At 48.3% G+C, this 72089-nt stretch overlaps 1 pseudogene; it reads right to left on the bottom strand.

Moving 5' to 3' along the window:
• Positions 1-31958: 31958 nt before the first annotated feature.
• On the bottom strand, positions 31959-60304 carry LOC123084134 (uncharacterized acetyltransferase At3g50280-like; annotated as a pseudogene).
• Between the last annotated feature and the right edge of the window lie 11785 nt (positions 60305-72089).

Below are 72089 nucleotides of genomic sequence, written 5' to 3'. Positions count from 1 at the left end.
GGCCGCTTCATCCAACAATACCGCCGAACCAAAGTATGACATGCTGGTAAGCAGTATGACTTGTATCGTCCACATTGAAAGTTGGCATGGTATCATCATAATAACTGTGGAGAGAAAGTCTTCACTTTTTCTTCGGTTGTGTCCTTTGCTTCTTGCCCTGTAACCATGGATAATCCTCATTGTTTATCAGGATGCTTGGGTCAGCCTTGATTTTGAAGGGAGGAATTTCTAGAAACTTTTTATAATCTTTGGACATGTCTGTGTTGCCCTCCACTCCCACGATGTCCTTTTTCCTGAAAGAAATATGTGGCGCTTTGGCTCATCATATGATGTATTCACTTCCTTATCTTTTCTTTTTCTCGGTTTGGTAGACATGTCCTTCACATAGATAATGTGTGCCACGTCATTGGCTAGGACGAACGGTTCGTCAGTGTAGATCCACTGTTGTCATTCCGTACTATGGGTCTACCTGTACCCCGCCTCCTGACAGATTGACCCATTTGCACTTAAACAAAGGGACCTTAAAATCATGTCCGTAGTCTAGTTCCCATATGTCCACTATGTAACCATAATATGTGTCATTTCCCCTCTCGGTTGCTGCATCAAAGAGGACACCGCTATTTTGGTTGGTGCTCTTTTGATCTTGGGCGATCTTGTAAAATGTATTCCCATTTATATCGTATCCTTTGTAAGTCAATACAGTCGAAGATGGTCCCCTGGACAACGAGTACAGCTCATCACAAACAGTGTTGTCACCTCTGAGACGTGGTTCCAACCAACTGCTGAAACACCTGATGTGTTCACATGTAATCCAGTTGTCACACTCCTCCAGGTGTTTGGATCGCAGGTTGTTCTTGTGTTCATCGACATACGGGGTCACCAAGGTAGAGTTCTGTAGGACTGTGTAGTGTGCTTGAGACCAAGAATGCCCGTCCCTGCATATTATTGAGTCCCCTCCAAGCATGCCTTTTCTAGTCATTCTCCCCTCATACCGCGATTTAGGGAGACCTATCTTCTGAAGGTCAGGAATGAAGTCAACAAAATACCCAATGACATCCTCTGTTTGATGGCCCATGGAGATGCTTCCTTCTGGCCTAGCGCGGTTACGGACATATTTCTTTAGGACTCCCATGAACCTCTCAAAGGGGAACATATTGTGTAGAAATACAGTCCCCAGAATGACAATCTCATCGACTAGATGAACTAGGATGTGCGTCATGATCTTGAAGAAGGATGGTGGGAACACCAGCTCGAAACTAACAAGACATTGCACCACATCACTCCTTAGCCTTGGTATGATTTCTGGATCGATCACCTTCTGAGAGATTGCATTGAGGAATGCACATAGCTTCACAATGGCTAATCGGACATTTTCCGGTAGAAGCCCCCTCAATGCAACCGGAAGCAGTTGTGTCATAATCACGTGGCAGTCATGAGACTTTAGGTTATGGAATTTTTTCTCTAGCATATTTATTATTTCCTTTATATTTGAAGAGAAGCCAGTCGGGACCTTCATACTGAGAAGGCATTCAAAGAAGATTTTTCTTCTCTTCTTTGGTAAGAGCGTAGCTGGCAGGACCTTCATACTACTTTGGAGGCATGCCGTCTCTTTCTTGCAAACGTTATAGGTCCTCCCGTGTCTCAGGTGTATCTTTTGTCTTCCCGTACACGCTCAAGAAGCCTAGCAGGTTAACGCAAAGGTTCTTCGTCACGTGCATCACGTCGATTGAAGAGCGGACCTCTAGGACTTTCCAGTAGGGTAGGTCCCAAAATATAGATTCCTTCTTCCACATGGGTGCGCGTCCCTCAGCGTCATTCGGAACAGCTAGTCCACCGGGACCCTTTCCAAAGATTACGTGTAAATCATTGACCATAGCAAGTATGTGATCACCGTTACGCATGGCGGGCTTCTTCCGGTGATCTGCCTCGCCTTTGAAATGCTTGCCTTTCTTTTGACATTGATGGTTGGTCGGAAGAAATCGACGATGGCCCAGGTACACATTCTTCCTGTATTTGTCCAGGTATATACTTTCGGTGTCAGCTAAATAGTGCGTGCATGCGTGGTATCCCTTGTTTGTCTGTCCTGAAAGGTTACTGAGAGCGGGCCAATCGTTGATGGTTACAAACAGCAACACGTGCAGGTTAAATTCCTGTTGTTTGTGCTCATCCCACACACGTACACCATTTCCATTCCACAGCTGTAAAAGTTCTTCAACTAATGGCCTTAGGTACACATCAATGTCGTTGGCGGGTTGCTTAGGGCCTTGGATGAGAATTGGCATCATAATGAACTTCCGCTTCATGCACATCCAAGGAGGAAGGTTATACATACATAGAGTCACGGGCCAGGTGTTGTGATTGCTGCTCTGCTCCCCGAAAGGATTAATGCCATCCGCGCTTAAACCAAACCATACGTTCCTTGGGTCAGCTGTAAACTCAGCCCGGTACTTTCTCTCGATTTTTCTCCACTACGACCAGTCAGCGGGTGCTCTCAACTTCCCGTCTTTCTTACGGCCCTCTCTGTGCCATCGCATCAACTTGGCATGCTCTTCGTTTATGAACAGACATTTCAACTGTGGTATTATAGGAGTGAGGGAGTCCTGGATTAGGAGGTGTTCGGATAGCCGGACTATACCTTCAGCCGGACTCCTGGACTATGAAGATACAAGATTGAAGACTCTGTCTCGTGTCCGGAGGGGACTTTCCTTGGCGTGGAAGGCAAGCTTGGCGATACGGATATGAAGATCTCCTACCATTGTAACCGACTCCATGTAACCCTAACCCTATCCGGTGTCTATATAAACCAGGGGGTTTTAGTCCGTAGGACAACATACACATCAACAATCATACCATAGGCTAGCTTCTAGGGTTTAGCCTCCTCGATCTCGTGGTAGATCTACTCTTGTACTACCCATATCATCAATATTAATCAAGCAGGACGTAGGGTTTTACCTCCATCGAGAGGGCCCGAACCTGGGTAAAACTTCATGTCCCTTGTCTCCTGTTACCATCCGGCCTAGACGCACAATTCGGGACCCACTACCCGAGATCCGCCGGTTTTGACATCGACATTGGTGCTTTCATTGAGAGTTCCTCTGTGTCATCGCCATCAGGAAGGATGCCTCACCCCGTCTTTAAAGACGGCACTGTTGCTAAGGGAGCTTTGGCTGTCGGCCAAACCCTCCGGTTAGGTGGCTTTCTTATGACCGCACATGTTCGGCTTCTGCGTCGACGATGACCTCTTGAGCCATCGAAAACAATCTTCATGTCAACTCGGAACTCGCCGAGCAGTTAGATCCAATAGAGCTTTCCTCCATAAACGAGCTCTTGGATCGCTTCGCCCCCCTGGGAGTCGCTACAGATTACAACCAGATTGGGCCTAAAACCGATCTGAGAGAGATTAACTCTCCCCAAGTCACCCATCACGTTGCCGTGGTAGAGGGACAGTGCAGCAACCCTTCATCTATCTTAAGGACTCGCTACGTCCGGATTCCCGATCCCTCCAAGCCGGATACCCGTGGAGGGGAGGATATCACTCAAGACCTGAACTTAGAGTCAGGCGACGGGCTGGATTCATTAGACAACATCCAGGAATCCAAATTTTCGAGTTCAGAAATTCCTCGGCCTCTGAGCCTTAGATGGGGTGAGGCTTCGGATTTAATTCCACCCACCCACCCCAACATAAGCGATCTATCCAAAATCAGGCAAGAACCCAATGAAATAGTACATCATTACTGGGCCAGATTCCTCCTGGTTAAGAACAGGCCAAGGGACTGCCGCGAGGAAGACGCAATCTCAATCTTCTGCAATAATTGCACGGACAAGGGAATACTCAACGCCATAAGTCAGCGTGATATTACACGCTTCGCTGACTTGGCGTCCATTATATGAAAGTACTGTGCGATGGAAAGCGCCTGGAAAACCAAAATAAAATTTTGGGACAATCCGGCCCCGAATACAAACCCAGTCCGAAATAAAAGGGTGCATCATCACCAGTCACCCGGGTCAAGCACTAAAAAGCAAAAACCCTCTACAGGGCATGGAACCGTACTGGAAGGGTGGCTTAATGGACCCTATAAAATTCACAGTACAGAGGACGCCACACCAACTCACAGCCTCAGAGCATGTTGGATACTCTGGCAGGTGGCCAAAATTGGCGAAAATCTCCTAATTCCGGAGGCCACAGAAAGCCACCCCAGAGACACCAATACGGTATTAACAGTCTTCGAGACTTTTGCATCAAATAATATGCGAAAAAGGACACTCCGCAGCCTTGCCGAAGTCTACCAAGTAGCAACAATAAACCCATGGAGCGACACGGCTATTACCTTTAATGCCAGTGATGAACCTAAATTCCGAACAGCCCGAGCACCAGCCGCATTGGTCCTCAGTCCAATAGTGGACGGCTTTCGTCTTACCAAGGTACTCATGGACGGCGGCAGCGGATTGAACCTCATTTACGAGGAGACTCTTCAAAAAATAGAAATAGACTGGAACCGCATTGAGCGAAGCAGCACAACCTTTAGAGGAATAATCCCCAGTCGGGAAGCGTGCTGTACAGGAAAAATCACACTAGATGTGGTGTTCGGCACGCCGGATAATTACAGGTCCGAAGAGGTCACGTTCCAGGTGGCCCCGTTCAGCAGCGGTTATCACGCTCTGCTAGGGCGGGGGGCGTTTACAATCTTCCAAGAAATACCCCATTACGGGTACATGAAGCTCAAGATGCCCGGGCCTAACGGGATCATCACTCTTGCTAGTGATCCGGACATAGCACTCCGCGCCGAAAACAAGACAGCCGCACTGGCCCTCGAGGCACTATCCGAAGCCCTAGCGGCTGAGGAGCTGACTGCGCTGCGCTCTTCGGTGAATAGGGACGACGTGGTACTCAACAAAAGATCCAAGTCCACCTACTTTAAACAGGCGGACGAAATAGTCAAATTCCAAGTCCATCCAACGGACCCCAATAAAACAGCTTCCATCGGGGCACAGTTAAACCCTGATGTCGACGCCGCATTGCGAGAGTTCCTACGAGAGAACTGGGACATTTTCGTCTGGCACCCTTCAGACATGCCAGGAATCCCACGCAGGCTGGCCGAGCACAACTTAAATATCCAAACAGGATTCAAACCTGTCAAACAGGCTCTTCGGCGTTTTTCCGAACCTAAGAGACAGGCCATGGGAGAGGAGCTAGCAAAGCTATTGGAGGCCGGATTCATCAGAGATATAAAACATCCGGACTGGCTAGCAAACCTGGTGATGGTACCAAAGAAGGACAAATCCTGGCACCTGTGTGTTGATTTTAAAGACCTTAACAAGGCTTGCCCAAAGGATCCCTTCCCCCTCCCCCGCATCGATCAAATTATCGACGCTACCGCAGGACACGATTCGTTGTGTTTCCTCGACGCATATTCTGGCTACCATCAAATCAAGATGGCAGAACCAAACCAAGCCGCAACGGCATTTATCACACCATACGGGCCATTCTGCTTCAACATGATGCCCTTCGGGCTCAAAAACGCCGGCGCAACATATCAACGCATGATTCAGACATGTCTGGCAATCCAGATCGGCAAAACAGTGGAGGCATATGTAGATGATGTGGTCGTCAAAACAAGACATGTTGAATCTTTAGTAGATGACTTGAGGCTCACATTTGATAACCTTCGAACATACGACATCAAGCTCAACCCGGAAAAATGCGTTTTCGGCGTAACAGCCAGAAAGCTCTTGGGCTTCATTGTATCCAGTAGAGGAATTGAAGCAAATCCAGCCAAGATCCGAGCTCTGTCGCAACTGGATATCCCAAAGGACCTCAAACAAATACAAAAGTTAACCGGATGCGTGGCGGCTCTAAGCCGCTTTATCTCCCGCTTGGGAGAAAAGGCCCTACCCCTTTACCGCCTCCTTCGGCGCACCGAACACTTTAAATGGACGGACGCAGCCACGGCCGGACTCGACGAAATAAAAGCCATACTGGCAACAAACCCAGTCCTGGCCGCGCCAAACATTGGCGAACCAATGCTATTATACATTGAAGCAACACATCAGGTTGTAAGCACAGTGCTCGTCGTCGAACGAGAAGCGGACGGACACAAATTCCCCCTTCAAAAGCCGGTCTATTATGTGTCCACTGTCCTCACTCCCTGCAAATCACGGTACCCGCATTATCAAAAGATTGCGTACGCGGTATTCATGGCATCCCGGAAGCTACGACACTACTTTCAAGAGTGTTCAATAACGGTAGCCTCGGAAGTACCACTTAACGATATTATAAACAACCGTGACGCAACGGGACGGATTGCGAAATGGGCCATCGAGCTCCTCCCGTTCGACATAACTTATAAGCCACGACGAGCCATCAAGTCACAAGTCTTGGCCGACTTCGTCACAGAATGGACGGAGGCCGAACTCCCTAAAGAGTACGGCACATATTCAAATTGGATCATGCATTTCGACGGCTCCAAGATGTTGGCCGGACTGGGGGCTGGCGTCATTTTGACGTCCCCCACAGGAGACACAGTTCAATACGTACTACAGATTATGTACACGGACTCCAACAATGCAGCCGAATATGAGGCCCTTTTACATGGTCTCTGGATGGCAGTATCCATGGGCATCCAACGCCTAGAGGTGCACGGGGACTCGAACCTCGCAATATCCCAAATAAATGGAGACTTTGATGCCAAGGATCCAAAAATGGCAGCTTACCGCAACGCCGTCCTAAAAATGTCAGCTCTGTTCGAGGGGCTTGAATTTCACCATATTGCCCGGGAAAATAATCAGGCAGCAAATGTCCTCGCACGCATCGGTGCAAAACGCGATGTAGTCCCCCCCAACATCTTTTTGGAAAGGCTGTTCAAGCCATCCGTAGTATGGGAAGGGGAGCCGAACAATAACAGCCCGGACCCAACCGCACTGCCCGACACTGAACATTCTGACACAATTGGAGGCTCTGCCAATGAAATAACACCTTCAGCCCACGTAATAATGGCCGTCATCGCCCCGTGGACAGAACCATTCCTCGCCTACCTTACTAGGCAGGAACTCCTCGAGGACCAAAATGAGGCACGCTGCATAGTGCGGCGATCCAAAGCCTACAGAGTCCACGAGGGAGAGCTTTATAAGAAAAGCACTACCGGAGTCCTTCAAAGGTGCATCTCCGAAGAGGAGGGGCGGAATCTCCTGGCTGAAATTCATGCCGGACTCGGTGGTCATCACGCTGTAGCCCAGTACCTTGTAAGCAAGGCCTTCCGTACAGGCTTTTATTGGCCGACGACCCGGGCAGACGCTCGGGATTTAGTCCAACGATGCACCGGTTGCCAGCTCTTTGCAAACCAAAGCCATATGCCACCCACCGCCCTCCAAACCATCCCCATTACTTGGCCCTTCGCGGTCTGGGGGCTTGACATGGTTGGACCCCTTAAAGGCGGAACCCACAAGCAAAAATACTTACTGGTCATGGTGGATAAGTTCACCAAATGGATAGAAGCCACGCCTGTTAAGACGGCCGAATCCGGACCGGTGATAGACTTTATATCCGGGGTTGTACATCGTTACGGCGTCCCCCACAGAATCATCACTGATAATGGCACGAACTTCATGACCGACGAGGTAAAACTCTGGTGCAAAAACATGGGCATCAAGCTTGATTATGCTTCCGTCTATCACCCACAAACTAACGGCTAGGTCGAACGTGCAAATGGTCTTATCATGAGCGGCATCAAACCCAGATTAGTGCGGTCCCTCAAGGAATCTAACACGCACTGGGTAGAGGAGCTCGACTCCGTACTCTGGGGGCTGCGGACCATGCCGAATCGCACCACCGGATACACACCATTCTTTATGGTGTACGGCGCAGAGGCAATTTTGCCTTGCGACATAATTCATGACTCACCTCGAGTGCGCATGTACGAAGAAAGAGAAGCCGAGCTCGATTGGCAGGACAGCTTGGACGCATTGGAGGAGGAGCGCGACATGGCAAAAGCCCGTTCCGCATGCTATCAACAGCAGGCTCAAAGATACCAAAGCAGAGAAGTACAGGCCAAAAATTACAATGTTGGCGAATTAGTTCTACGACTACCGGACAAGAAAAAGGACAAACTCAAGCCCAAGTGGGAAGGTCCCTTCATAATTGACCAAGTCCTGACTGGTGGAGCGTACCGCCTGCGGGATGCATCGGATAACCGACTCGAGCCAAACCCATGGAACGCAGCCCGTCTCCGAAGATTCTATGCCTAGCGTCGGACTCTGTGTTCGTCTCCTTCCTCTGTCCATTTTTTATATTTTCTGTCTTACATTTCTCTTCTTCTCTCTCTCTCTCTCTCTTATAGCCTCTAAAGGCTCATAAAGTGATGTGCTATCCGCGCTCATTAAACCTGGGGGCTTCTTTAAACAGAAGCTTATTCATGCGGGCTTCATGCCCAACACATGTGTCACACTTTTGTTGGGGAACGTAGCAGAATTTTAAAATTTTCTATTCATCACCAAGAACAACCTATGGAGTCATCTAGCAACGAGGGAGAGAGGAGTGCATCTACATACCATTGTAGATCACGAGCGGAAGCGTTCAAGAGAACGGGGTTGATGGAGTCGTACTCGTCGTGATCCAAATCACCGAAGATCCTAGCGCCGAACGGACGGCACCTCCGCATTCAACACACGTACGGAGCGAGGACGTCTCCCACGCCTTGATCCAGCAAGGAGGAGGGAGAGGTTGAGGAAGAGGGCTCCAACAGCAGCACGACGGCGTGGTGGTGATGAAGCTGCAGTACTCCGGTAGGGCTTCGCCAAGCTCTTATGGAGGAGGAGAGGTGTTGGGGAGGGGAGGGGCTGCGCCTTGGATGTTGTATGCAGCCCTCCCCTTGCCCCTCTATTTATAGGGGAAGGAGGAATGGGGCCGGCCCCCTCTAGATGAGATCTAGAGGGGGGCGGCGGCCAAGGGGAGGGGGCTTGCCCCCCAAGCAAGGGGGGCGCCCCCTTTAGGGTTTCCCCCCCAACCATAGGCGCATGGGCCCAAGGGGGGATGCGGCCAGCCCATGTAGGGCTGGTCCCCTTTCCTCTACAGCCCATTAGGCCCACCGAGAGAGGTGGCCCCTCCCGGTGGACCCCCGGAACCCCTCCGGTGGCCCCGGTACAATACCGATATGCCCCCGAACCGTTCCGGTGACCGTATGACAACTTCCTACATATAAATCTTCACCTCCGGACCATTCCGGAACTCCTCGTGACGTCCGTGATCTCATCCGGGACTCCGAACAACATTCGGTAATCACATACAAGTCTTCCTAACAACCCTAGCGTCACTGAACCTTAGTGTGTAGACCCTACGGGTTCGGGAGACATGTAGACATGACCGAGACGACTCTCCGGTCAATAACCAACAGCGGGATCTGGATACCCATGTTGGCTCCCACATGCTCCACGATGATCTCATAGGATGAACCACGATGTCGAGGATTCAATCAATCCGTATACAATTCCCTTTGTCAATCGGTACGTTACTTGCCCGAGACTCGATCATCGGTATCCCAATACCTTGTTCAGTCTCGTTACCGGCAAGTCACTTTACTCGTACCGTAATGCATGATCCCGTGATCAACCACTTGATCACATTGAGCTCATTATGATGATGCATTACCGAGTGGGCCCAGAGATACCTCTCCGTCATACGGAGTGACAAATCCCAGTCTCGATTCGTGCCAACCCAACAGACACTTTTGGAGATACCTGTAATGTACCTTTATAGTCACCCAGTTACGTTGTGACGTTTGGCACACCCAAGGCACTCCTACGGTGTCCGGGAGTTGCACAATCTCATGGTCTAAGGAAATGATACTTGACATTCAGAAAAGCTACAGCAAACGAACTACACGATCTTTGAGCTATGCTTAGGATTGGGTCTTGTCCATCACATCATTCTCCTAATGATGTGATCCCGTTATCAATGACATCTAATGTCCATAGTCAGGAAACCATGACTATCCTTTGATCAACGAGCTAGTCAACTAGAGGCTCACTAGGGACGTGTTGTGGTCTATGTATTCACACATGTATTACGATTTCCGGATAACACAATTATAGCATGAACAATAGACAATTATCATGAACAAAGAAATATAATAATAACCATTTTATTATTGCCTCTAGGGCATATTTCCAACAGTCTCCCACTTGCACTAGAGTCAATATTCTAGTTACATTGTGATGAATCGAACACCCATGCAGTTCTGGTGTTGATCATGTTTTGCTCTAGGGAGAGGTTTAGTCAACGGATCTGCTACATTCAGGTCCGTATGTACTTTACAAATCTCTATGTCTCCATTTTGAACACTTTCACGAATGGAGTTGAAGCGACGCTTGATATGCCTGGTCTTCCTGTGAAACCTGGGCTCCTTGGCAAGGGCAATAGCTCCAGTGTTGTCACAGAAGAGAGTCATCGGGCCCGACGCATTGGGTATGACTCCTAGGTCGGTAATGAACTCCTTCACCCAGACTGCTTCTTGTGCTGCCTCCGAGGCTGCCATGTACTCCGCTTCACATGTAGATCCCGCCACAACGCTTTGCTTGCAACTGCACCAGCTTACTGCCCCACCATTCAAAATATACACGTATCCGGTTTGTGACTTAGAGTCATCCAGATCTGTGTCGAAGCTAGCATCGACGTAACCCTTTACGACGAGCTCTTCGTCACCTCCATAAACGAGAAACATTTCCTTAGTCCTTTTCAGGTACTTCAGGATATTCTTGACCGCTGTCCAGTGTTCCATGCCGGGATTACTTTGGTACCTTCCTACCAAACTTACGGCAAGGTTTACATCAGGTCTGGTACACAGCATAGCATACATGATAGACCCTATGGCCGAGGCATAGGGGACGACACTCATCTTTTCTCTATCTTCTGCCGTGGTCGGGCATTGAGCCGTGCTCAATCTCGTACCTTGCAATACAGGCAAGAACCCCTTCTTTGACTGATCCATTTTGAACTTCTTCAATATCTTGTCAAGGTACGTACTCTGTGAAAGACCAATGAGGCGTCTCGATCTATCTCTATAGATCTTGATGCCTAATATATAAGCAGCTTCTCCAAGGTCCTTCATTGAAAAACACTTGTTCAAGTAGGCCTTTATGCTTTCCAAGAATTCTATATCATTTCCCATCAACAGTATGTCATCCACATACAATATGAGAAATGCTACAGAGCTCCCACTCACTTTCTTGTAAATGCAGGCTTCTCCATAAGTCTGCATAAACCCAAACGCTTTGATCATCTCATCAAAACGAATGTTCCAACTCCGAGATGCTTGCACCAGCCCATAAATCGAGCGTTGGAGCTTGCACACCTTGTCAGCATTCTTAGGATCGACAAAACCTTCCGGCTGCATCATATACAATTCTTCCTTAAGGAAACCATTAAGGAATGCCGTTTTGACGTCCATTTGCCATATCTCATAATCATAGAATGCGGCAATTGCTAACATGATTCGGACGGACTTCAGCTTCGCTACGGGTGAGAAAGTCTCATCGTAGTCAACCCCTTGAACTTGTCGATAACCCTTAGCGACAAGCCGAGCTTTATAGATGGTCACATTACCATCCGCGTCTGTCTTCTTCTTAAAGATCCATTTATTTTCTATGGCTCGCCGATCATCGGGCAAGTCAGTCAAAGTCCATACTTCGTTTTCATACATGGATCCTATCTCGGATTTCATGGCTTCCAGCCATTTGTCAGAATCCGGGCCCGCCATCGCTTCTTCATAGTTCGAAGGTTCACCGTTGTCTAACAACATGATTTCCAAGACAGGGTTGCCGTACCACTCTGGTGCGGAACGTGTCCTTGTGGACCTACGAAGTTCAGTAGTAACTTGATCTGAAGTTTCATGATCATCATCATTAACTTCCTCTCTAGTCGGTGCAGGCACCTCAGGAACATTTTCTTGAGCTGCGCCACTTACCGGTTCAAGAGGTAATACTTCATCAAGTTCTACTTTCCTCCCACTTATTTCTTTCGAGAGAAACTCTTTCTCTAGAAAGGACCCATTCTTGGCAACAAAGATCTTGCCTTCGGATCTGAGGTAGAAGGTATACCCAACAGTTTCTTTAGGGTATCCTATGAAGACGCATTTTTCCGACTTGGGTTCGAGCTTTTCAGGTTGAAGTTTCTTGACATAAGCATCGCATCCCCAAACTTTTAGAAACGACAGCTTAGGTTTCTTCCCAAACCATAATTCATACGGTGTCGTCTCAACGGATTTCGACGGAGCCCTATTTAAAGTGAATGCGGCAGTCTCTAAAGCATAGCCCCAAAATGACAGCGGTAAATCGGTAAGAGACATCATAGATCGCACCATATCCAATAGAGTGCGATTACGACGTTCGGACACACCATTACGCTGAGGTGTTCCAGGCGGCGTGAGTTGTGAAACTATTCCACATTTTCTTAAGTGTGTGCCAAATTCGTGACTCAAGTATTCTCCCCCACGATCTGATCGCAAGAACTTGATTTTCTTGTCACGTTGATTCTCAACCTCACTCTGAAATTCCTTGAACTTTTCAAAGGTCTCAGACTTGTGTTTCATTAAGTAGACATACCCATATCTACTCAAGTCATCAGTGAGGGTGAGAACATAACGATAGCCACCGCGAGCCTCAACACTCATTGGACCGCACACATCAGTATGTATGATTTCCAATAAGTTGGTTGCTCGCTCCATTGTTCCTGAGAACGGAGTCTTGGTCATTTTACCCATGAGGCATGGTTCGCACGTGTCAAATGATTCGTAATCAAGAGACTCTAAAAGTCCATCTGCATGGAGCTTCTTCATGCGTTTGACACCTATGTGACCAAGGCGGCAGTGCCACAAGTATGTGGGACTATCATTATCAACCTTACATCTTTTGGTATTCACACTATGAATATGTGTAGCATTACGCTCGAGATTCATTAAGAATAAACCATTCACCATCGGAGCATGACCATAAAACATATCTCTCATATAAATAGAACAACCATTATTCTCGGATTTAAATGAGTAGCCATCTCGAATTAAACGAGATCCTGATACAATGTTCATGCTCAAAGCTGGCACTAAATAACAATTATTGAGGTTTAAAACTAATCCCGTAGGTAAATGTAGAGGCAGCGTGCCGACGGCGATCACATCGACCTTGGAACCATTCCCGACGCGCATCGTCACCTCGTCCTTCGCCAGTCTCCGCTTATTCCGCAGCTCCTGCTTTGAGTTACAAATGTGAGCAACCGCACCGGTATCAAATACCCAGGAGCTACTACGAGTACTGGTAAGGTACACATCAATTACATGTATATCACATATACCTTTAGTGTTGCCGGCCTTCTTGTCCGCTAAGTATTTGGGGCAGTTCCGCTTCCAGTGACCACTTCCCTTGCAATAAAAACACTCAGTCTCGGGCTTGGGTCCATTCTTTGGCTTCTTCCCGGCAGCTTGCTTACCGGGCGCGGCAACTCCCTTGCCATCCTTCTTGAAGTTCTTCTTACCCTTGCCTTTCTTGAACTTAGTGGTTTTATTCACCATCAACACTTGATGTTCCTTTTTGATTTCCACCTCTGCTGATTTCAGCATTGAATATACCTCAGGAATGGTCTTTTCCATCCCCTGCATATTGAAGTTCATCACAAAGCTCTTGTAGCTCGGTGGAAGCGACTGAAGGATTCTGTCAATGACCGCGTCATCCGGGAGATTAACTCCCAGCTGAGTCAAGCGGTTATGCAACCCAGACATTCTGAGTATGTGCTCACTGACAGAACTATTTTCCTCCATCTTACAGCTGAAGAACTTGTCGGAGACTTCATATCTCTCGACCCGGGCATGAGCTTGAAAAACCATTTTCAGCTCTTCGAACATCTCATATGCTCCGTGTCTCTCAAAACGCTTTTGGAGCCCCGGTTCTAAGCTGTAAAGCATGCCGCACTGAACGAGGGAGTAATCATCAGCACGTGACTGCCAAGCGTTCATAACGTCTTGGTTCTGTGGGACGGGTGCGTCACCTAGCGGTGCTTCTAGGACATAATCTTTCTTGGCAGCTATGAGGATGATCCTCAGGTTCCGGACCCAGTCCGTATAGTTGCTGCCATCGTCTTTCAGCTTGGTTTTCTCTAGGAACGCGTTGAAGTTGAGGACAACGTGGGCCATTTGATCTACAAGACATATTGTAAAGATTTTAGACTAAGTTCATGATAATTAAGTTCATCTAATCAAATTACTCAATGAACTCCCACTCAGATAGACATCCCTCCAGTCATCTAAGTGAAACATGATCCGAGTTAACTAGGCCGTGTCCGATCATCACGTGAGACGGACTAGCCAACATCGGTGAACATCTTCATGTTGATCGTATCTTCTATACGACTCATGCTCGACCTTTCGGTCTTCCGTGTTCCGAGGCCATGTCTGTACATGCTAGGCTCGTCAAGTCAACCTAAGTGTATTGCGTGTGTAAATCTGGCTTACACCCGTTGTATTCGAACGTTAGAATCTATCACACCCGATCATCACGTGGTGCTTCGAAACAACGAACCTTCGCAACGGTGCACAGTTAGGGGGAACACTTTCTTGAAATTATTACGAGGGATCATCTTATTTAAGCTACCGTCATTCTAAGCAAATAAGATGTAAAACATGATAAACATCACATGCAATCAAATAGTGACATGATATGGCCAATATCATTTGCTCCTTTTGATCTCCATCTTCGGGGCTCCATGATCATCGTTGTCACCGGCATGACACCATGATCTCCATCATCATGATCTCCATCATCGTGTCTTCTTGAAGTTGTCTCGTCATCTATTACTTCTACTACTATGGCTAACGCTTTAGCAATAAAGTAAAGTAATTACATGACGTTTATGTTGACACGCAGGTCATAAATAAATAAAGACAACTCCTATGGCTCCTGCCGGTTGTCATACTCATCGACATGCAAGTCGTGATTCCTATTACAAGAACATGATCATCTCATACATCACATATATCATTCATCACATCCTTTGGCCATATCACATCACAAAACACTTGCTGCAAAAACAAGTTAGACGTCCTCTAATTGTTGTTGCAAGTTTTTACGTGGCTGCTATCGGATTCTAGCAAGAACGTTTCTTACCTACGCCAAAACCACAACGTGAATTGCCAATTTCTATTTACCCTTCATAAGGACCCTGTTCATCGAATCCGATCCGACTAAAGTGGGAGAGACAGACACCCGCCAGCCACCTTATGCAACTAGTACATGTCAATCGGTGGAACCAGTCTCACGTAAGCGTACGTGTAAGGTCGGTCCGGGCCGCTTCATCCCACGATGCCGCCGAATCAAGATAAGACTAGTAACGGCAAGCAAATTGACAATATTGACGCCCACAACTGCTTTGTGTTCTACTCATGCATAGTAACTACGCATAGACCTAGCTCATGATGCCACTGTTGGGGAATGTAGCAGAATTTTAAAATTTTCTATGCATCACCAAGATCAATCTATGGAGTCATCTAGCAACGAGGGAGAGAGGAGTGCATCTACGTACCCTTGTAGATCACGAGCAGAAGTGTTCAAGAGAACGGGGTTGATGGAGTCGTACTCGTCGTGATCCAAATCACGGAAGATCCTGGCGCCGAACGGACGGCACCTCCGTATTCAACACACGTACGGAGCGAGGACGTCTCCCGCGCCTGGATCCAGCAAGGAGGAGGGAGAGGTTGAGGAAGAGGGCTCCAACAGCAGCACGACGGCGTGGTGGTGATGAAGCTCCAGTACTCCGGCAGGGCTTCGCCAAGCTCTTATGGAGGACGAGAGGTGTTGGGGAGGGGAGGGGCTACGCCTTGGATGTTGTATGCAGCCCTCCCCTTGCCCCTCTATTTATAGGGGAAGGAGGAAGGGGGCCGGGCCCCTCTAGATGAGATCTAGAGAGGGGGCGGCAGCCAAGGGGAGGGGGCGGCGGCCAAGGGGAGGGGGCTTGCCCCCCCAAGCAAGGGGGCGCCCCCTTTAGGGTTTCCCCCCAAACCCTAGGCGCATGGGCCCAAGAGGGGGATGCGGCCAGCCCATGTAGGGCTGGTCCCCTTTCCTCTACAGCCCATTAGGCCCTCCGAGAGAGGTGGCCCCTCCTGGTGGACCCCCGGAACCCCTCCGGTGGCCCTGGTACAATACCGATATGCCCCCGAACCGTTCCGGTGACTGTATGAAAACTTCCTATATATAAATCTTCACCTCCGGACCATTCTGGAACTCCTCGTGACGTCCGGGATCTCATCCGGGACTCCGAACAACATTCGGTAATCACATACAAGTCTTCCTAACAATCCTAGCGTCACCGAACCTTAAGTGTGTAGACCCTACGGGTTCGGGAGACATGTAGACATGACCGAGATGACTCTCCGGTCAATAACCAACAGCAGGATCTGGATACCCATGTTGTCTCCCACATGCTCCACGATGATCTCATCGGATGAACCACGATGTTGAGGATTCAATCAATCCGTATACAATTCCCTTTGTCAATCGATATGTTACTTGCCCGAGACTCGATCGTCGGTATCCCAATACCTTGTTCAGTATCATTATCGGCAAGTCACCTTACTCGTACCGTAATGCATGATCCCGTGATCAACCACTTTATCACATTGAGCTCATTATGATGATGCATTACCGAGTGGGCCCAGAGATACCTCTCCGTCATACGGAGTGACAAATCCCAGTCTCGATTCATGCCAACCCAACAGACACTTTTGGAGATACCTGTAATGTACCTTTATAGTCACCCAGTTACGTTGTGACGTTTGGCACACCCAAGGCACTCCTATGGTGTCTGGGAGTTACACAATCTCATGGTCTATGGAAATGATACTTGACATTCAGAAAATCTACAACAAATGAACTCCATGATCTTTGAGCTATGCTTAGGATTGGGTCATGTCCATCACATCATTCTCCTAATGATGTGATCCCGTTATCAATGACATCTAATGTCCATAGTCAGGAAACCATGACTATCCTTTGATCAACGAGCTAGTCAACTAGAGGCTCACTAGGGACGTGTTGTGGTCTATGTATTCACACATGTATTACGGTTTCTGGATAACACATATAGCATGAACAATAGACAATTATCATGAACAAAGAAATATAATAATAACCATTTTATTATTGCCTCTAGGGCATATTTCCAACAACTTCCGCATGTACCTTTTATTCACCATTATATGCATCGATATGACTTAAGTTTTGGCCAAGCTGGGTTGCCTGGCTCCTGTGCTTACCCCTACGTTCCCGATTGTTTAGCTAGGTGGTAAAGGGAGCACCTCTGCGATTGTTACTGCCGGGTCAGCCGGACGTGTACCTCAGACTGGGTGAAGCCGAAAGCTAGCGTTCTTAAGGGAATATTCGGTCGGTGAACTAAAGATGATCTTTTTTTATCTATACGCCCCCAGATGTTTTTCCTGCGTTCCTTTTCGCAGCATGAACATGCACCTTAGGGCATGCCTCCCAGGGAAAGGAACCCCTAACGGAACTATTCTCCCTGGAAGATGTTTCTTACTAACCATGTAATATAACATACCTAGTTGGGCACTTGTCTGTTCACGCCCTAATGACCCCTATGCCTGGTCTCCATGCATTCCCCGGTTCCTAAATAACCGCATGGGAATTCGGACACACTCTGGACCGTCAGGTCCCGAGGCTGAAGCGAAAAGGTCGGCTATGACAAATGATCTACAATCCGGCTAGAAGGCATTATAAATGTCAATTAAATTACATAGTCATTTCGACTGGTTGTATTCCTCTTCAATACCATCTAACAGGCTGTCTAATTTACAGTCCTGCTGGGAATACTTTGCGGCCAACTCTACTTGGCCGTATACTAAGCTTATAGGGATCTCCTTCCCATCGGGCCCTACAGGACCAACCTCGGCCATGTGGTTGGGGTCAGCCTTTGTGTACCGCGTCTTCCCATGGCCCAGGCCTCCCTAGCGCCTTGACAGCAGGCTGATATCTTCCACAATCGGAAGCGCTGCCGTGCTCCCTTTAGCTTCTCCGCAAGCTCTCCAAGACCTTCGGGAATGGATATGGATGGCCATAGGGCCTGGGCGACGCCTCGCATCGCCTGCCGAACTCGATCGAGCAGTTGTGAGAGCTCGGGAAAAAGGTCACCCGTAGAACCGGGCATCTCCTCTGCAGGACGACCTGTTAGCACACCTACAGACATTGCTCCGTTAGTCGACTTCCCCGCCGAACTTTCTTTCAAAAGGTTCGTTCAAGCACTTACTAAATATGTCGCGCTGAAGCCGCTGATTCTCCTTCACGGAGTCTGACAGCTGGGCACGGACATCTTTCAGCTTGACGCCCAACCTGGTGTTGGCATCTTGGAGAACGTTCTTCTCTCCCATCACCTTTAATAGTACCCTCTCACCAGCCTTTAGCTGGCGTAGGAGGTGTTGCCTTTTCGGATTCAATCAGGCGCCATCTGCAATTTCATTTGTCAGATTCACACCAAAGCCATGCTTCGCAAAATACTTATCTTTCGAAGTGTATATTACCAGAGGGGGTCTCCTTAGGCTCCCCTGCCGCGGCTAGTGCGGCCTCCAGTTGGGCTTTGCACTCTTCCAGCTCCTTGGACAATAGGGAATTCTTTTCTGTAAGAACCTGCATATCAAATGATCCTTAAATCAGTTATTCTAACTGTTTCAAGTCTCAGGGGCTACTGCTATATACATATTTACCAAAATTTTCTTACCCGTATGTCTTTTACATATTGCTCCGTGGCTCTGGCTAGACCATTTTGAGCGGCACGGAGGTGCGCATCTCCCGAGTTGAAGGCATCTAACGCCCCTTGGGAGAAATAAGCGTCGCGAAGAATTGTCCGGCGACGCCTGTGGTTCATGGCACTCTCCACCTCAGAGTTGGTGGAAGATGATACGTATCCAACGTATCTATGATTTTTGATTGCTCCATGCTACTTTATCTATTGTTTTGGACTATATTGGGCTTTATTTTCCACTTTTATATTATTTTTGGGACTAACCTATTAACCGAAGGCCCAGCCCAGAATTGCTGTTTTTGCCTATTTCAGTATTTCGAGGAAACATAATATCAAACGGAGTCCAAATGGAATGAAACCTTCGGGAACGTGATCTTCTCACCGAACGTGGTCCAGGAGACTTGGACCCTACTCCAAGAAGTTTCCGGGGAGGTCACGAGGGTGGAGGGCGCCCCCCCTGGGCGCGCCCCCCTACCTTGTGGGCCCCTCGGAGCTCCACCGACGTGCTCCTTCCTCCTATATATACCTACGTACCCCCATTAGACCAGAGGGAGCCAAAAAAACCTAATTCCACCGCCGCAACTTCCTGTATCCACGAGATCCCATCTTGGGGCCTGTTCCGGAGCTCCGCCGGAGAGGGCATCCATCACGGAGGGCTTCTACATCAACACCATAGCCCTTCCGATGAAGTGTGAGTAGTTTACTTCAGACCTTCGGGTCCACGGCTAGTAGCTAGATGGCTTCTTCTCTCTTTTGGATCCCAATACAATGTTCTCCCCCTCTCTCGTGGAGATCTATTCGATGTAATCTTCTTTTTGTGGTGTGTTTGTTGAGACCGATGAATTGTGGGTTTATGATCCAACTTATCTATGAATAATATTTGAATCTTCTCTGAATTCTTTTATGTATGATTGAGTTATCTTTGCAAGTCTCTTCGAATTATCTGTTTGGTTTGGCCGACTAGATTGGTAGTTCCTGCAATGGGAGAAGTGCTTAGCTTTGGGTTCAATCTTGCGGTGTCCTTACTCAGTGACAGAAAGAGTTGCAAGGCACGTATTGTATTGTTGCCATCGAGGATAACAAGATGGGGTATTTATTATATTGCATGAATTTATTCCTCTACATCATGTTATCTTGCTTAAGGCGTTACTCTGTATTTAACTTAATACTCTAGATGCATGCTGGATAGCGGTCGATGAGTGGAGTAATAGTAGTAGATGCAGGGAGGAGTCGGTCTACTTGTCACGGACGTGATGCCTATATACATGATCATACCTAGATAACCTCATAACTATGCTCAATTCTATCAATTGCTCAACAGTAATTTGTTCACCCTCCGTAGAATATCTATGCTCTTGAGAGAAGCCACAAGTGAAACCTATGGCCCCCGGGTCTATTCTCATCATATCAATCTCCATTACTTTATTTTACTTGTTTTGCTTTTACTTTTTACTTTGCATCTTTATACCAAAAATACCAAAAATATTATCTCTATCAGATCTCACTCTCGTAAGTGACCGTGAAGGGATTGACAGCCCCTAAGCATTCGTTGCAAGTTGCTGCCGTTTTGTGCAGGTACGAGGGACTTGCGCGTGACCTCCTACTGGATTGATACCTCGGTTCTCAAAAACTGAGGGAAATACTTACGCTACTGTGCTGCATCACCCCCTCCTCTTCGGGGAAAACCAACGCTAGCTCGAGACGTAGCAAGAAGGATTTCTAGCACCGGTGCCGGGGAGGCCTACGCCAAGTCAAGTCAAGATTTACTCTCCCGTCAACGAGCCATTTCTGGCGCCGTTGCCGGGGAGGCCTACACCAAGTGAAGTCAAGATTTACTCTCCCCTCAACGAGCCATTTCTGGCGCCGTTGCCGGGGAAGCCTATGCAAAAGTCAACATACCAAGTATCCATCACAATCTCTATCTCTCGCATTACATTATTTGCCATTTGCCTCTCGTTTTCCTCTCCCCCCCACTTCACCCTTGCCGTTTTATTCGCCCTTCTCTTTTTCCCCTTGCCTTTTGTTTGCTCGTGTGTTAGTTTGCTTACCTATTGCTATGTCGAATTCCTTATCTTCTCCGTTATCTCCCGAGAATGAAGTGCTAAATTTTAAACAAAGGGAGGGAGAAAATCTAAAAGATGCTTGGTATAGAATTTGCAATGCTCAAAATAGATCTACCAGAAAGCAATCTACTTCAGTCCTTCTTCACAATTTTTATGTAGGTGCTAATCCTTGGTATAGATATATCCTTGATACCATTACCGGAGGGAATTTTTTGGGTAGCCATACTTTTGATTCCTATAATGTCTTAATAGATTTATTTGGCTCACCTCCCCTTTTGGTTAATGGAACTGTGTTAACCTTGGAGCATGTTATGCAAAGGCTTGAAATTATTGAAAACAAAGTTGCTACCATTGAATCCATTGAAAATCTAGATAAAAAGATTCATAATAAAATTACTCAATATGGATCTAAGGTAGGAATGACTTTGAAAAATATTAAGGAGAAGGAACCCATGGTTAATGAAAAAATAAATCTAGACTCTACTCGAATCGATAAACTTGAGGGTATCATTACCAACTTGGGAACTGCTTTTTCTTCCGTAAAAAGTGCTCCTAGTCCTCCCACTAAAATTGCCAAGTTTATGTATGTTCCTAAAAATAAGGGTGAATCATCTAGTAAGGAAAATGCGGATCTTAAATCTATAAGTATTCACCCCGATCTTTTTACAATCATTAAGGAACCATTTGCCACGAATGAATTTTTCGATCTTATGCCTAAAAGTTTGATAATCACTAGAAAGAAAGAAAATTCTAAAGGATATGGATGCCTCATTGAAGAATTTCCTACCAAAGATGGCAATACCTAGATTTATCCTTGCTTTTATGCCTAGCTAGGGGCGTTAAACGATAGCGCTTGTTGGGAGGCAACCCAATTTTATTTTGTGTTTTTTGTTTTTGGTTCTGTTTAGGAATAAATAATCCATCTAGATTCTGTTTAGATGTGGTTTTATCTTTTAATTAGTGTTTGTGCCAAGTTAAACCTATTAGATCTTCTTGGAAGATAGTTATTTGATCTTGCTGTAATTTCCAGAATCTTTGCGCTCAGTGCCCGAATTGTCAAAAATCACCAGAACGTGATAAAATAGTGATTCCAATTGCTGCTGATCAATAAACAAATTTCCCAGGTCTTCTAATTTTGGTAGCATTTTTTGGGTTCCAGAAGTTTGCGTTAGTAACAGATTACTACAGACTGTTCTGTTTTTGACAGATTCTGTTTTGTGTGTGTTGTTTGCTTATTTTGATGAATCTATGGCTAGTAAAATAGTTTATAAACCATAGAGAAGTTGAAATACAGTAGGTTTAACACCAATACAAATAAATAACAAGTTCACTACAGTACCTTAAAGTAGTCTTTTGTTTTCTTTCTCTAACGGAGCTCACGAGATTTCTATTGAGTTTTGTGTTGTGAAGTTTTCAAGTTTTGGGTGAATTCTTTTGATGGATTATGGAACAAGGAGTGGCAAGAGCCTAAGCTTGGGGATGCCCATGGAACCCCCAAGATAATCCAAGGACACCAAAAAGTCAAAGCTTGGGGATGCCCCGGAAGGCATCCCCTCTTTCGTCCACTTCCATCGGTAATTTACTTGGAGCTATATTTTTATTCACCACATGATATGTGTTTTGCTTGGAGCGTCTTGTATTATTTGTGTCTTTGCTTTTTAGTCTACCACAATCATCCTTGCTGTACACACCTTTTGAGAGAGCCATGTATGAATTGAAATTTGTTAGAATACTCCATGTGCTTCACTTATATCTTTTGAGCTTGATAGTTTACTCTATGTGCTTCACTTATATCTTTTTGAGCGTGATAATTTTTGCTCTAGTGCTTCACTTAGATCTTTTAGAGAACGGTGGTGGATTGTTTTAAAGAAACTTGATCTCTCATACTTCACTTAGATTATTTTGAGAGTCGTTAATAGCATGGTAATTTGCTTAATGTTAATATACTTGGTATTCAAGATATGTGAAACTTTCTTTTTAGTGGGTTGAATACTAAGATAAGTTTGATGCTTGATAATTGTTTTGAGATATGGAGGTGATAATATCATAGTCGTGCTAGTTCAGTAGTTGTGAATTTGAGAAATACTTGTGTTGAAGTTAGCAAGTCCCGTAGCATGCACGTATGGTTAAAGTTGTGTAACAAATTTGAAGCATGAAGTGTACCTGGCTTGTGCATCCTTATGAGTGGCGGTCGGGGACGAGCGATGGTCTTTTCCTACCAATCTATCCCCCTAGGAGCATGCGCGTAGTACTTGATTTTTTATGACTTCTAAATTTTTGCAATAAGTATATGAGTTCTTTTGACTAATGTTGAGTCCATGGATTATATGCACTTTTATCTTTCCGCCATTTGCTAGCCTCTTTGGTACCGTGCATTGCCCTTTCTCACATTGAGAGTTGGTGCAAACTTCGCCGGTGCATCCAAACCCCGTGATATGATACGCTCTTTCAGACATAAACTTCCCTATATCTTCCTCAAAACAGCCACCATACCTACCTATCATGGCATTTCGATAGCCATTCCGAGATATATTGCCATGCAACTTCCATCATCATCATCATCATCATCATGACATGCTTTACTTTTGTCATATTGCCATTGCATGATCTTGTAGTTGACATCGTATTTGTGGCAAAGCCACCATGCATTATTTTTCATACATGTCACTCTTGATTCATTGCACCATCCCGGTACACCGCCGGAGGCATTCATATAGAGTCATATCTTGTTCTAGTATCGAGTTGTAATCATTATGCTGTAATCAATAGAAGTGTGATGATCATCATTATTAGAGCATTGCCCAATCAAAAAAAAAGAGAAAGGCCAAAAAGAAAAAAAGAAAGGCCCAAAAAAAAAGAAGGAGAAAATAAAAAGGGCAATGCTACTATCTCTTTTTCCACACTTGTGCTTCAAAGTAGCACCTTGTTCTTCATGTAGTGAGTCTCATATATTGTGCTTCAAAGTAGCACCATGGTTTTCATATAGTGAGTCTCATAAGTTTTCTTGTTCATACTAGTGGGAATTTTTCATTATAGAACTTGGCTTCTATATTCCAACGATGGGCTTCCTCAAAATGCCCTAGGTCTTCATGAGCAAGCAAGTTGGATGCACACCCACTAGTTTTCTTTTGTTGAGCATTCTTAGCTCTAGTGCATCCGTTGCATGGAAATCCCTACTCCTTGCATTAACATCAATTGATGGGCATCTCCATAGCTCATTGATTAGCCTCGTTGATGTGAGACTTTCTCCTTTTTTGTCTTCTCCACACAATCCCCATCATCATATTCTATACCAACCATAGTGCTATGTCCATGGCTCGCGCTCATGTATTGCGTGAAGGTTGAAAAAGTTTGAGATTATTTGAGTATGAAACAATTTCTTGGCTTGTCATCGGGGGTATAGAAGTTGGGAACATCTTTGTGTGACGAAAATGAAGCATAACCTAACTATATGATTTTGTAGGGATGAACTTCCTTTGGCCATGTTATTTTGAGATGACATAATTGTTTGATTAGTATGCTTGAAGTATTATCATTTTTATGTCAATATGAACTTTTGTCTTGAACCTTTCGGATCTGAATATTCATACCATGATTAAGAAGATTTACATTGAAATTATGCCAAAGTATCACTCCGCATCAAAAATTCTCTTTTTATCATTTACCTACTCGAGGACGAGCAGGAATTAAGCTTGGTGATGCCTGATACGTCTCCAACATATCTATAATTTTTGATTGCTCCATGCTACTTTATCTACTGTTTTGGACTATATTGGGCTTTATTTTCCACTTTTATATTATTTTTGGGACTAACCTATTAACCGGAGGCCCAGCCCAGAATTGCTGTTTTTTGCCTATTTCAGTATTTCGAGGAAACAGAATATCAAACGGAGTCCAAACGGAATGAAACCTTCGGGAACGTGATCTTCTCATCGAACATGATCCGGGAGACTTGGACCCTACTCCAAGAAGTTTCCGGGGAGGTCACGAGGGTGGAGGGCGCCCCCCCTGGGCGCGCCCCCCTGCCTCGTGGGCCCCTCGGAGCTCTACTGACGTGCTCCTTCCTCCTATATATACCTACGTACCCCCATTAGACCAGAGGGAGCCAAAAAAACCTAATTCCACCGCCGCAACTTCCTGTATCCATGAGATCCCATCTTGGGGCCTGTTCCGGAGCTCCGCAATCACGGAGGGCTTCTACATCATCATAGCCTCTCCGATGAAGTGTGAGTAGTTTACCTCAGACCTTCGGGTCCATAGTTAGTAGCTAGATGGCTTCTTCTCTCTTTTTGGATCTCAATAGAAAGTTCTCCCCCTCTCTCATGGAGATCTATTCGATGTAATCTTCTTTTTGCGGTGTGTTTGTTCAGACCGATGAATTGTGGGTTTATGATCCAACTTATCTATGAATAATATTTGAATCTTCTCTGAATTCTTTTATGTATGATTGAGTTATCTTTGCAAGTCTCTTCGAATTATCTGTTTGGTTTGGCCGACTAGATTGGTAGTTCCTGCAATGGGAGAAGTGCTTAGCTTTGGGTTCAATCTTGCAGTGTCCTTACTCAGTGACAGAAAGAGTTGCAAGGCACGTATTGTATTGTTGCCATCGAGGATAACAAGATGGGGTATTTATCATATTGCATGAATTTATTCCTCTACATCATGTCATCTTGCTTAAGGCGTTACTCTATTTTTAACTTAATACTCTAGATGCATGCTGGATAGCGGTCGATGAGTGGAGTAATAGTAGTAGATGCAGGCAGGAGTCTGTCTACTTGTCACGGACGTGATGCCTATATACATGATCATACCTAGATAACCTCATAACTATGCTCAATTCTATCAATTGCTCAACAGTAATTTGTTCACCCACCATAGAATATCTATGCTCTTGAGAGAAGCCACTAGTGAAACCTATGGCCCCCAGGTCTATTCTCATCATATCAATCTCCATTACTTTATTTTACTTGTTTTGCTTTTACTTTTTACTTTGCATCTTTATACCAAAAATACCAAAAATATTATCTCTATCAGATCTCACTCTCGTAAGTGACCGTGAAGGGATTGACAACCCCTAAGCGTTGGTTGCGAGTTGCTACCGTTTTGTGCAGGTACGAGGGACTTGCGCGTGACCTCCTACTGGATTGATACCTTGGTTCTCAAAAACTGAGGGAAATACTTACGCTACTGTGCTGCATCACCCCCTCCTCTTTGGGGAAAACCAACGCTAGCTCGAGACGTAGCAGCAGACAACCCGTCCACATCCTCCGTCGGAGGAGTGTCTAGCGCGCTCCTTGCATTCGCCTCCGCCTCCGCCTCCGGACCAGGCTTTGGAGCCTGGCTGGTGGAGGCGCGATTGGCAGCCTCTCCGGGTATAGTCCGACGAGGTCTCTTTGTCCTGAAGAGAGCATGAGTGTCAATGTGCCTCGAAGGTATAACACCTGGGATAAGGGGGCGCGCCATACCTTTGCGCTGACGCCTCGGTCTGGACTGCACTTCTTTTCGGCCCACGGGGCCCCATGGCCCCTCGTTGGCTTGTCGCCGCAGGTTTGGCCTTCCGCCTTAAAAACCTCCCCTGCAAAGTTCGGTTGCAATCAGGAAACTGAATGCGAGTGGGCGGACACCTATTCGGGGTACTGGGACTTCGATCTCAGGTACCTGGGGTGTCAGGATTAGCCCTGGGTAATCGGCCGTAATGGCCACCAAGGCGTTGTCCTCGCTCAATTGATGGAACACTCCATCAATCAGCTCCACAGATATGTCCAGATCCTCTTAAGAGGCCGGGTCGAGGGACCGTCCTGGGTCCTCGGGTTGTGGAGGAAGGCTGCTTATTTCCTTAACAGCCTGGCGCAGTTCCTGCGCCAAAGTCGTCAGACTGAATATTTAACAATGAGAATACAAAACGGATGGACAAGTAAATATGACCGCTTACCCAGCTCGGGGGATTGTGCATGGAGAATCCACCCTGAGGGTTGACGCGGAGAAATTCCTCCTCTTCTCCCTTATACAAAGTGGACAAGATCTTTAGTAGAGCGGCAGCTGAATCCGGCCCCTTACGACCGTAGCGGGTGGCGTCGTCCTCCCCGTTGATGTCCCACATGGGGTGGCTTCTATACTGAAGCGTCTGCACCCCCCGCATAATGCATTCGGCCATAACCCCGATCATGGTTAGTCCGGAATGGGCTAACAATCTTATTCGGCCCATCAGGTAAATGATGTCCCTGTCACTTTCCCTCTGAGGGCTCCGTGGACGCCAGCTTAGGCGCTTCTTTAAGGGAGCACTATTGAATTCAGGGAGGCCGATCCGGATAGGATCCGGCAGCGGGACGTCTTCTATGTAGAACCATTCCGAGGGCCAGTCTTCGGACGCCTTCTTTGGGGTTCCGGACAGATATCCGGTCCCGGCGATGCGCCACACTTCGGCTCCACCCACCTGATACATTGACTCCTTCTTGGAACGGGGCACGAGGCAAAATAGCTCCCTCCATAGTCCGAAATGAGCTTCAACACCCAAGAACAGCTCGCAGAGGGCTACAAAGCCCGTGATATGCAATACTAAGGCAGGCGTGAGATGATGTAGCTGGAGGCCGTAGAACTCCAGCAGCCCCTGGAGAAATGGGTGGATTGGAAATCCGAGCCCCCTTATTAAGTAAGGGACAAGGCACAACCTCTCTCCTTTGGAAGGATTAGGGGCATTCTCTGCTTGCTCTCCGCCGTTGTAAACGGCAAGACCAGCTCGAACCGGGACCATATAGGCCGGGGGAGAAATCCCTTGGTCTGGAGCGTCACTAGCTCGCTATGCGAGGTGGAACATCTCTCCCAATATCCAGGCTTAGGGCTGGAAGGGCGAGGGGAGGAGTTGCGACGGCTGGCCATGGTGGAATGGACCTTTGTCGGATGCGCTCTGATGAACACTCGCGGAGGGGAGAAGGTGTGGATTGGATCTAAATCCTCGTCCCCTTAAATAGGGCAGCTCATTTACGCGGCTAGGGGTGTGAATGTAAAAACACTCAGACTTTTCATATTCGTTTGACACGTGGGAAGCGGCCATTATTGGGTGTAGAAGCCAAGGAGCGCAACATCTACAAGAAACCGGACTTTATTCAAACAGGTACACGGAATTTGGAGGAGAACCCGCCTTGCAATGCCGAAGACAATCTGCGCGACGGACTCATCGTCATTGAAGCCTGGTTCGGGGGCTACTGAGGGAGTCCTGGATTAGGGGGTGTTCGGATAGCCAGACTATACCTTCAGCCGGACTCCTGGACTATGAAGATACAAGATTGAAGACTCCGTCCCGTGTCCGGAGGGGACTTTCCTTGGCGTGGAAGGCAAGCTTGGCGATACGGATATGAAGATCTCCTACCATTGTAACCGACTCCATGTAACCCTAACCCTATCCGGTGTCTATATAAACCAGGGGGTTTTAGTCCGTAGGACAACATACACATCAACAATCATACCATAGGCTAGCTTCTAGGGTTTAGCCTCCTCGATCTCGTGGTAGATCTACTCTTGTACTACCCATATCATCAATATTAATCAAGCAGGACATAGGGTTTTACCTCCATCGAGAGGGCCCGAACCTGGGTAAAACTTTGTGTCCCTTGTCTCCTGTTACCATCCGGCCTAGACGCACAGTTTGGGACCCCCTACCCGAGATCCGCCGGTTTTGACACCGACAAGGAGCATACCACATCACCTTCACAGGAACCCTCTTCCTGGGGGGGCTCGCCGTCAACATCGCCAGGGTAATCTCGTCTGATCTTATACCGCAATGCACCGCATACCGGGCATGCGTTCAAATCCTCGTACGCACCGCGGTAGAGGATGCAGTCATTAGGGCATGCATGTATCTTCTGCACCACCAATCCTAGAGGGCATACGACCTTCTTTGCTGCGTACGCACTGTCGGGCCATTCGTTATCCTTTGGAAGCTTCTTCTTCAATATTTTCAGTAGCTTCTCAAATCCTTTGTCAGGCACAACATTCTCTGCCTTCCACTGCAGCAAGTCCAGTACGGCACCGAGCTTTGTGTTGCCATCTTCGCAATTGGGGTACAACCCTTTTTTGTGATCCTCTAACATGCGATCGAACTTCAGCTTTTCCTTTTGACTTTCGCATTGTGTCCTTGCATCGACAATGACCCGGCGGAGATCATCATCATCGGGCACATCGTCTGGTTCCTCTTGATCTTCAGCAGTTTCCCCCATTGCAGCATCAGCGTATTCAGGGGGCACATAGTTGTCATCGTCCTCTTCTTCTTCGCTGTCTTCCATCATAACCCCTATTTCTCCGTGCCTCATCCAAACATTATAGTGTGGCATGAAACCCTTATAAAGCAGGTGGGTGTGAAGGATTTTTCGGTTAGAGTAAGACATCGTATTCCCACAATTAGGGCATGGACAACACATAAAACCATTCTGCTTGTTTGCCTCGGCCACTTCGAGAAAATTATGCATGCCCTTATTGTACTCGAAGGTGTGTCTGTCACCGTACATCCATTGTCGGTTCATCTGCGTGCATTATATATAATTATGTGTGTCAAAAGTAAGAAAATTAGACAAGTATCTATCTAAAGTAAGAATTTTTTTTCTTTCAGAAAGAAGATAAGAACAAGAGGCTCACCACGGTGGTGCCGGCGACGAGATCGGCGCGGGCTATCGACGGCGGTGAAGACGGGGACGGGGCATGACGGACCGCTAAACCTAGACAAATCTCGGGAAAAATGGAGCTCGGAGGTCGAGCTTCGAGAGGAGACAGCTTAACTAGCGTGGCTCGGGCATTTCATCGAACACCTCATGTGCATAGGAGATGAGCTAAAGCACCCAAATGCCCTCCCCTCGCCGGCTGAAAAAACAGAGCAGTGTGGACTGCTCTGCTCGCAGGCGAGGGGGTATATATAGGCAACTCATTTGTCTCGGTTTGTGACTGGAACCGGGACTAAAGGCCCCCCTTCTGTCCCGGTTCTAGGCACAAACCGGGACCAATGGCTGTGGGCCAGGAGCGAGGCTCATTGGTCCCGGTTCTTGCCATTGGTCCCGGTTTGTGCCTAGAACCGAGATAAATGGGTCCACATAAACTGGGACAAATGCCTCCCGAGGCCCGGCCGGGCCCCTGGGCGCACGAACCGGGACATATGACCCCATGGGTCCCGGTTCGTGACTGAACCGGGACTAATGGGCTTGGCAGGCTCGAACCAAAGCCTTGTTTTCTACTAGTGCCACTCAGCTTGTTTGATTTTTGTTATTTCTCATGAAAGTGCATTATATAGAGAATTAAATTCACAATGAAATTTTTCTTTGTGATTATTGTGGCTATAAGTAATTATGGGCACCGCCGACAAATCAAACAGTGTGGAGGCACACTACGCCCTAAGAGATATGGCCGAACGTCGGCATGTTACATTTTCAGAGTAATTATTACTACCAACTACTCTTAAAACAATGCCACATGTATTTATCTTTTCTCATACGCAACGCATGCTCCCCGGCTCCCGGCGGATGGCCACGATAGAGAAATAATACCACTTAATTGTACACGTGACATGTTATCCAAACCAAGCTATAAAAGGCAGCATAGAACAAACATGACGGTTGCTACCAGATACGACCTAATAGTCAGAATAGAGGAAGGAATGGGAGAGCGCGAGCAAGAGTTAAGTTTGCCAATAAAGGAGGCAAATTTTCCAGAATCAAGTTTACAATGTCACGCATACCCGAACTCAGCCATACCACAATACAGGTTCTCCTACGGTCCTACCGTAAGCAGCAAGAGCATGGATAATTTTAATTTGCGAGCGACAAATAGACGTAAAAGAAATGTCCCTAGTCTCAGCATCCTTCATCCTCTTAATCTTCTGAAGGTTCCTCGAATAATCCCTTGTCGAAGCGTGGAATATGTTCACAGTTTCTACACTATCCATCTCGATGAGAATGGGCAAATCCGTATGGTGCATGGCCAGCTCGAGCACCTCCCTACACACCGCCAACTAGGGTACGAACGTGGTGTGAAAGTACTTCCTTCCGGCATACGTTGTGACCATCACCAACATATGCACGTCGCCTCGCATCACCGACGGCGTCATTGCATCGGCTCCCGAGAAGAATGGTATCTTCATCGTTCGCTCCACATATCTTCTCGTCATGGACGAGCGCAAACATTCATTGGTGACTGCAATGAGGAAGGCACCTGATGGTCATTGCACCATTTGGAAGACCATATAGGGGTGGCCTGCTCCCTCAAAGGTATGCATCTTCACATGGAGGCTGGTTTCCAACTCGCTTGCCACAGGGGCAAATAAATTCTTTCGTCACCTCGAGCTTTCTGACGAGTGTCCCCTTTGTGGTGTGGAATGAGAGAATAGCTTCCACGCAATGTGTAGGTGCCCCCTAGCAAAAGAGTTGTAATGTGCTATGGCGCTTGACTAGCCCATCCCCAAGGTGGAGAATATCATCCACACTAGTCTAGAATGGTTATTCTCACTACTGGAGCATCTACCTGATGCTAGACGTATGATAGTCCTGATGACCATGTGGCGTGTGTGGTATGTGCGGAATGAATAACTCATGGCAAGTCCAACCTCCAACATAAGCATCTCGCAGATTTCTACAAGGTTATATCAATTTTTTGTTGTGCATTCATCGATGGCCCCAAGATAACATGGAGAAAGTGAAGATGGTTGTTCAGGTTAGTGTTTTGGCGCCACAATAGCACGTTCAGCAGAATGTGGAGCTGCGGTGGACGCTACCCCCAGCCGGATGGACAAAATTGAACGTCGATGGCAGCTACATACCGGTAACAGGAGCAGCTGATGGGGGCATGGTTTTGCGGACAGACCAAGGGGGCATCATCTTCACTGCCGATAGATTTGGTCCTCGTTGATAGTGGCCATCAAAGATGAGTACAAATTTTTGTTGCAAGAGGGTCACGGTCAAACACTATTGAGCAGTACTGGCTACACCCGTCGCCCGAGACGTGCCTAAGCACGATGGTTGGATTTGGTTCTCATTGATAGCAGTCATTCGCAACAAAAAAGTAAAGTAGTCATGGAAGATGGGTTGTCGATCGTACAAAGTTTTGCTGCACAACAGAGTCAAAGACACGGTCGGTCATTATTCATCATCAGCAGTATAGGTTGCGTCCATGAACTCCCCGTCCTCGATGAGCCTAGCGAGTGTCTATGGGGCAAGGCACAGCTCCAGCGCCATGCTGCCTCCGACGCGTCAGCCCTCGTACATCGTTGTCTTCCCATCCACCTTGTTCTCCAAGCCGCTCCGGACGGCCACTTGCGCACCCCACCTGAAGTCGTTTCCATACACATCGAACCATAGCGACCTCCCACCACCGGACTCGCGGGCTATGCCTACGGCCCAGGGCCGTCGGCATAGGTCCATTGCCGTCGGCATAGATCTATGCCTACGGCTGCCGTCGGCATATCCCCGTCGGCGTAGATCACGTCAGCGTAGATGTGTCAGACCGTCGGCGTAGTATAGCCGTCGGCATAGGAGCATATGCCGACAGCCGTGGGAGAGCCGTCGGCATAGTTTAGCCGTCGGCGTTGTTTTCCGTCTGACGGCAACGGACGGCGCCGTCAACAGCGCTGGCGATTCAGGGGACGACACGTGGCACATGTATGCCGACGGCTCGGCCGTCAGCATACATGCGCCACGTGTCGTCCCCCGGCTTCTCCTGGCGGCAGGGCTATGCCTACGGCAAAGCCGTCGGCATAGATTTCCATCTATGCCGACGGCTTTGCCGTAGGCATATCTCTGCCATGTGGCAGCTCCTGGTAACTCCTGGGCGTATATATGCCGACGGCTTTGCCGTAGGCATAGTTTTTTTTATTTTTTTTTATTTTCCCTGTTTTCTCTTTTCCAATTCATTTGACAGCATTTCAAAACAGAACAATATGAAATTATGCAGAAATATGACAATTCATCATGTGAACATACTCAAGTTCATCTAAACATACTCAAGTTCACCATCATCATCTAAACATACTCAAGTTCATCACATCATCTAAAGATCATCACCGATGGAAGTTCATGAACATAAAAGTAGTGCAAGACATGAAACATGATAAAAGTAGGAATATGAAAGGCATGGCACGATGGCCACATGCACGGAATCATCAAGCAAGAGCACCCCCGCCAAAACCACCACCTCCGCCAAAACCACCACCACCACCTCCGCCAAAACCACCACCACCACCTCCGCCAAAACCGCCATCGCGACCACCACCACTCTGCCAGATCGGAGTGACTGGGGTCGACGGAGCAGGAGTCGAGCCACCGGTCCCCTACATGTTTCAGAAAAGATTCTAACGGTAAATATGATATGATAGTGTTTCATGAACGAGAACTAGTTTGCTAGTAGTTAGGCAAATGTACTAACCGGACCATCACTGCCTAGTGCCACCCATTCATCGAACGTGGGCACGTGTGGGGGTTCTCCCGCAGGTGGTGGTGGGGGTCCCATTTGTGGTGGATCCGTGCGGTTAGTCCAAGACGCCAACATAGCCTGAATGTTAGTTAAACAAGCAAACTAGAAGATCAGAAGGAATGAAAGTGCAAAAATTTAGGTTGGTTTTAAGAGGGCAAAACTAACCGTCATCATCTGACGGTTGTAATCATCGTTTGCCTTCACTCGTTTCAAGTACTCCCGCACCTCGAGATTCCTATGCTCGACAAACTCCTTATATGCCTACATAATTTAGGTTGTTTCTAAGTGAGCAATGCTGAAAATAAACTGAGAATGCAAGATAGAAAAAGATAAAGAGGAAGTACTTACAGCATGCTGGCGGGCTAAGGGAGTCTGTGAACGCCCCGTACTCTCTAACTGGCTCGGGTTGCTAGCCCGAAGCCGTGTGTACGAGATCGAAGGAGTGATCAAGCCATCGAAACACGGATACCGGCCATTCTTCTTCCCCTGGATGGCCACCACCGCCGTGTCGTCGATCTGAGACTGGGCGACCTCAGCAACAGGAACATCCGGATGCAACTCCTGATAGTGATGAATGTAAGACCCCAGGTGCTCCTCGGTCTTGCCGTAGTACTGGCTCTCGCCCTCCTTGCGATGACTCCGCTCGCGGGCCAGCTTCCACGACTCCATGTCTGAGAGCGGCCTCTTCAACTTGTCCTCCTACAACGTCAAATAGAAGTCAGCCATACATAAGAACATGACGTAAAGAAGAACAAAAATGCATCATGCACATAGATATACCTTCATGGCCTTGAAGCCCCAGTGGTTCCTGTTTCCTTGGCCGTGTGTCCCGTCGTCTCCACGGTTAGCCCGGGCCTTGATGCTCTTGGCAGCAAACTCTGCATCGGCGCCGAGCCACCTATCCACCAAACTCGCCCATCCGTCATGCCTTCCATAGCACCAACGAGGAACAACCTATGCAAATTTTGGAAGCATGACATGTGAGCACGAAACATATAGTTGACTGCTTGAAACAATGAAAAGTTAGTAATAGTTACCATCATGAACTGCTCCTTGCTCAAGGTAAGTCGTAGCTTCTGCGCTTGAGTTTTGGGCATCTTTTGTTGCAGGTAGTAGTGGTAGTACTGCGAGACGGCAACCCAGCGCACCTCGTACTGCAACTGACGAGCTTTCTTCTTCGCAGCCGCAAGCAAGACCACGTCGGCTCTGGCCTTGTGCTCGTCAAGAACTCTATAGAGTTGCTGCAATCATGCAAAAACCAGAAGTAAACAAGGCATGAGTTGAGTGATTCAATGATAAACTATGAACGAAACTGAAGACAAGTGATTCAGAAGAGAACTTACCCAAAATTTGGTGATCACGGCCTTAGCGGTCGTCCCGTACTCCGCGTTGCTGCAAGCCTCGTAGTGGGCCCAGCTCGTGGCCAAAACCCGCTGCTGCGGGTCCCTGTCTGGCCGCGGGCAGAATAGGCCAGGCCAAAACTCCTTCAACAGGACAGTGATAAGGCCGTTCGGTTTACGGCCCTTTCCGTGAAGGATCCAGTTTCTGCAAAAGAATCAAATGATTGCCATGTGTACAATAAGAAAATGTTGTCATGTGTTGAAAATATGATTGAGAGGCACTTACTCTGTCCCCACAGGTTCAATGAGCCACTTGTGCTCCTCGATAGAAGGTGGTGTAGGTAGTCCGGCATTACCACGCAGCCACCCCTGCGAAGAACCCGGTGGCAAGTCACCCCACAACGCGGGATCAACCTCCCCTCCACCCTCCTCGGCCTCCTCCTCACCCTCCTCCTCGGCCTCCTCCTCCTCACCCTCCTCCTCGGCCTCCTCCTCCTCGCCATCAGGAACATACTCCTCCTCCTCAGACTCAGAAGGTGCCTCTGTATAGGAGGGCATCAAAGAAGACCCTCCTATTTCAGACACGGCCCGGAGTTTTTTGCCCCGGTTGCCTCTCCCCCCACCTCCTCCTCCTCTAGGGGCTCTCCCCCCACCGCCTCCTCCTCTAGGGTCTCCTCCCCCGACCCCTCCACCTCCCTGTGAGGTGTCATCCTCGCGTAGTCGGGAGGGAACCTTGTGGGCTCGTCCACTCCGAGTAAGTCCTTTAAATTTACTGAGGAAACTAGCGCCGCTGGACTTGCCCATGATTATTAAACCTGCATTGAGAAGAGAATAAACAATTAGTAAGGATATCAATTAAACAAGCATACAGGAAAAACATTAATACCAGAAGAGCACATTAAGCATACTATTGTAATGATCATTAAAAGAACTTACATTTTCTAGAACCCATATGAATCATCACTATTGTAATCTATTTGTGGACCGGTCTCATCATCACTATCACGCATATCTTCTTCGTTGTCTGACGGAGGTGGAGGCTCTTCCTCATCGTCAGCGTCTTCATTTAACTTTTCAAGCATAATTATGTCTCTTTGATTCACAACTGCCTCACCATCAATCCGTGCGTCGTCGTCGTTTGGGTCCAGGTCAACATAACCCAAGTCATCATCCTCGTTGCTTCGGACCACGTCATCATGTTCCTCTTGATAGAACACTCCCTCGTATGTCATGGGGTTTATGTTGTAGTAATCATCATCGTTCGGGTCCGGTAGCTTACCATGCGGCGACACCTTGAACACAACTTCCCAACCCTTTAGGTACTCTTTCTGGCATGGGTAAGGCAGATAATATACTTGTGTGGCCTGGGTAGCAGCGATAAAGAGATCAGCTCCGGCATAGACGGTTGATGGTTTAACTTCAACTAAACCAACAGAAGGCGTATGTCTCAGACCCTTTTTGGGGTCGAACCATCGGCATTTGAACACAGTGAGACTTAGGTGTTCGCGGCCACGTTTGAATGTAAGCTCGTATATTTTTCCTACCCTTCCGTAGTAATCTACTTTATTATCTCCTTCAGTGAAGACTCCGGTATTTATGGTTTTGGGATCAGGCCGACTGTTCTGGTGCTCCTCTGTATGGAAGCGATACCCATTCACATCATACTTTTCGCATGTCATGACGACGGGATCAAAACCCATAGAAACCCATCTCAATTCTTCATCCATTGATCCGGTCGGATCATTTCCCTACAAGTTTAATTGAAATTATAGGGTGCATGAGTTTAATTGAAATTATAGGGTGCATGAGTTTAATTGAAATTATAGGTGCATGAGTTTAATTGAAAGTGTGAAAATTACTTTCTCCATGAACCACGCAACGAAATTTTTCCTTCCATCAGCACCCTTTCGGAGAAGAGCAAGTGCCTCCGCTTCAGTAGGAGGCAGCATTCCCGTCCATTCTTCTTCAACGAATCGACTACAATAAGAAAAGCGGTATAAGAACTAGGCAAAGTGAACATAACGAATTGACTCAAAGAATGGTGCTAAGGTATTACCTCATCCACTCATCCTCAACTTCCTTGATGTTGTGCAAGATATAGAACATGACATCCTCCCACTCATCTCGTGGCATGAGATAAGGTTTCGAGCATCCAGCCCTACCACCTTGCCCGATGAATAGAGGCAACTTGGGTTTATACTTGGGTTCTTCTGTATTGTATCGAGACACCTTATTGTGCAACGTGGGAACATGGTCCGGATAGTAGGCTGTCCTGAGGTCTGCCACCTCCTCTAGGATAACTGCCTCAGCTATGGAAGCTTCAATCTTAGCTTTGTTTCCACATTTCTGTCTCAGATGCTTGTTCTGTCTCTCAGGGCCGTACTGCCAACGATTCTGCACAGGGCCCCCCAACAATACCTCGTTCGGGAGGTGCAAAATGAGATGTGTCATCGGAGTAAAGAAGCCTGGCGGGAAGATCTTCTCTAGCTTGCATATCAACTCCGGCGCCTTCTTATGCATTTCTTTTATCTTCTCAGGACATACTTCTTTAGCACAAAGCGTGCGGAAGAAATGGCTTAACTCCGCAAGCACACGCCAGACACGCTCGGGAACATAGCCCCGAACCATCACCGGCATAATCCGCTCAATCCATACATGATAGTCATGACTCTTGAGCCCGGTCACTCTGCCCGTTGAAAGATTGACCCCCTTACTTATATTCGACGCATAACCATCAGTGAACTTCACGACGTGTTTCAGCCACTTGAATACCTCCATCTTATGATCCTTTTTAAGTACGAAGTCAGCATCTGGCTTGAACCAAGATTTTCGACTGCCTGTGGGAGGCTGCATGTGTAGACGTGGTCTATCACAAATATTCTGTTGATCAACTCTAGCATTAACATTATCCTTTGTCTTATCAGGAATGTTGAGGATCGTGCGAAAAAGGGACTCTGCGACATTCTTTTCGGTGTGCATCACGTCTATGTTGTATGGAAGTTTGAGGTCCTTAAAATAGGGAAGCTGCGTGAAGGGGGTAATGTGAGTCCAGTTGTGCGTCTCACCATATCCTTCAAAAAATTTCCCTTTACCTTTCCTTTCCTTTGCCCTCGCCCTCGTCTTCGCCTGTGGCTTTGCCTTTGCCTTTGCCTTTGCCTTTCCCTTCACCGGCAGGCTTAAGAGCTTTCAGCTGAGCAAGCACATCCGCACCAGAAAACGTTGGAATCTCGTTTACTTCATGGACAACTTTGCCTTTTGTGAAGTTCTTCTTGTCTTCCCTATCAGGATGGTCTGGAGGGAGGAACTGTCGATGCAGGTCAAATGCAACATACTTGCCACCCTTCTTCAGCCAAATGAAAATCAAGGCCTGCATGCACACTGGGCAAGGCATCTTTCCACTTGTACACCATCCGCAGAACAAGGCATAACCGGGAAAGTCATGCATGCAATATTGTAGCCAAACTTTCATCAAGAAATTTTTCTGCAGATGTCGGTCGTATGTCAACCTCGGGAAGTACCAAGAATGGTGCAAATCATCCACCAACGGCTGCATAAACACACTCAAATTCTTCCCCGGATATTCAGGCCCCGGAATTATAAGCGACAGGAACATGGTCTTGCGTTGCATTATGGCGCCGGGAGGGAGATTCAGCGGAATAACAAATACGGGCCAACAGCTGTATGGATTAGACGACATACCATATGGATTGAACCCATCACCTGTTATAGCAATTCTGACATTCCCAGCCTCGGCTGCTTCCTCCGGGTACTCTATATCGAATGACTTCCATGCTTCACCTCCTGATGGATGTACAATTTTTTTTGGATTGTACCTTTTCCCTTCCTTGTGCCACTTCATCATTTTGGCAGACTCCTCGGTGATGAAAAGGCGCTGCAGTCTTTTTATAAAATCAAGATACCGAAGAACCTTCACAGGGATTTTTAGCTGCTGCTTCTGACCATGCTTATCGACCACCTCAATATACCGAGAGGAACCGCACTTCCTACAGTACTTGTCATCCGCATACTCATGCCTAAACAAAAGGCAATTCTTTGGACAAACATGTATTTTCTCATAGTCCATCGAGAGCGCCTTCATGATTTTCTTCGTACCGTACATGGTTTTCGGCAGTTCATGGCCCTCAGGCAGGCTGTTAGCCCATACTCCCAGAAATGCTTCGAAGCAACCTCGGCTACAGCCGTACTCAGCCTTGACTGCCATCAGTTGCGAGATGGCATCCAGCACAGACAGCTTGGCACCCTCATAGAGAGGTTTCTTTGACGAGGCCAAGATTTCCAGGAAGGCCTTTGCGGTTTCCTCCGGCTCCTCCGGTTCATTCGCTGAATGTGACGGAGGTGTCGGCTGTGCAGCAAAGACATCATCTAGCATGTCTCTAACCCCATCGTCCTCATAACCAGCGACGCGTTGTCGTATCACATCCTCTCTACCACGGTCCCGCTGGGCAAAGTTTATCGGCATATTAAAGTTGGGCATAAATCCATGCGTGCGAAGGTGCTTAGTCATCTCACTCTTATCTCTGCGGATACGCCTCTTACATCTGGCACACGGGCATTCTGGCACCATCCTCATTGGACTACGGAATATCTCTTTCAAAAACACATCAGTTTTCTCGACCCACTCTGTTGTTACTTGATTCCGACGGAAAAACCCACTATACATCCACTGATTATCTGCCATCTCTGCTTTATTGGAAGCCACACAACAAAATTAAGGATTCATTTAAATTACTCACATCAATATTTTATTTTTTACAAGGTTGACGAGAAACGACATTTAATCCACCTACATCTCTAATAGGTAAAGATGGGTCCTAATCCCACCCGAGAATGTGTAGATTGAGTACGTGTCCATGCTCTACCCCATTCCGAGACAAAATTTCGGCAGCACCTCCCCGCTGTTCTCCAAATACACGTCTCGGCAAAATGCCGAGAGAATGTGCATCCGGAGAACAACAGGGAGGCGCCGCTGAAATCCTGTCTCGGAACGGGGTAGAGCATGAACAACGTACCCAATCTACACATCCTCGGGCTGTCCGTGGAAAGCGCTGGACAATCCGAAAGAGCTGCGGTGATAAATATGCAATTGAATGCATATTTATCGATGCAACCCTTTCGGACGGGAGACCTAGGTTACGCGATTTGATGTGAAAATTCAATCTAGTGACATGGAAAAAAGTGGACGAGGTCATGGAATTGTTGCTCACCCTCCGATGTAGAGGATGTAGTCGATCAAAGGAGGGACGATCGTGGACAAACACCTCCAACGTGGATGATCACTCCATGAAGATGGAACACCACAAATCCTGTTAATTCCACCGAGTGATGAAAATTTAGGTCATCACCTCACATTAAGCATTGGCACAACATTATGAATGAACATGAAACAACATGTCAAATTGTAAAAAAAAAACTCTAAACCCATTCCTACTCCATTCCCTCTCTCCCCCATTCTTTCTCTCTTATAAAAAAACAAACGGAGCTCGTTCATACTCCATTATCTTCCCTCGCTCATCTCTTTACATGCACATATTGAAAAACTTGAGCAATATCTAAGTGTCCAAATTCACAAAATTGAGCAATATCCATCAATGCATCCATCTATCACAAACTTCACCATCAATCTGTACATGCATGCATATATCCATTCATCACATGTCCATCTATGCAAAAAAAACAGTAACAAAATGCAAAAAAATTAAAAAAATTCTCACCTTGGCCGCGCCGGTGCAGCGGGCAGCAGGGAGGCCGGGGGTAGCCGCCGGGGAAGGGTGGACGGGGCCGGCCGGGGCGTAGCAGGGCGTCGGCGGAGGGGCGCAGCAGGGCAGGGTGGACGGCGCCGGTCGGTGCAGCTGGACAGGGAGGGCGCGGGGTCGGGGACGGGTGTGGACGGCGCTGGCGAGAGGTGGCGGAGGGACGGGGGTGGTGGTGGAGTGAGGGGGCGGAGAGGAGGGTGGTCACGGCGGCGCGAAGAAGAGCTGGCGACGGCGTGGCGGCGGCGGCGGCGCGAGAAGGGGCGGGGATGTAGGCGGGGAGGGGGGAGGGGCGAGGGAAGATGGTGGCGCGGGTGGAGCGGCGGCGGGCGGCCGGCGGGGAGCGACGCGGGCGACTGGGAGCGGCGGCGGCGGCGCGGGTCGAGCTGGTGGCGGCGCGGGTCGAGCAGCGGGTCGGGGCGAATGAGTGGTTGACGGTCGACCGGCTGAGGATAAGGTCGAACTATGCCGACGGCTAAGCCGTCGGCATAGGTAGCGATGCCACGTGGCACCTATGCCGACGGCTTAGCCGTAGGCATAGTTATTTTTTTATTTTTTTAATGTTTTTAATAGCTTATATTTTTCTTCTTTCTGTTTTTTATTTCATATAAATTTTTGATGTTTTTATAGTCATAAGTTATATTTTTTATATTTTTTATGTATTATTATTTCATATGCTTTTTTAATGTTTTCTTAACGCTGCTCGGCCCTCTCCTCTCCCGGAACCACACAGAGGGGAGGTGAAGGTGCCACGTGGCATATTTTTTTTGCAACAACTTCTATACATGTTTAACATTTTTTTAAATATTATTAACTGTCTTCAAATATATTTTTAGTGTATATTATTTTCATACACATTGAAAAGTTTCGTTAACATCTAAAATGAGGGACCGACGCGTCGTTTCCCCCCTCCAGGTGCCGGGGCGGCGCCGTCCGTGATGCGTGCCGCCTCTTCGGACATGCCAGAACACCACCCCGCATGTATGAGGGCCCGGTACGACGCTCCGGTGGCATTGCTACCCCCCAGGGCCCCCGTCCCGCCTAACCATGGAGCGGTTGACCACGAGATCTAGCCCTTTGACTTCCCACGAACAGGCTTTGACCAGTGGACCTCTCCACCCGGTTGTGTCAGGTCGGCCCATAGGGACACCCGGGAGCAACATCCGGGCCAAAACCACAGCTACATCAACTCCATGTAGAACCGACGCGGCAGTTTCCCCCCTCGAGGTGCCGTCGGCGGCGTCGTCCGTGAGGGAGGCCACGCACCGGAGACGCGTGCCGCCTCTTCGGACATGCCACAACACCACCCCGCATGTATGAGGGCCCGGTACGACGCTCCGGTGGCATTGCTACCCCCAGGGCCCCCGTCCCGCCTAACCCTGGAGCGGTTGACCACGAGATCTAGCCCTTTGACTTCCCACGGACGGGCTTTGACCAGTGGACCTCTCCACCCGGTTGTGTCAGGTCGGCCCATAGGGACACCCGGGAGCAACATCCGGGCCAAAACCACAGCTACATCCACTCCGTGTAGAACCGACGCGGCAGTTTCCCCCCTCGAGGTGCCGCCGGCGGCGCCGTCCGTGAGGGAGGCCACGCACCGGAGACGCGTGCCGCCTCTTCGGACATGCCACAACACCACCCCGCATGTATGAGGGCCCGGTACGACGCTCCGGTGGCATTGCTACCCCCAGGGCCCCCGTCCCGCCTAACCCTGGAGCGGTTGACCACGAGATCTAGCCCTTTGACTTCCCACGGACGGGCTTTGACCAGTGGAGCTCTCCACCCGGTTGTGTCAGGTCGGCCCATAGGGACACCCGGGAGCAACATCCGGGCCAAAACCACAGCTACATCCACTCCGTGTAGAACCGACGCGGCAGTTTCCCCCCTCGAGGTGCCGCCGGCGGCGCCGTCCGTGAGGGAGGCCACGCACCGGAGACGCGTGCCGCCTCTTCGGACATGCCACAACACCACCCCGCATGTATGAGGGCCCGGTACGACGCTCCGGTGGCATTGCTACCCCCAGGGCCCCCGTCCCGCCTAACCCTGGAGCGGTTGACCACGAGATCTAGCCCTTTGACTTCCCACGGACGGGCTTTGACCAGTGGAGCTCTCCACCCGGTTGTGTCAGGTCGGCCCATAGGGACACCCGGGAGCAACATCCGGGCCAAAACCACAGCTACATCCACTCCGTGTAGAACCGACGCGGCAGTTTCCCCCCTCGAGGTGCCGCCGGCGGCGCCGTCCGTGAGGGAGGCCACGCACCGGAGACGCGTGCCGCCTCTTCGGACATGCCACAACACCACCCCGCATGTATGAGGGCCCGGTACGACGCTCCGGTGGCATTGCTACCCCCAGGGCCCCCGTCCCGCCTAACCCTGGAGCGGTTGACCACGAGATCTAGCCCTTTGACTTCCCACGGACGGGCTTTGACCAGTGGAGCTCTCCACCCGGTTGTGTCAGGTCGGCCCATAGGGACACCCGGGAGCAACATCCGGGCCAAAACCACAGCTACATCCACTCCGTGTAGAACCGACGCGGCAGTTTCCCCCCTCGAGGTGCCGCCGGCGGCGCCGTCCGTGAGGGAGGCCACGCACCGGAGACGCGTGCCGCCTCTTCGGACATGCCACAACACCACCCCGCATGTATGAGGGCCCGGTACGACGCTCCGGTGGCATTGCTACCCCCAGGGCCCCCGTCCCGCCTAACCCTGGAGCGGTTGACCACGAGATCTAGCCCTTTGACTTCCCACGGACGGGCTTTGACCAGTGGACCTCTCCACCCGGTTGTGTCAGGTCGGCCCATAGGGACACCCGGGAGCAACATCCGGGCCAAAACCACAGCTACATCCACTCCGTGTAGAACCGACGCGGCAGTTTCCCCCCTCGAGGTGCCGCCGGCGGCGCCGTCCGTGAGGGAGGCCACGCACCGGAGACGCGTGCCGCCTCTTCGGACATGCCACAACACCACCCCGCATGTATGAGGGCCCGGTACGATGCTCCGGTGGCATTGCTACCCCCAGGGCCCCCGTCCCGCCTAACCCTGGAGCGGTTGACCACGAGATCTAGCCCTTTGACTTCCCACGGACGGGCTTTGACCAGTGGAGCTCTCCACCCGGTTGTGTCAGGTCGGCCCATAGGGACACCCGGGAGCAACATCCGGGCCAAAACCACAGCTACATCCACTCCGTGTAGAACCGACGCGGCAGTTTCCCCCCTCGAGGTGCCGCCGGCGGCGCCGTCCGTGAGGGGGGCCACGCACCGGAGACGCGTGCCGCCTCTTCGGACATGCCACAACACCACCCCGCATGTATGAGGGCCCGGTACGACGCTCCGGTGGCATTGCTACCCCCCAGGGCCCCCGTCCCGCCTAACCCTGGAGCGGTTGACCACGAGATCTAGCCCTTTGACTTCCCACGGACGGGCTTTGACCAGTGTACCTCTCCATCCGGTTGTGTCAGGTCGGCCCAGAGGGACACCTGGGAGCAACATCCGGGCCAAACCCACAGCTAAATCCACTCAGTGTAGACCCGACGCGGCAGTTTTCCCCCTCCAGGTGCCGCCGGCGGCGCCGTCCGTGAGGGAGGCCACGCACCGGAGACGCGTGCCGCCTCTTCGGACATGCCACAACACCACCCAGTTGTGGTAGGTCATCCGATATATATATATATATATATATATATATATATATATATATAAACTTGGGAGCAAAGTCCCCTTCGTATAGACCCCAGATGCGGCTGTTCCCCATTCCAGGTGCCGGCTAGTGGCGGCACCGCTCGTGAGGCGGGTCACACCGCTGTGTACAGAACCGAAAAATAATGTATGTATGCTTATTAACACGTACTATATGTAAGTTAGTCAAATAATAATATTTAAGAGAACATAAAATATAGCTATGAAAAAAAAGAAAAAAAACTAACGAGTGGAGGGGGTGACCGGGAAGTGGATAAGGGAACTATAAAAAAAAGATCGATGACATGGTAAAAAAAAGAAAAAAAACTATGGAAAAAAATATAGCTATGGAAAAAAGAAAAAAAAGAAAAAAAACTATGCCGACGCAAAGCCGTCGGCATAGCTGCGGCATAGGCAGATGGCCGGCGCGCTGCGGATCAGTGATGTGGCATCTATGCCAACGGCAGCCGTCGGCATAGGTGGTGGTCGGTGCGCCTCGGATCGATGACGTGGTAAGGGCATCTATGCCGACGGCCTGCCGTCTCGGCCGTCGGCATAGACCGGACGCCGTTAGCCGCACGGCACGAGCGGGATCGTCGGGCCCACAACTATGCCGACGGCCATATATGTCGACGGCCGCTGTAGGCGTAAGTTTGGGTAAGCCGACGGCCGTTCTGGGCCGGCGGGGGCCGTCGGCATAGGTCTTAATAGCCCGACGGCTTTATTACGCCGACGGCCTGGATATGGCTGTCGGCATAGCGCAGACAAGGCCGACGGGGGCCGTCGGCATAGGGCCCTGTTCCGGTAGTGTCCTTGTGAATGTCCCCGTCGGAACGGCGGCCACGAATGCGGGCAGGCAATTGAAGCTAGGCTCATGGGGCCACAATGCAAACTTGTCCCTAGTGCTGAGTTTGTCGCATGACGCCACGGTTCAGGAGCCAGGTCGCCCAGCCCAGGCCCTTGCCCACGATATTGCCGGCAGTGGACTTGGCGCTGACGTTCCCTGCTGCTTTACCCTGCGTAGGATGCCAGTATGCCAGCAACACGACCACGGAATACCACAAGGACAATGTATGATGTCTCCTAGAGTCTTGGTCTGGTGTGAACCGCTAGGCTCAGCACAAGGCGCGGCGTGCCACAGGCGCACGAGTAGGGCCTACAGTGAGGAGATGGTGATAGTGGTGTCGGCCGGAGATGGGCATCTGGGCAATCGCCTTCGCCTTGAGCTCATGCCATTGGTGCGACATTGCGTGACTCAATATGCTGGACGACACATTGGTGGTGACTCAATCTGATAGGGAATACCCACGACACTGTGTGATACAAACGTACGCCATCGAATTACCTATTGCATAACAAAGAAGTTCAATCAGTAGTATCACTTCTCATACACCAAGTGACACAGAAATGAGCCTACTTTTTTGCCTCAACTACTTCTGGCCAACCCTTCTCCCGTGCAATAAATTAATTTGGCATAGGCTTTAAACTTCAACCAAGCAAAATTAAGGTGACGATGAAGCTGAAATGATAAGGGCAGCAACTCATTAAACATTATCCCCCATTGGATTATAGACTTGATAAACATAATATATTATATCTAGATAAATTTGCTCCTTCTTTCCTGTATATCCTGTATTGTCTTATTTTTAAAACGGAGCAAAATCTTTGCCTCATCTCGTTAATAAAATAGAAGAGAATTGTCCGGTTAACAAACGAAAAAACAGACAAAAACCATCACAAACATCCACAAACCGGGCCGCACAAGCCAACTCTACCCACATTTTTCAAAGGGGCTTTTTATTACTTAAAAGATTTAAGTATTATACCGGCTCTGCACAACTAATATGCACACAACCAAAAAAAATCCTTTCACATAAATAAAAAATAAAAACGCGAAATACAAAGAAACATGTGGAGTCCGTATAATGCCTACAATGGAAGGGGTCAATCCTAAGATCATACTGCCACCTATGTTGGGTAAAAATATCCCTCGCCGTAGCCTCTAATTATGTACACACCACCGTAAATAGGTCTCGATTCTCCATGCGTAGTAAGGAGGACCATAAATAAAGAGTCCCGATACATTTGTAGATAACCTGCATAAGAGAAGTAATTTTATCAAGAAGTGCATATGTACTTGGCTACCCACATGAAGCCCAAACACACCACCGAGAAAAGAATATCATCATGGCTGCCATTCAGCGCCATCATCGTCGCTCTTCCACGAGCCAGCGACTCCTGACTTCACCCTAGACTACCACCGATGAAGTTGTCGCCACACAGATGCTGGAACCCATGCCAAACAGTCAGCCAGCCATGCTAGCAACCAGACAGCCCTAACTCTAGTAGTGAACATTGTAGGAGAAAAAAGCAGAGCTGACGCCGACCAGACCCTGCAGTAGGCCATCCATCTCATGTCATCATCACTACCAAGGCCCCTTCACGGCAGCTCCGACTTCATGACAAGGCAACAAGGCATGGGAAGCACATTACACCCTAAGAGATTTGGACGGACGTGGCATGTTACATTTTCAAAGTAACTATTACTACTTACAACTCCTTTTCTTTTCTTTGCGAACCAACTACTACTCTTAAAACGGTGCCATGTGTATCTATCTTTCTCGGACGAGCAATTAAACATGCTCCTTGGCTCCCTGTCCATGGCCACCACAGAGATATAATACACATCCCTGTACACACGACTTGTTACCCAAAACAAGCTATAAAACATAGCATAGATCAACACATGGCGTTGGCTACTACTTCTCTGAATAGTCAAAATAGAGGAAGCAATGAAAGAGAAAATAAACAGGTTGAGTGAAGGCAATTTTCTAGCGGCTAAACTCTGGTAGGCTTGAGAGGCATCAGAAATCAGAGGATCAATTGCGACCCCCCAATGGGTTCACAGAGGCAATGATGAACTATGCTGAGTAACCACCGGCTTCGGCCGGTTTTGATGCATATCAGCATCAGATACATGCCTCGATGAACATACACTTTTTTGCTGCAAAAGAGAGACACGGTCAGTCATTATTCAGCAGTAGTGGCTGCACCCATGAACTCCTCGTTGGCGATGAGCCTAGCGAGGGCCTCTGGGCTGAGGCACACCTCCAGCGCCATGCTCCCTCCCATAGTAGCCGGAAACGGGGAACAGTGGCCCGTCCCTCGATCCGGATTCATCGACCCAGAATCAGATTCGGGAATGAGGGTCGATTCGGTAAGATTCCATGCGGATTCGGCGTTTCCGCAGCCGGATCGTCGATTCAGGTTCGGCGACTCGACAATCTTGGTTCTTGAATCGATCGAGTAAGCAAAAGGTCAGTCATATCAATCACGAACTCCTCGTTTTACTCTCTGCCCCATTCTTTTCCACTCCCCTAAATAACTCCTCGTTCTGCTCTCCAATTACTCCAAGGCTGCTAATAAATTTGCCATTGGGAAGGAGATGATTTATTTTAGTCTTCATGGATTGATGGGAGATGACCAACTAGTACAGATTCACGTTCCTCGTTCCATGGTACCGTACCGGATTCATCGTACCGAAATTGATTGGATCGTGTTTCCGCTTTAGAAAAATCATTCTAGAGATGTATACCCCCGTTGTACCCTATTTTTTCCATCCTCCGACTCTCGTCCCCTGTTCCCGTTCCTCGTTCCCACCGTACCGGAAACATGGCAACTATGCTTCCTCCGCCACCTCGGCCTTCGTACACCGTTGACTTCCAATCCACCTTGTTCCCAGGGCTGCTCCGAACGGCCACTGGCACGCCCACCCAAAGTCATTCCCGTACACATTGAACCGGGGCGAGCTTCCCGTGATCGTGCCCGTGGCAGCGGCCGCCAAGAGCGCGGGAAGGCACATGAAGCTAGGCTGCTGGGGCCAGGACGCGAGCTAGTGATAGCGCTGGCTTCGTCAAACGACGCAACGGTCAGGTTCAGGAGCCATGCCGCCCAGCCCAGGCCCTTGTCGACGATATCGCGGGAGGTGGACTCAATCTGATAGGTAATACCCATGACACTTCGTGATACAAACAAACGCCACAGAATTACCTATTGCATAACAAAAAAGTTCAATCAGTAGTATCACTTCTCATACACCAAGTGACACAGAAATGAGCCTACTTTTTTGCCTCGACTACTTCTGGCCAACCCTTCTCCCGTGCAGCAAATTAAGTTGTCATGCGCTTTAAACTTCAACCAAGAAAAAGTAAGGTGACGATGAAGCTGAAATGATAAGGACAGCAACTCATGAAAATTTACCTATTGTACCGAAGCAAAAGTGGATAAATGTGCTCCTTCTTTGATGTATATCCCATATTGTCTTATTTTTGAAATGAAGGCAAAATCTTTGCCTCATCTCATTAATAAACAAGAAAAGAATTGCCCGGTTAACAAACGAAAAAAACACATGAAAACCATCATAAACACTCACAAACCGGGCCACACAACCAACTTGGCTACCCACATGAAGCCCAAACACACCATCGAGATAAGAAGATCATCATCGAGGTTGCCATTCAGCGCCATCGTCATCACTCCTCCATGAGCCATCGACTCCTGACTTCACCCTACACGACAACCGACGAAGCTGTCGCCGCAGCAAATGCTGGAACCCATACCGATCCATGCCAAACAGTCAGCCACCCGTGCTAGTGACCAGACAACTCTGACTCTAGTGATGAACATTGTAGGAGAAAAAAGGAGAGCTCACGTCAACCAGGCCCGCAGTAGGCCATCCATCTCATGTCATCATCACTACCAAGGCCCCTCCACGGCAGCTCCGACTTCATGACGAGGCAACATGGCATGGGAAGCACATTACGCCATAAGATATTTGGACGAATCGTGGGCATGTTACATTTTCAAAGTAACTATTACTACCAACTACTCGTAAATGGTGCCATGTGTATTTATCTTTCTCAGAGGAGAAATTAAAAATGGTCCTTGGCTCCCTGTCCATGGCCACGGCAGAGAAATAATACACATCATTGTACACACGACATGTTACCCAAACCAAGCTATAAAAGCTAGCATAGATCAAACATGGCGTTGGCTACTAGTTTTATGAATATTCGAAATAGAGGAGGCAATGAAAGAGAAAATAAACAGGTTGAGTGAAGGAAATTTTTTCGCCGCTAAACTCTGGTAGGCTTGAGAGGCATCAGAAATCCGAGGATCACTTGCTATCCCCATATGGTTGACAGTGGCAATGATTAAATATGCTGAGTAACCACCCGCTCCGGCCGATTTTAGTGCATATCAGCGTCAGATTCGTGCCTTGACGATCTTCCCACATGCAGCTGACCTGCGAGATCAGTGAACTTGGCTTTGTACTAAGGTTGCTTTCTTGCCCCAGTGAACTTTGTGGCCGCGCTCTAGGTTCTACAATGTTCATCCCCGTGATCATGCCCGCTCTAGGTTCTACAATGCTTGCTTGTCCTGTGATCATGCCCATGGCAGCGGCCACCAATAGCGCGGGCAGGCAATTGAAGCTAGGCTCCTGGGACCAGGATGCTAGCTTGTCCCTAGCGCTGGCTTCGTCAAACAATGCAACGGTCCTGTTCAGGAGCCATGCCGCCCTGCCCAGGCCCTTGTCGACGATATCGTGGGCGGTGGACTTGGCGGTGACTTTCCCCCACAGCATTGCCCGGCGGTGACATCCTCCAGATGCAGAAGGGAAGAGCGATGGGGACGGCCCAACAGCTGCCGAGAAAACTCCTGTCGAACACGGGCAACGACGTGGAGATCATTACATCGTAGCCAGCGCCGGCGTTGTTGGCATGGCTTAGCTCGGACCAGGTGTTGAAGAACTGCCAGAATGCCGTCCCGTCGGCTAAGCCGTGGTTCATCGACACGGCGATCAAGATGCCGTCAGCGAGCTCGGTGACCTGCGCTGCCACGACCGGCCGCGAGCCCACAGCGGCGTCCGCACCGAGCAGCCTATAGAGCAAGGTTTTAATTTTAAAAACAAAATAATTTCGGAGCCAATTGAAACATGCGAATTTTCAGAAATTTCGCATATTTCAGAAATTATTTCGGATTTTATGATTTCAAATCTAGCTTAATTTTAGTGAATTCTAAAATAATTTAAATTCATTTGAAAATCTGTTTGAATCTTCATCAAAATTTTGGTGTTGATAATATTTCGAAACCCACTGAAATATGCGAAATTTCGTTGAAATTTTTAACCCTGCTGTAGAGGGGGAGGATGGACCAGACCACTCGTGGAACGACTAGCAGAGGCTGTGACGTCCGCGACGGTGATGCCCGGTGCCACGGCGTGGACGAACTCGACGCCCTCACCGCTGCAGCGGAGGGAAATGGCGAGGCTCTGGCTCTGAGCCACTACCTCAACTTTTGCCCTAGTCTAATTTAGAACCCCAAACTCCAATGACATCTACATTACAACCTTGAACTCTTCAAACCAGCCAGGATTCAACCCTAACCTCCCTGATGACCGGGGACCCATGGACCATCCCGTCAGCAAGCCACGTCAGCAAAAAATTCTAGAAAATATTCAAAATAATCTGTAAAATGGAAAGAATCCTGAAAATATAAAATTTCTATAAAATAAAACAGTTACATTCAAAAATAAAGTTTAGGGTCGTTTTCTGGAGAGAAAAATATCATAATTCTGAAAAAATATGTAAAATTAAAAAAGTTCAAAAACTTTTCCAGATGCTTAGTATTGTTTTCTTGATTGTTAGGATTTATTTTTTGACCAAATTTGAAGAACAAATTGGGTTGAAAATTTTGATTAAAATGATTTTTTAACATCTTCATTTTTATTTGACATATTTTTTCCTTTTTATATTTTTATATTTTTATTTTTGAAATTTTACACAAATATTTTTTATTTCAGAGTTTTTTGTAAATATATTTTACGGATTTTTTTTCTGGAAATTTTGAAAAAAAAATTGTTCACATGGCTTGCTAACTGGACATGTTGACTGGATGGTCAATGGGTCAAAACCGTCAACAGGGAGGGGAGGATTGATTCTGACTAGTTTTGCCAGTTCGGAGTTGTAATGTAGACGGTATGAAAGTTTGGGGTTGTAAATTAGACTAGGGCAAAAGTTGAGGATTGAAATGGTCACTTCTCTCAAACGATTTAAATGTCTATAGAAAATATTAGGACACCGCCCCCGATATCTGATCCTAATAAGGTGGTATACTGAGTTATCCCAATATCCTTTTCAGATTATCGGGGGATGTGCTTTTGCAGTTCGAGTAACTTGTCCATAATAATCCATTCTCTTATGCTGATCTCTATGCATGTGCATATAAACACTATAAAATCTTCAGTTTCACATCGCCAAGTCAAAACATTATGTCTCTACCGCAAATAATTCAACATCATTTCAAATCTGCAATTTCCAAATGTAAATTCAAACATGTAACATAGGGCTCAAGCATAGAGCATTTGTAGTCCCATCTCTAATCCGACTCCCTCACACCCTTGATGCTTGCACATGCATTGATTCCACATATACTCAATGTGTTTCATCCGGCCCAATGTTGTCCATGAACATGAATTTCTATTCTGCTTGCTCCATATCTTCGCAAAGAGCTTATTTCCCGAGATCCTCAACTTCTCTTCAATTGTCACCTTACGCTCCTCATACGCCACCTTATGCTCCACCATGCCCTTGACATCCAACCACTTTAATTCCTTGTCTTGATTCCTCTGAGCACATCTCCCTCTTTGGTGTGATCATGCATTAAACTGGAGCGCAACACCATATCCTTTTTTCACTTTTTTATTTCTTCCTTCCCAAATGCTTTTTTGGTGGTGTTATTGAGTTTGTAGTGGTACTTCGACCATCCTCCTCCTCATCTTGCTCACTGACTTACTCAGTGTTAAACTAGCGATGACGCCTCGCTTGACCTCTTCTTTAGTGGATGATGATCATTGCTTCTCCTTTCCCACTTCTCATTGTGGACCATTAACAAAAATGTGACATAGGAAACACCTTGTTCTTCTGTTCTCTTTGCTTGCAGAACTCATGGTTGTACTTACTATGTCATTTTGAACAATTCATGGCAAATAAGGTTGAAATATTTCATATGAAAATATAAATCCATTATCTGACCATATTTGACTAATTAGATCATTAGCCGTCACTCCAATTTCATGGGGAATGATCAACGCGATGAACTAACCCCACCCACCCACCCACCCACCCGCCGGTTGCAACACTCTTGAGCTGAAGTCTATCATTGAAAAAGTGAATTAAATGATCGGTGCGAGCTCCTTTTCACATTTTGGTAAAAGTGCTCCACAATGATCATTGAGTAACTCATTATGTTGTGATCATGTTGTAACCAAGAGGCTTCATTTTCTTTTACCAAATTATTGGCCAACCATAAACCATTTTGTCTTTGTACAAGGATTAGGTTTAACCTCAAGAGCATCTTTATCAGCACCTGAATGGATTGGACAAAGAGATAACATCTATGTTCATGGATTGCATGTACACAAATGTGCTGCTAAAGAAAACTACAATAATTTATGCCTACAATTGCTCAAATGCATAAAACTATAATCACACAAAAATCACAATCACTGTGCATTCTGTAAATTACCAATAAAAGAGGCAAAAATAAAAATTACAAACCTTGAGGGCATTTCATCAAACACATTGTGTGTGTCATCCATGTTGACATCGAAAGTCAATGTCAAAGTCAATAGAGGTCACCGTTGTGGTTGCAATGGGTGGTGGCATAATATGAATATTTGTGAAATCATAAATTTGTTTCTCAGACATTTTTAACACATCAAGGATGATGACCTCACATTTACAAGGGACACAGTACTAGTTCGGTTTTTTCAAATGTCATTTCTCCCGAAAGAACATTTATACAGAGAGCTAAATTGACATTGAGAAATTTTGATGTAAATATTGTGGCTATAATAATTATGGGGGCCTCTGACAAATCAAATGGTGTGGAGGCAGGTTAGGCCCTAAGAGATATAGTTGAACATGCACATGTTACATTTGTAGAGTAGTAATTTCTACCAACTACAGTTAAATGATGGCATTTGTACTCTCTTTATATTTTCTCAGATGTGCCACATGCTCTCTGGATGCCCTATCCATGGCCACGATAGAGAGAAATAAAATTATCTTGTACAAGCGAGATGGTACCAAAACGATGTTATAAAAGGTGGTATAGAGCAAATATGATGTTGGCTACCGTATACTCCCTTTGTAAAGAAATATAAGATCCTTTAGATCACTACAATAGTGATCTAAACACTTTTATATTTCTTTAGGGAGGGAGTACTACTTAAAGAGATGAATGAATGGAAGAGGAGAGACAAAAACATTGTTTGAAGGCCGAAAATTTTAGCAGCTCAACCCTGGTAGGCTTGAGAGACATCAGATTCTCGCGGATCGCTTGTTTGATTGTTTGATTATTGATGGTGACAATTTTGGACTAGGTTGAGTAACCACCCACTTCGGTACTCATACACATGACATTAAAATCAATGCCTGAATTTTGCCCCCACACGAAGCTAAGCTACAAGATCATTAAACATGGCTTTGTATTGTGCCTGCTTGCTACAATATTATCCAAGTCCTCTAAAAAGGGAATTCTAGCATGCACACGCTCGACGTAGCGTGTGCTAGCGGCGGGACATCAGATAGCTTGAGCTGTAGAGGACGAGGGGTAAGGAGCGAGCGTGCTGGGGAAAGGCATCGTGGCCGGGGGAGACGTGTGGAGCAGCATGGTCGACCGAGGGTGCGCGAAAAGGAAGAAGAGCTGGACGGTGACACGGGTGTTAGGAATAGGATTAGATCACATGTTAATTTACTAATTACCATGTGCTAATTCACAGGTCGCCTCAGTTGTTCCGAGTAGGAGTACTCTGTTCTGATAGTTCAAGGCGTGGATCGTAGACGGTGCGACCATTCGATTGATTCATCCGTTGGGATGACCTGGTCGGCCAGAGGAGGGTATGAGCAATAATCATTGTTGTTTGTCGTTGTTAAATATAAACATACATGTCAGATACAAAAGAATGCGAACAAAACGACTTTCAGATTATTCACTAGAGACCTTCTTTGAATAAATCAATTTTTTGATTGTTTGTTCTTTGAGCCTATGGATGCAGTTGGCCATTTCAGATTTTTTATGTAACTCCCATTTTATGTTTCAAGTACTAGTCTACTTAATTCACGGTTGCAGTTTGTCTCTACGCCAATGGCGCAATGGGTCGCTTGCTTAACTTCTGGTTGTAGTTGACCATCATGAACAGTCTCATCTCATCGAAAGAAAGTCGTCAAGATATAGCTATGGGTAGTGATTTTCATCAAGGAAAATATGGCCATAATGATTTGCAAACGGTTGAGAAAAGAATCTTTCAAGTAGTTCATTTAAAGTCCGGCCTGTAGTTGGTTACTATCTCCGTCCTGGTTTATTGGTCCTCATTATATTTTGTTGCAAATTTTGACTAAAGATTTAGCTAATAAAATGTTAATGTATGTGACCAAAAAATATATCATTGCATTCGTATTTGAAATAGTTTTTGATGATACTATTTTTGATGACATGCATTAATATTTTGTTAGTTAAATTTTTTGTCAAAATTTAACATAAAATACATTGAGGACGAATAACCAGGATGGAGGTAGTAGTTCACTTAGCTTTGATTTTATGTTTCAAACAGTTCATTTAACTTCGAGTTGTATCTGGATAGTTGGTCTCTTCAAATAGTTCACTCGACGTCCATTTTATATTTTATATAGTTTACTTAACTTGTAGGTTGCAGTTGAATTCTGCGCCAATTGGGAAGGTAATTGTACAAATGGAACTCCCACCAATGATGCCTGCCATTTTTTTTCGAAACGGAGGCAAAAGATTTGCCTTATCAATTAATTAAGCAGAAGAGAATTGCCCAGTTAATTAACGGAAAACCAGGCGAAAACCAATACAGACCAACTACAGGTGGACTACTCATAGAGTGACCACCATATCCAACACCTAACGTCCACCAACCCGCACACTGTTACAACATGAAGACACCCCAACGAGAGTAACTCTGCCGAAAACCACGGGCACCACCAAATCCACGAAGACAAGCCAGACCATAAGGACAACCCAAGAGACTGGTAACCATCCATCAAGCAGCTGCGGAAGCCTTTCTTGTGGCGTCACTCTTCTTTCCTTCGCTCCTGAGAGCCTCCTCCACAATCGCCTTGCCAGATCCAGGGCTCACCCTCTCCAAACGTTTGAGCAAGCTGTGAAGCTCTATTTCGAAGAGAATCTCATTGAACTTGTCACGCACAGAAACCTGCCCAATGGTCACATGCGAGTGGGTGATTGCAACATCGGAACCTCCACGCTCAACAGAGGCGAGCGACTGGTTGGGCTCCGAAGGATCAGGCGCCAACGCACCAACCGCCTCAACATCATCAGTCACGGGTACCACTGGCACGATGGACTCAGGCGTCTCTAGTTGGTCACATGAAAGAGCCTCAGAGTTAGGTGCCAACATACCTAACTCATCAACCTCGCCATTCAAAGACGCCACATGCACAATGGCCATAGATGAGGCATTGACAGAACCAACCAAGTCTCCACAACCCGGAATGGCGGGCGACTGATAGGACTCTGACGGTGGTAGTGAAGGTGACATGGCCACCACCAAGGACTCCAATGCGCTCAACTCCATCGGTAACACCATAGATGATTCCCCACAAAGCTCCAGCAACTCAGGCATAATTTGCAGAACTGGAGCTACGACCTCCGTGATAACCGCATTCCCACGAACAAGCGGCGTCACATGCAGAGCACGAGGAGAAAAATCTCCAAAGCAACATTCGGCATCCTCATCAATGGAACCAACCTGGAGCTCAGGCAGCAAAGGCACAACCGATGCAACCTCAAACTTGGCTAGAGCGTCGCGAAGCTCAATGCGGAGCAGCTCAACCTCCTGAAGGAGCTCCGTGCGCAGCAGGGCAAGCTGCGACTCCAAAGCAGACACCAAAGAGGTGCAGACATTGGAATCCTTGCAACACCCAGATTGAGACCTTGGCGGCACCGACACACACAACGACGAGTGGCCCACAACCTCAACCTCAACCCAACTCCTGGCCAGCGAAGGACAAGGCTGGACGGGCGGGGAGCGGCTCCGCTGACGAGGAGCACATGTGACCAGAGAGCCACCGCGAGCGACCGGAGAGCGGTCACGAGCAACCGGAGAGCGAGCACGACAGAACCTCTCCCGATGACCAGGGCGACGACAGCGAATGCATCTGAATGGATCACGGCATGCACTGACTTGGTGGCCACGCTCGAGGCAACGAAAGCACCTTCCTCGAGCCCAACGCTTGAAGGCGAGGCTACGCTCGAGACCTTCCCTCGACGGCTCGGGGGGAGCTCGTTGGCCGGAACGTCACCCCCGACCCACATGCACCCAGCCCGCCCCGGCTACAATAGCGGCGGTGGCAGTAGAGAGGCCGTTGCATGCCGACACTAAAGATGGACCAAGCAGAGGAGAGCCCAACTTCTCTGGACCTCTGCCAGAGCATTGGGAGCTCCCTGCACTCCTATTGCCACATCTGTCACAAGCGCCGACACGACCGGCATCGAAGGCAGCAACAGCGTTTGAGGAGCCAGCCCCCATCCACCTGGGCAGGGGCACGCAGCTGCCCGTAGGAGGGGCGCAGCAGAGCTTCTGTTTCCAGGTCCATCTGAACAGGGGCTGACGATGAGGGCGGCAGCAGCAAGCCGGCGGAGGTGCCCACAGAGGGAACCGCGGCCAGGGCAGCAAGGGCGGCGGCTGGTGGTGCCGGAGTGGCCGCCGTCGGTGCCACAGCAGCAGTCGGGGTTGACGGCGCGGCGCTGGCAGGAGCAGCGTCAGCACAGGCCGGGGATGGAAGACACCCAAGCCCTCCATCCAGCAGGCCAGGGGCACGATCTGGAGCAGTATGCGCGACGTCTAGGGCGGACAACGCGGCGACGCCGGCTGGACGGGGGCTCAGCAGGGAGCGCAAGCTGGAAGGCGCCGTCGGAGATGCTGCCACATCCGGCCTCGGCGGGAGTCCGGCGCGGGACAGACGGCCACCAGCTGCCGGGGCGGCCCTGCGGGCGGCAAGTGCAGCCGCGGCCAGCGCGGCAGCAGCAGCCGAGGCGGCCGACGGAGCCGGAGACGACGACGCGGACGCGAGGGCCATGGGCAGCTCAGCGAGAGCCTGGAGGGGTGAAGGAGTACATCTGAGAGAGGAGGCGAAGAGCATCCCGGATCTGGTCACGCCGGCTAGAATGGTGGCCGATGGAAGGAGATCAATGGGGCGCCGCCGCCGGCGAGCGCGGGGTCGCAGGAGCCATCGAGACTCGACCAGCCTTTTTCGTTTGTGTGTGTGTCCTCTTAGATTTTGGGGGATGCCTGCCTGCCATTTTGGGTGCCGAGTCGGCGTAGCTTCGTGCAGGATTGCGTCCATTTGCTTCTACTGCTCTCGCATGGGGCATATACGAATAACTTACTGTGCTGCCCGACTAGTATTCTTTTATGTTTTTCCATTCTGCTCTCCTATGCCTTCGCCTCGCCTTCGCTACCCAGCTCTCCTGTGCACGTCATTTTCCTACTCTGCTTTGAAGGCATCAGACGTCTGATGTCGCTGAAGATCCGTGCAAGCAAGAAAGGGAGGATCGGGGATGGCTCATGTGGAGTAGGGGATGTATCTGGTGCACCGGGGCAATTTGTGCTACCGGTGCACCGGTCGCCCGTTACACATTTAAAAATATTTGAAAAAATCTGGAAAAAAATCTAGTGCATTGACACAACGTTAATGTACGTTGTCACAAAAATTTAAATTAATATTTGAAACATTGCTCGAGATACAAAAATAGCAGATTTGACACTGAATAATACATAACACAAGTTGGGCTTCAGGTTTGGCCCATTAGCACATTGAGGTCAAATTTATCATTTTTGTATCTTGAGCAATCTTTTGTATTTTGATTTAAATTTTTGTGACATTGATACATTGAGGTTGTGTCGGTACACTATTTTTTTGGATTGTTTTTAATATTTTTGAATATGCAACGGGGTCCGGTAGAACCAATTGCCTTGGTGCACCAGATACGTTCCCATGTGGAGTAATCGATGGCCGTGAGGTCGATGGTGCCTACGGGTTGGTTTGTGATGAAGCTGGCGGTGAGGAACAACTGAAGAAGAATCGGCTCCTGAAACTGGTCCGCGATACATGTTATATATTCTCAGTGGCATAGGATGACTATTTGTGGAATCATAAATTTATTTCTTAGATGGTTTCAACACATTAAGGATGATGCCCTCGTATTTCCCAGGGCCACTGTGCTAGCTCATTTATTTAAAATGTACTTCTCCTTTTTTGCAAGAAATTCATGATCTATTCATCTTGAATCATGGCAGTAAAACAAACATAAAATATAATAAAATTTACATTCAGATCATTTTTCTCTGCTGGCGTGAGGTGGAGGAACCCTAAACTTTTTTGGGGAGAGGAGGCGACGGGGGCTGCGTGAGGTAACAGTGTAACACAAATTTCAAAATTATTTTTCTCCTGGAAGCGCATTTATATAGAGAATTAAATTGACATTGGAAATTTTCTATGCAAATAATGTGGCTTAACAATTATGGGCACCACCGACAAATCAAACGGTGTCGAAAACATGGACATGTTACATTTATAGAGTAACTGTTACTAACAAGTAACAAGTCATGTTAAACGACGTCATTTGCATTCTCTTTATCCTTTCTCAGACGTCCCACATGCACCCTGGTTCTGGTTGCCCCGTCCATGGCCACGTGAGAGAAATAATGAACGTGTCTCTTTTTTTTTTTTGAGGGGTAGAGAAATAATGAACGTTGTTGTACGCACGATATGGTACTGAACGTCTGAAACCATGTTATAAAAGGTAGCGTAAAGCAAACATGGTGTTGGGTATCACATAAAACAGGGTAAGGAATGGAAGAGGAGAGGCAAGTAAGTCGAGTGAAGGCGGAAACTTTTAGTAGCTCAACACTGGTACGCTTGAGAGACATCAAGAACACGGGGATCACTAGCCCATCAGGTTGATGGTTCACAGTAACAATGCTGAACTAGGCTGAGTGACCACCCACTCCGGTATTCATACACATAAGCATCAAATCAGCGTCTGGACGGTCTCCCCACGTGTAGTTGGCCTCTCGAACCATTCAGTCTGGCTCTCTACCGTCGTAGGACGTCCTGGCCCGGCCCGGTCCGGTTTAGGAGCCATGCCGCCCTGCCTAGGCTCTTGCTCATGATGTCGCCGGCTGCGGACTTGGCGGTGACGTACCCCACCGCATTGCCCACGTAGAATGCCGGTGTGCCATCGACGTGACCACGGAATCCCACAAGGACAATGTACGTTGTGTCCTGGTCCGGCGAGAGCCGCCGGGCTCGGCACACGGCGCGGCACAGGTGCGCGAGTAGGCATCTCGGCGTTCGCCTTTGCCCTGAGCAACTTCACAGTTCACACTCGCCGCAGAGAAATGGAGGAAGCATTCCTGCACTGGCGGGAACACGTGTACACGCTGGCCGACCACGTCCTCCGGCTTGCCGATGGGTAGAGGGATGGCGAAGGCGCAACAGCTGCCGAGGAAACACCTGCTAAACACCGGCAACGGCGTAGAGATCATGACATCGTCGCCAGCGCCCGCGTTGGCACAGGCTTAGCTCGGACCAGGTGTTGAAGAACTGCCAGAATGTCGTCTCATCGGCAACGCCGTGGATTCATGGGCACGGCGATGGAAACGCCATCCGCGAGCTCGGTAACCTCCGTCGCCAGGACCGGGCGCGAGCCCGCAGCGGCATCCACACCGAGCAGCCCGTCGAGCGGGAAGAAGGACCAGATCACCCACGGAACAACGAGGGAGGCGATGACGTCCGACAGTGACCCCCGGTGCCACCGCGTGGACGAACTCCGCGCCGGCGCCGCTGCAGCAGAGAGAAATGGCGAGGCTTTGGCTGTGAGGCGCTACTGCGACGGCAACGCGTCCGACATAGGGGGTAGAGCTAGCCAACAGCGCCCACAAAGGAAGAAGCCAGGCGCTCGACGTCGACGTGTCCTCTGGTGGTGGGACGTGGATGTGCTCCACGACCACGGTGATATACTTGAGATGCCAGGGCGTCAGGTGGATGGTTTCCGGCTCCAGCGGCCACGAGGCCGTTGGCTCCTACCGTATCATGCACCGTGACAGGATTTGAACATCGACCATCCATCTGCTCCTCTGACGTGGGGCCACTGACATGTGCGTCCGGGTGCAACCCGAGATTAGCTGAACAAGTCACCGTTGGCTATGGTCTTGCGTCAAGTTTTATGTTCTTTAAGGGCATCTCCAGCCGCGTCCCCTGAAGGCCTCCCCAAGCGTTTTTTTTTGCGCTGACGCAGAAAAAACGGCCCAGTCGCGCCCTCAGGAGCCCGATTTTCGTCGGCCTGAGCCGAAAACAGCGCCGGCGGACCCAGACCGAACCCGGCGCGCTGGGGGGGCGCCGGGGCGAACTGTTTTGGCGCGAAAAAGCCGCGGGCCAGCCGCGTCAGGGACACGGCGGCTCGTCTTCCCCCCAACTGCCTCGGTTCCCGCGGGGAATCAATGGCAAGGCTGCCGCCGGTCAGCCTTGCCATTGATTCCTCACGGGCGGCGCGTCACGGGACGGCGCGCCGACGCCTCCCCTCCCTCACACGCGTACACACGGGCGCGGAGCGGCTATAAAAGCCGGCGGTTCTCGCCGGTGCCCACACCAGACTCGCCCCCTCGCCGCAGCCCAGCCCCTCTCTCTTCGTCTCCGTCTTCCTCTCCCGAGCGCCACCGTCAGCCCCTCTCTCTCCCTCTCTACCACCGCCGAGCCGTCGCCATGGCAGAGCGCTTCCCCGGAGATGAGGCGGCGGCGAACGGCTTCGGCCGCTGTTCGCTCCGCGAACATGAGTCCTGGCTCCTGTTCCAGGCGAACATCCCGGCGCCGCCGGACATGCGCGCCGGGCCGACGGGGTGGCGGCTCAGCGACGGGGGAGTGCCCGTTCCCCCGTTACCCGACGCCGTGGCGAAGCCCAGGTACTTCGCCGAGGAGGTCGAGGTCGCGCGCGCCTCCCTGACCGACGACGAGCGCTCCCTCCCCCAGTACGCCGCCGGCAATCACGCGGCTTGGGCGGCGTACTTCCAGCGCCGCCAGCAGCAGCGTCTAGCCTCCACCAACGGCGCGCCGGTGGTCGGCGGCGTGAAGAACAGCGAGGGGCGCCACCTGTGGTGGGGCGTCCCCGGCCACATGCTGGATGGCGTGCTGGCACACCTTGACGGCGGCAACAACCCGCCGTTGACCTATCCTGCGATGAGGGCCGCCCCGTCGCAACACCGACGCGCATGGGCGCCAAGGAGGTTCGTCTCCTCCTCGTCCTCCTCCTCTCGCTCATCTTCCCACTGTTGGAACTATGCCCTAGAGGCAATAATAAATTGGTTATTATTATATTTCCTTGTTCATGATAATCGTTTATTATCCATGCTAGAATTGTATTGATAGGAAACTCAGATACATGTGTGGATACATAGACAATACCATGTCCCTAGTAAGCCTCTAGTTGACTAGCTCGTTGATCAATAGATGGTCACGGTTTCCTGACCATGGACATTGGATGTCGTTGATAATGGGATCACATCATTAGGAGAATGATGTGATGGACAAGACCCAATCCTAAGCCTAGCACAAAGATCGTGTAGTTCGTTTGCTAAAGCTTTTCTAATGTCAAGTTTCATTTCCTTAGACCATGAGATTGTGCAACTCCCGGATACCGTAGGAGTGCTTTGGGTGTGCCAAACGTCACAACGTAACTGGGTGGCTATAAAGGTACACTACAGGTATCTCTGAAAGTGTATGTTGGGTTGGCACGAATCGAGACTGGGATTTGTCACTCCGTGTAAACGGAGAGGTATCTCTGGGCCCACTCGGTAGGACATCATCATAATGTGCAAAATGTGATCAAGGAGTTGATCACGGGATGATGTGTTATGGAACGAGTAAAAGAGACTTGCTGGTAACGAGGTTGAACAAGGTATCGGGATACCGACGATCGAATCTCGGGCAAGTATCGTACCGCTAGACAAAGGGAATTGTATACGGGATTGATCGAATCCTCGAAATCGTGGTTCATCCGATGAGATCATCATGGAGCTTGTGGGAGCCAACATGGGTATCTGGATCCCGCTGTTGGTTATTGACCGAAGAACGTCTCGGTCATGTCTGCATGGTTCCCGAACCCGTAGGGTCTACACACTTAAGGTTCGATGACACTAGGGTTATAAGGAATAGATATACATGGTTACCGAATGTTGTTCGGAGTCCCGGATGAGATCCCGGACGTCACGAGGAGTTCCGGAATGGTCCGGAGGTAAAGATTTATATATGGGAAGTCCTGTTTTGGTCACCGGAAAAGTTTTGGGTTTTATCGGTAACGTACCGGGACCACCGGGAGGGTCCCGGGGGTCCACCAAGTGGGGCCACAAGCCCCGGAGGGCTGCATGGGCCAAGTGTGGGAGGGGACCAGCCCCAGGTGGGCTGGTGCGCCCCCCCCCCCCCACAAGGGCCCAAGGCGCCTAAGGGGAGGAGGGGGGCAAACCCTAAGGGCAGATGGGCCTTAGGGCCCATGCCTGGTGCGCCTCCCTCTCCGCCTCCACTTGGCCGCCACCAGATGGGATCTTGGCTGGCCGCCGCCCCTAGGGTGGAACCCTAGGTGAGGGCGCAGCCCCCTCCCTCTCCCCTATATATAGTTGAGGTCTTTGGGGCTGCCAACACATGAGTTTCTGACCTCTCCCTGGCGCAGCCCTACCTCTCTTTCTCCTCATATCTCGCGGTGCTTGGCGAAGCCCTGCTGGATCATCACGCTCCTCCACCACCACCACGCCATTGTGCTGCTGCTGGATGGAGTCTTCCTCAACCTCTCCCTCTCTCCTTGCTGGATCAAGGCATGGGAGACATCACCGGGCGGTACGTGTGTTGAACACGGAGGTGCCGTCCGTTCGGCACTAGGATCTCCGGTGATTTGGATCACGACAAGTACGACTCCTTCAACCCCGTTCTCTTGAACGCTTCCGCTTAGCGATCTACAAGGGTATGTAGATGCACTCTCCTTCCCCTTGTTGCTGGTTTCTCCATAGATAGATCTTGATGACACGTAGGAAAATTTTGAATTTCTGCTACGTTCCCCAACAGTGGCATCATGAGCTAGGTCTATGCGTAATTTCTTTGCACGAGTAGAACACAAAGTAGTTGTGGGCGTTGATTTTGTTCAATATGCTTACCGTTACTAGTCCAATCTTGATTCGGCGGCATTGTGGGATGAAGCGGCCCGGACCGACCTTACACGTACTCTTACGTGAGACTGGTTCCACCGACTGACATGCACTAGTTGCATAAGGTGGCTAGCGGGTGTCTGTCTCTCCCACTTTAGTCGGATCGGATTCGATGAAAAGGGTCCTTATGAAGGGTAAATAGCAATTGGCATATCACGTTGTGGTTTTTGCGTAGGTAAGAAACGTTCTTGCTAGAAACCCATAGCTGCCACGTAAAACATGCAAACAACAATTAGAGGATGTCTAACTTGTTTTTGCAGAGTATGCTATGTGATGTGATATGGCCAAAAGGATGTGATGAATGATATATGTGATGTATGAGATTGATCATGTTCTTGTAATAGGAATCACGACTTGCATGTCGATGAGTATGACAACCGGCAGGAGCCATATGAGTTGTCTTTATTTATTTATGACCTGCGTGTCAACTTAAACGTCATGTAATTACTTTACTTTATTGCTAAAGCGTTAGCCATAGTAGTAGAAGTAATAGATGATGAGACAACTTCAAGAAGACACGATGATGGAGATCATGATGATGGAGATCATGGTGTCATGCTGGTGACAAGATGATCATGGAGCCCCAAGATGGAGATTAAAGGAGCTATATGATATTGGCCATATCATGTCACTATTATTTGATTGCATGTGATGTTTATCATGTTTTTGCCTCTTGTTTACTTAGAACGACGGTAGTAAATAAGATGATCCCTCATAATAATTTCAAGAAAGTGTTCCCCCTAACTGTGCACCGTTGTGACAGTTCGTTGTTTTGAAGCACCACGTGATGATCGGGTGTGATAGATTCTAACGTTCACATACAACGGGTGTAAGACAGATTTACACACGCGAAACACTTAGGTTGACTTGACGAGCCTAGCATGTACAGACATGGCCTCGGAACACAAGAGATCGAAAGGTCGAGCATGAGTAGTATGGTAGATGCGATCAACATGAAGATGTTCACCGATGTTGACTAGTCCATCTCATGTGATGATCGGACACGGCCTAGTTGACTCGGATCATGTAATCACTTAGATGACTAGAGGGATGTCTATCTGAGTGGGAGTTCATAAGACGAACTTAATTATCCTGAACATAGTCAAAAGGTCTTCGCAAATTATGTCGTAGCTCGCGCTTCAGTTCTACTGTTTAGATATGTTCCTAGAGAAAATTTAGTTGAAAGTTGATAGTAGCAATTATGCGGACTAGGTCCGTAAACTGAGGATTGTCCTCATTGCTTCATAGAAGGCTTATGTCCTTAATGCACCGCTCAGTGTGCTGAACCTCGAATGTCGTCTGTGGATGTTGCGAACATCTGACATACACTTTTTGATAACTACGTGATAGTTCATTTAAACGGTTTAGAGTTGAGGCACCGAAGACGTTTTGAAATGTCGCGAAACATATGAGATGTTTCGAGGGCTGAAATTGGGATTTCAGGCTCGTGCCCACGTCAAGAGGTATAAGACCTCCGACGATTTTCTTAGCCTGCAAACTAAGGGAGAAAAGCTCAATTGTTGAGCTTGTGCTCAGATTGTCTGAGTACAACAATCATTTGAATCGAGTGGGAGTTGATCTTCCAGACGAGATAGTGATGTTTCTCCGAAGTCATTATCACCAAGCTGCTAGAGCTTCGTGATGAACTATAATATATCGAGGACATATATGATGATCCTTGAGATATTCGCGATGTTTGACACCACAAAAGTAGAAATCAAGAAGGAGCATCAATTGTTGATGGTTGGTGAAACCACTAGTTTCAAGAAGGGCAAGGGCAAGAAGGGATACTTTATGAAATGGCAAATCAGCTGCTGCTCTAGTGAAGAAACCCAAGGTTGAACCCAAACCCGAGACTAAGTGCTTCTGTAATAAGGGGAACAGCCACTGGAGCAGAATTACCCTAGATACTTGGTAGATAAGAAGACTGGCACGGTCGATAGAAGTATATTGGATATACATTGTGTTGATGTGTATTTTACTAGTACTCCTAGTAGCACCATGGTATTAGATACTGGTTCGGTTGCTAAGTGTTAGTAAACTTGAAATAAAAGGCTACGGAGTAAACGGAGACTAGCTAAAGGTGAGCTGGCGATATGTGTTGGAAGTTTTTCCCAAGCTTGATGTGATCAAGCATCGCACGCTCCCTCTACCATCGAGATTGGTGTTTGCATTGAGCATAGACATGATTGAATTATGTCTATCACAATACGGTTATTCATTTAAGGAGAATAATGGTTACTCTGTTTATTTGAATAATACCTTCAATGGTCTTGCACCAAAAAATAAATGGTTTATTGAATCTCGATCGTAGTGATACACATGTTCATGCCAAAAGATATAAGATAGTAATGATAGTACCACCTACTTGTGGCACTGCCACGTAAGTCATATCGGTATAAAACGCATGAAGAAGCTCCATGTTGATGGATCTTTGGGCTCACTCGTTTTTGAAAAGTTTGAGACATGCAAACTATGTCTATTGGTGTATATGCATGAAGAAACTCCATGCAAATGGACCGTTTGGACTCACTTGGTTTTGAATCATTTGAGACATGCAAATCATACCACATGGGCAAGATGACTGAAAGCCTCGTTTTCAATAAAATGGAACTAGAAAGCAACTTGCTGGAAGTAATACATTTTGATGTGTGTAGTCCAATGAGTGCTGAGGCGTGCAGTGGATATCGTTATGTTCTTACTTCACAAATGATTTGAGTAGATGTTGAGTATATTTACTTGATGAATCACGAGTCTGAATTATTGAAAGATTCAAGTAATTTTAGGGTGAAGTTGAAAGATCGTCGTGACAAGAGGATAAAATATCTATGATATGATCATAGAGATGAATATCTGAATTACGAGTTTGGCACAGAATTAAAACATTGTGGAAATTGTTTCACAACTAATACAGCCTGAAACACCATAGTGTGATGGTGTGTCCGAACATCATAACTGCACCCTATTGGATATGATGCATACCATGATGTCTCTTATCGAATTACCACGATAGTTTATGGGTTAGGCATTAGAGACAACTACATTCACTTTAAATAGGGCACCACGTAATTCCGATGAGATGACACCGTATGAACTATGGTTTAGAGAAACCTAAGCTGTCATTTCTTAAAAGTTTGGGGCTGCGACGCTTATGTGAAAAGTTTCAGGCTGATAAGCTCGAACCCAAAGCGGATAAATGCATCTTCATAGGACACCCAAAACAGTTGGGTATACCTCCTGTCTCAGATCCGAAAGCAATAAGGGATTGTTTCTAGAATCGGGTCCTTTCTCGAGGAAAAGTTTCTCTCGAAGGAATTGAGTGGGAGGATGGTGGACACTTGATGAGGTTATTGAACCGTCACTTCAACTAGTGTATAGCAGGGCACAAAGAGTTGTTCCTATGACACCTACACCAATTGAAGTGGAAGCTTATGATATTAATCATGAGACTTCGGATCAAGTCACTCCCAAACCTCGTGGGATGACAAGGATGCGTACTACTTCAGAGTGGTACGTAATCCTGTCTTGGAAGTCATGTTGCTAGACAACAATGAACCTACGAGCTATGGAGAAGCGATGGTGGGCCTGGATTACGAAATGGCTCGAGGCCATATAAAATCCGAGAGAGGATCCATGTATGAAAACAAAGTGTAGACTTTGGCAGAACGGCTCGATGGTCGTAAGGCTGTTGAGTACAGATGGATTTTAAAAGGAAGACGGACAATGATGGTAAATGTCACAATTAAGAAAGCTCGACTTGTCGTTAAGATGTTTCCCGACAAGTTCAAGGAGTTGACTACTGTGAGACTTTCTCACTCGTAGCGATGCTAAGAGTCCGTTGAAATTATGTTAGCAGTTACTGCATTATTTATGAAATCATGCAGATAGGATGTCAAAACATTGTTTCCTCGATGATTTTCTTGAGGAAAGGTTGTATGAGATACAACCAGAAGGTTTTGTCAATCCTGGAAAAATGCTAACAAGTATGCAAAGCTCCAGCAATCCTTCTAAGGACTAGAGTAAGCATCTCGGAGTTGGAATGTACGCTTTGATGAGATGATCAAAGATTTTGGGTTTATACATAGTTTATGAGAAACTTGTATTTCCAAAGAAGTGAGTGGGAGCACTATAAAATTTCTGATGAGTATATGTTGTTGACATATTGTTGATCGGAAATGATGTAGAATTTCTGGAAAGCATATAGGGTTATTTGAAAAGTGTTTTTCAATGGAAAACCTGGATTAAGCCACTTGAACATTGAGCATCAAGATCTATAAGGATAGATCAAAACGCTTAATGGTACTTTCAAATGAGCACATACCTTGACATGATCTTGAAGGTGTTCAAGATGGATCAGTCAAAGAAGAAGTTCTTGCCTGAGTTGTAAGGTATGAAGTTAAGACTTAAAGCTCGACTGCGGCAGAAGAAAGAGGAAGGACGAAGGTCGTCCCCTATGCTTTTGTCATAGGCTCTATACGGTATGCCATGCTGAGTACCGCAGCTGATGTGTGCCTTGCCACATATCTAGCAAGAGGGTACAAAGGTAATCTAGGAGTAGATCACCAGATAGCGGTCTAAATTATCCTTAGAGGAATAAGGATATGTTTCTCGATTATGGAGGTGATAAAGAGTTCGACGTAAAGAGTTACGTCGATGCAAGCTTAACACCTATCCGGATAGCTCTGGGTAGAGATACCGGATACGTATAATGGAGCAACAATTTAGAATAGCTCCAAGTAGAACAGTTATTTGAAATGGCTCCAAATGTAGCGTAGTAGTTGCATCTACAAAATGACATAGAAATTTGTGAAGTACATACGGATCTGAATGTTGCAGACCCGTTGACTGAAACCTCTCTCACAAGCATAACATGATCAAACCCAGAACTCTTTGGGTGTTGGTCACATGGGGATGTGACCTTGAGTGTTAATCACATATCGATGTGAACTGGATTATTGACTCTAGTGCAAGTGGGAGACTGTTGGAAATATGCCCTAGAGGCAATAATAAATTGATTATTATTATATTTCCTTGTTCATGATAATCGTTTATTATCCATGCTAGAATTGTATTGATAGGAAACTCAGATACATGTGTGGATACATAGACAACACCATGTCCCTAGTAAGCCTCTAGTTGACTAGCTCGTTGGTCAATAGATGGTCACGGTTTCCTGACCATGGACATTGGATGTCGTTGATAACGGGATCACATCATTAGGAGAATGATGTGATGGACAAGACCCAATCCTAAGCCTAGCACAAAGATCGTGTAGTTCGTTTGCTAAAGCTTTTCTAATGTCAAGTTTCATTTCCTTAGACCATGAGATTGTGCAACTCCCGGATACCGTAGGAGTGCTTTGGGTGTGCCAAACGTCACAACGTAATTGGGTGGCTATAAAGGTACACTACAGGTATCTCCGAAAGTGTCTGTTGGGTTGGCACGAATCAAGACTGGGATTTGTCACTCCGTGTAAACGGAGAGGTATCTCTGGGCCCACTCGGTAGGACATCATCATAATGTGCACAATGTGATCAAGGAGTTGATCACTGGATGATGTGTTACGGAACGAGTAAAAGAGACTTGCTGGTAACGAGATTGAACAAGGTATCGGGATACCGACGATCGAATCTCGGGCAAGTATCGTACCGCTAGACAAAGGGAATTGTATACGGGATTGATCGAATCCTCGACATCGTGGTTCATCCGATGAGATCATCATGGAGCTTGTGGGATCCAACATGGGTATCCGGATCCCGCTGTTGGTTATTGACCGGAGAACGTCTCGGTCATGTCTTCATGGTTCCCGAACCCGTAGGGTCTACACACTTAAGGTTCGATGACGCTAGGGTTATAAGGAATAGATATACGTGGTTACCGAATGTTGTTTGGAGTCTCGGATGAGATTCCAGACGTCACGAGGAGTTCCGGAATGGTCCGGAGGTAAAGATTTATATATGGGAAGTCCTGTTTTGGTCACCGAAAAAGTTTCGGGTTTTATCGGTAACGTACCGGGACCACCTAGAGGGTCCCGGGGGTCCACCAAGTGGGGCCACAAGCCCCGGAGGGCTGCATGGGCCAAGTGTGGGAGGGGACCAGCCCCAGGTGGGCTGGTGCGCCCCCCCCCCCCACACACACAAGGGCCCAAGGCGCCTAAGGGGAGGAGGGGGGCAAACCCTAAGGGCAGATGGGCCTTAGGGCCCATGCCTGGTGCGCCTCCCTCTTCCCCTCCACTTGGCCGCCACCAGATGGGATCTGGGCTGGCCGCCGCCCCTAGGGTGGAACCTTAGGTGGGGGCGCAGCCCCCTCCCTCTCCCCTATATATAGTTGAGGTCTTTGGGGCTGTCAACACATGAGTTTCTGACCTCTCCCTGGCGCAGCCCTACCTCTCTTTCTCCTCATATCTCGCGGTGCTTGGCGAAGCCCTGCTGGATCACCACGCTCCTCCACCACCACCACGTCGTTGTGCTGCTGCTGGATGGAGTCTTCCTCAACCTCTCCCTCTCTCCTTGCTGGATCAAGGCATGGGAGACATCATCGGGCTGTACGTGTGTTGAACATGGAAGTGCCGTCCGTTCGGCACTAGGATCTCCGGTGATTTGGATCACGACGAGTACGACTCCTTCAACCCCGTTCTCTTGAACGCTTCCGCTTAGTGATCTACAAGGGTATGTAGATGCACTCTCCTTCCCCTCGTTGTTGATTTCTCCATAGATAGATCTTGGTGACACGTAGGAAAATTTTGAATTTCTGCTACGTTTCCCAACACCCACTCCTCCGGTTCTCCGACGCTGCTCGGCGTCAAGGCCGAGCCCGCGGCGGAGACGCCAATCGGTCGGCGCACTCGCAGCGTCGGCATCGTCATCAACGAGGACGGCCGGCGCGCCTCCTCCTCATCGGCTCCTCCGCGCTTCGTCAAGCTGAAGATGGAGCCGGGGCTGGCACCGGTGAAGATGGAGCCGGGGCTGGCGCCAGTGAAGGCGGAGTTCGACGACGACGACGCGGTCCTAGAATGGGCGTGCCAGGACTCCATTGCGATGGAGAAGGCGCGCCGGGAGAAGGAGAAGGAGCGCCAGCGCGCCGCCCTGCGCCGCTTCGAGGAGCGCCGACGCGGCCGCGATGAAGACGGGGTCGTCGTCTTATGCGACAGCGACGACGACGATGACGCATCGCCGCCAGTCCGCCATGGCGACGCCGGGCAGGGGTCCAGCAGGGGCGCCCGCGTCAAGGAGGAGAAGGCCGACGACGACGATGGCGGCGACGGCAGCGACGACTTCAGCCCCTTTCTTTTTTAGATTGGGTTAATATAATGAAAATGCGCGAATTTCACCAAAATTTGCCATGTTTGACCGAAATTTAACTAGTTTTTATCATAACTTCGCCAAACGATCCTTTTTTTAATACGCGCCTGGGAACGGCCCTGGGGGCCGACTGCTAGGGACCGACTCGCCCCAGGGCCATTTTTTGCGCCGGCTCACCCTCAGGCGGCGCTTTTAGACACCCCCTGGGGACCAACGGCTGGAGATGCCCTAAGAAAGTAGTACAAGCTTGACAGAGAAGTACATGACTGAACGCAGTGGCATCTGCATGCACCGTATCGACGGCGCCCGTGCCGTCGCGATTGGAAGCAGCCGAGCCTGCTAGTTAGAGTATAGGCAACCGTTGGAGAGCGATACGTGGCGTATATGCGTATTCAAACTTGACACCCATTACTACCAGGAGCATTGCGTTATGTTCTCTAATCTCTAAGAAAGTAGTAGAAGCTTGACACCCATTACTACCAGGAGCATTGTGTGGTTTTCCTTCTAATCCTTAGAGGTGCATCAAGTGCATTATATTAGTTATACTGGTGGATCTACGACCATGTGTATAAAGTCCGGAAAATTTGAGTTTGATTTGCCTTTTGGTATTTTTGGTTTTTCGCGGCTCTTGCTTCTTTTGTCGGTTCCTTCTTTTGCTCCGACTTGGTCCATTCACAAGTGTTGGTCAGAAGATCATCATACAAATAGGATAATACCCAATAACCCAAATTCAATAAAGGTCAAGCCAACCGTCTGATATTCAAAATGGCAAACACCGGATCTGCCAAAAGAAAAATCTAGGCACGGTATGGATAAGTTTGCGGCTGCCCAGATTAATGAGATCCTCATATGCATCGAGCAAGACAAGGGACATGTTCCAAAATTCAGAGATTGTTCCAAGAGAAATAAAGGGGTATTATAACAGACTCCTCCTACAAAAATGCCATAGTCCAGGAATAATGCTTCAGTATACGGGAAATTCCCTCGAGTGCATCACTTCGGACACGAGAGCTTGACAGTCAGTTGGATGCCTTCCAATGGAAGGCAATCGTCCTTCTTCAGCACGCCATCATAAAAGTCACCTGTGTTGGTGGAAGTCTGTTCCGAATAAACTTGGAAATATTCGAAGGCATGCCCGAAGATAGACCCACCATTATTACAGTAAGCATGGGCTGTATCAAAAAAGGACATATGTCTGTTGGAGTTGTGTCGAATATAGTGTACGAGGTAGGTTACAGTTAAACTTATAGTTGTATTGTGTTTAGATAGGATATGGAGTCGTGTCCAAGTAGGACACTTGTATCCTAGGCCTCTCATATATAACGGAGATAGACACACGATGTAACCTATGCCAACATAAT

Source organism: Triticum aestivum, chromosome 4A (genome assembly GCF_018294505.1).
Source record: "Triticum aestivum cultivar Chinese Spring chromosome 4A, IWGSC CS RefSeq v2.1, whole genome shotgun sequence".
NCBI classification, from domain to species: Eukaryota; Viridiplantae; Streptophyta; class Magnoliopsida; order Poales; family Poaceae; genus Triticum; species Triticum aestivum.
This window is presented reverse-complemented; position numbering and strand designations above follow the sequence as displayed.